The sequence below is a fragment of the Nycticebus coucang genome, chromosome 2 (genome assembly GCF_027406575.1).
Source record: "Nycticebus coucang isolate mNycCou1 chromosome 2, mNycCou1.pri, whole genome shotgun sequence".
NCBI classification, from domain to species: Eukaryota; Metazoa; Chordata; class Mammalia; order Primates; family Lorisidae; genus Nycticebus; species Nycticebus coucang.
In genome coordinates, this window is record NC_069781.1 from 173,354,451 (window position 1) to 173,426,539 (window position 72,089).

A 72,089-nucleotide genomic window follows, 5' to 3' on the forward strand; every position below is an offset into this window, starting at 1 on the left:
CTTTCAGAGGGATATCAGACCCTAGGTTGCCTCCAATCTAACTGAGCTTCTCCAAGACACATTGTGATGAACCTGTCCAAAGTCAAGACAAAAGAAAAGATTCTGCAAGCTGCCAGGAGTAAGCGCCAGTTGACCTACAGGGGCAAATCCATCAGTGTGACTGAAGACTTCTCTAATGAAACTTTCCAAGCAAGAAGACAATGGTCATCTACCTTTAATCTACTTAAACAGAACAATTTCCAGCCCAGAATTCTATACCCTGCTAAGCTAAGCTTTAAAATTGATGGAGAAATAAAATCATTTACGGATATACAAACATTGAGGAAACAATGTTTCCTACTATGAAACTAATTAATGGCTTTCACATGAAAGCTATAACCCAGTTATAACCTAAGAATAGGGGGAAGGAGGTAAGGGAGGGGAAGGAGGGGGGAGGTGGGTGGAGGGAGTGTGATTGGTGGGATTACACCTGTGGTGCATGTTACAAGGGTATATGTGAAACTTAGTAAATGTAGAATGTAAATGTCTTAACACAATAACTAAGAAAATGCCAGGAAGGCTGTGTTAACTAGTGTGATGAAAATGTGTCAAACTGTTTATAAAACCAGTGTATGGTGCCCCATGATCGCATTAATGTACACAGCTATGATTAAAAAAAAAATGGAGACTTTACATCCTTTGTATTAACCTGGATGGAAGTGGAAGACATTATTCTTAGTAAAGCATCACAAGTATGGAGAAGCATGAATCCTATGTACTCAATTTTGATATGAGGACAATTAATGACAATTAAGGTCATGGTGGGGGTGGGGGAAAGGGAGAGCAGAGAGAGAAAGAAGGAGGGAGGGGTGGGGAAAAGAAGAGCAGAGAGAGGGAAGGGGGAGGGGGGTGGGGCCTTGGTGTGTGCCACACCTTTTGGGGGCAAGACACGATTGCAAGAGGGACTTTACCTAACAAATACAATCAGAGTAACATGGCTTATTATACCCTCAAGGAATCCCCAACAATAAAAAATTTCTATATAGGGCGGCGCCTGTGGCTCAGTCGGTAAGGCGCCAGCCCCATATACCGAGGGTGGTGGGTTCAAACCCGGCCCCGGCCAAACTGCAACCAAAAAATAGCCGGGCGTTGTGGCAGGCGCCTATGGTCCCAGCTACTCGGGAGGCTGAGGCAAGAGAATCGCTTAAGCCCAGGAGTTGGAGGTTGCTGTGAGCTGTGTGAGGCCACAGCACTCTACGCAGGGCCATAAAGTGAGACTCTGTCTCTACAAAAAAAAAAAAAAAAAAAATTTCTATATATATATATATATATATATATATAGAAAGTCAATGTTACCTCTAGCTCTACCATCCAGGCCTTACAGACAAACTTATCCATTTGTACATTATACAACATTGTCATGACTCATAACCACAGAATTTGCTCTTCAAACCATGTGCTCCCACCCCTAGAGGTAGCTTGTCTGAAGGGATGCTTTGGCAGATATGAACTAATGCTATAAAAGGTATGTCCTTCCAAGAAGAAAAGAAGGTAACTAGAAGATAACTTCAGGTGACAAATTGATCCAAGAAAGCACCAAAGATGGCAGAAAGTTAACAGAAACTAAATAGAAGATTCTTGAGTTGCGATTTTGCATTATGTCATAGTGAAACTTTATAGTAAAAGAGGCCTGGACCAAAGTTTCATCATCTTCAATACATCTTTTAAAACTTTTTCCATCATAGATGCTTTTTCTCTCTTCCTTGGTTCTTGATAGCCCCTCGTAGCTCCCTGGTTCTTAGCCCTAGCCTTTGAATTTAGTAGGACACAACTGTAGGAATATAATATTTTATTTTAAATTTATGCTATATTTTTAGCTTGCCCTAGGAACTAATAAGGTGGAAGATCATGTAAAGCTTCCACCATCAAATAACATAGAACATAAGTCAACTTATATCTAACTTGCCAATTGATAAAATAGTTCTACAGACCATGTTCTTGGACATTATTGCCTAAGGAAATATTCTAATGTGCCAGATAGGTCATTACTTGAGTATATTTTTATAAAATGGAGATTTATTGATTGCCATCAAATGGAAAGTAGAAAGAAAAAGTTACTTAAAATCATCGATTTATTTTATCTAATCTTTAAAGCACATATACACACATACATTGATCCGTTTAAATAGAAATACATATGTTTATGGATGATTTTGCTAAACCTTTTGCAACACATTTTACTAAAATTATTATAATAAATCTATAAATAGGTGATCAATTTTCTTAAAAAAATCTGCTCTGTATACACCAAGTATTCTAAAGGTAGTGTAATTATATTTATAGAAATTTAAGAGAATGTGTATTTCATTTTCTTTTACAAATAACGTGTTTTTATGACAATTGTTAGGTATCAAAAGTCAGGTGACCAAGAGGCTTGTATAGATTTGGGGCATCTCTGGTAAATACCTTACAATAAGTTCTTTATTTTTTCATATGATTTTGAGTCATTGTCTAATGCCCTTTCATTTTGGCCTGAAGGACCGATTTAGTATTTAGTACAAGGCAGATCTGCCAGCAACAAACTCACTCAGTTTTTATCAGAAAATGTCTAAGGCAAACTTTCAACACTCAGCAGGGGTTTTACAAGGCTGCCTAGCCAGCACTTGCTGCCGTGAAGAACCTCCAGCTTAATCAGAGGTGAGAATTTAGGGTATTCTCAGGTATCTCCTAGGCACGTGCAGGGCCCTATATGTGTGGTCTTTTAGATTTCTAGAAATTTGTTGGACATCTCCCCAGCTTTTCTTTTTAAGCTTTATGAGCAACCTATTATTAAATATTTGCCTCAAGTGTTATCTACTACCTCAGGCATCCAAGATGTTAAACAATTGCCTCTAATTGTTCCCCACAATTTCTACTCCCTCCCTCTTTCAGGAAAAATTCTATTTGCACTGAGCAAACTCTGAGTCAGTTAAAATAAAGACAGCTCTGCTAGCACAGTCTTCCAGGGAACTACCAAACTGGTCAAACAAAGGAAATTCTCTGAAATGGGATTTTGAAGAATCTCCAAGCTGTTCCTCCCTTGCCAGTGATTGCCAAGGTGATGATTTTCTCGTGATGGGAACCTGATGTCTTCAAGGATATCACTGAGCTGGCAGGGGAAAATGGGAATAGGGCAAGTTAAAAGAATGCCACAAAGTTCTCTGTTTTTCCTGAGATTTAGCAGTTGTTCTTGAACATACACTCTCTGGATTGTTGTAAGCCTTTGGGTAATGCCAGAGTTTTGGGTGTGTTAATTCTGACACTTTCTAACCAATTTTTAAATCTCTTCTATGGAGAAGAGGTTTTTTTTGAGGTTTTTACTTCATTTTCACAGACATAACCTATACAGTCCCTTTTTGATTCTTATTTTGGTTAAAGTGAGAAGATAGATATATTAATATATATAATAATATATAATTATATATTGTTCTTAATATATTTATATATAAATATATAGACTAATATATAAAAGATGGATGAAACCCTTTAACCACATGGGTTTCATCCTTTCTGATTCTCCTGTGCAAGTTTTAACTTGCTTGACTTATTGCTGTTGCTGGGAGGGCTTCATTTGTTTCCATCTGCGGATTTTATGTACCTTGATTTTTGTGTATCTCAAAACTTTTATAATGACACATGTATACAACAACAAAAATCAGAGGGATGGTTAAAATCAAGTGTAGCTAGTCTGACTTTTCCAGACAAGATTACTTATTTGATAGTGTAGTATCAACAGAGGGCATCCCTGACTGGGAAATAACCTAGGGAAGGCAGTTGTTTTCATTTGTCTAATTCTGTGTTTCCTGATGTGTAAAATGATACAATAGACTTCCCAGGATTGCTTTTAGGATTAGTCACAGCATAAATCTGTATGTATACCATGACAGGACAGCTGTCTATCATCAGTAGAAAGGATATAATGGTTATGATGGTTATGATGTAATTTAACTGCTATGCATCTCCGGGATATACTGAACGTATTTTCCAAACAAGCTTCAAAACTTGGAGAGGGTTATAAGTTTTGTTCTTCAACCTATGTGAAGACTGTGTAGATGTCTAGGAGCTCACGCTGAGGGGTGGGAATCATGTGGAAAACAACCTATTTCATGAATGTATCATTCTTGAATTTAAACATGTGAGTGTGGGGTTGTAACAGTGGAAGGGAAGCGTAGTGTGACTAACTCCATTTTACTTCTGAACCCCTGCAGTGTCATCTTATAAGTTAAAATCTTCTGCTTGGCCCGTGCATCAGCCAGCTAATTCCTGAAGTTCATGCTAAATTAAGATGGTTCTTTAGGACATCAGTCTGCCATCTTCTCAGTTTGATGGCTCTTCCAATAAAAGTCGTTTACTGTGCCCCAGCCTCTTGTTTCTCCACATATTGGCCATCCTGCGATAAGTGGTGTGAGCTTGGACTCGGTTACGGGATGGGTGAGGAGGGTAGGTGTGATTGGATTGCAAATGAACCCATGCTTCCTACCATAAGGGAGATCGTTGTTGGGCTCCAAGGATTTCAACTGGTTAAGATAAACCACAGAGAAGAAAATTCAGGTATTGAATAGGTACCTGGAGGGCAAGGAAGAGAGAAAACTGACAGAGGTGAGAGGAGGAGGGCAGAGAGAGGAGCAGATAAACTACAGAAGTGAAGGGAATTTGATGGCTCATTAAGACAATCACAAGCAAAATAGGGAGATTAGTGGTGGAAAGGAAATGGTAGAATTGCTTTTATTTCTGGCTTCAGCTTTGAATGTACTCTTATTTCTCCTCCGAATTTATATTGAACTTTTCCTCTCCCTTTAGAGATGGCAGAGTAACCATAGTAGAATGATTGTAAGCATATGGTGTGTGTTAATGCGATTGTCTACTCATTATGGATTTAGTATGACCATTAACATCTAACCGCCTAATTTCCCAATAACCACTGAAAAATTAGAGCTGTGTCATTGCCATCCAAGTACTCACCATAATAATTTTGTCATTTCTAAAAGCATCTAATCTTTGCAAAATGATGCAAATCATTTACTTTTATATTATTTTGACTTTGGTCCTATATTAATATGATTTATTTGGAGATTATGTTTCTGTATAAAACAAAAATCATTAGTTACCAATATTATACAGAAAAAATAGATTGCAGTCATACTTTTTTAATTTGTAGGGTACTTTTCCTTTATAAGATTAATATCTATTTACTCTTTTTATATCTTAGACCATACCAAAGTTAAAAAAAATACCATTTACGTGTACATGGTAAAATACACAAATGTTTCCATGTTTTTTAAAAATTGTTTCCACTGGGCTGGGTGTGGTGGCTCACACCTGTAATCCTAGTACTCTGGGAGGCCAAAGCAGGTGGATTGCTTGAGCTCAGGAGTTCAAGACCAGGCTGAGCAAGAGTGAGACTGTCTCTAAAAAATAGCTGGGTGTTGTGACGAGTGCCTGTAGTCTCAACTGCTGGAGAGGCTGAGGCAAGAGGATCACTTAAGCCCAAGAGTTTGAGGTTGCTGTGAGCTATGACCCTACGACACTCTATTGAGGCAACATAGTGAGACCCTGTCTCAAAAAAAAAAAAAATTATTTCCACTAATCACCAAGAATCAATTCTTTTTTTTTTTTTTTTTTATTGTTGGGGATTCATTGAGGGTACAATAAGCCAGGTTACACTGATTACAATTGTTAGGTAAAGTCCCTCTTGCAATCATGTCTTGCCCCCATAAAGTGTGACACACACCAAGGCCCCACCCCCCTCCCTCCGTCCCTCTTTCTGTTTCCCCACCATAACCTTAATTGTCATTAATTGTCCTCATATCAAAATTGAGTACATAGGATTCATGCTTCTCCATTCTTGTGATGCTTTACTAAGAATAATGTCTTCTACTTCCATCCAGGTTAATACGAAGGATGTAAAGTCTCCATATTTTTTAGTGGCTGAATAGTATTCCATGGTATACATATACCACAGCTTGTTAATCCATTCCTGGGTTGGTGGGCATTTAGGCTGTTTCCACATTTTGGTGATTGTAAATTGAGCTGCAAGAATCAATTTTTACTCTGTGCAAAGGTATAATTTATTATTTTGTGAGAAACAATTTTTCTGAAGCTAAAGAAATTTCTTTCTGGTTATAGAAGGATGTGTTATCTTTTAGTAATTTTCACATTGTATAAAAATACATTAGGAATTGCACATATGCATACACATTCATACCCACATGCCCACATGCTGATTAATTATATACCACATGTATGTATGAGATTTATTACTTTATGTATCTAAAGTATTCAAAGTCTATGTATTTAAGGTCTACATATCACTTTATTAAGTTGCATTACGGTAGCAACATGTAACATGACATTCACTCAAAAGATGGCATTAATCAAATGAATGGCAGCGTCACCATAAGACTGGCATGAATAGGATAGCTTTTTTGCTTAAAACATGTATAACTTTTTTGGCACCATTTGCATACTACATGTAAACTCTTTCTCTCTCATACAGATATAAATATTCACCAGTCCACAAATTCACACCTAACATTCAGTCACACATATTCACATGCACATACATACAACATTTGCAACTCACTCTCACTTACCCATGTAAATATAGTTATTTAAAACATATTGTGAGCATTTCTATTTGATTTGGAATTAGGACAAATCTTTTCTTTTTTTTTACACTGTATTATTATTATTTTTTTTACCCTAGTATTGAGGGAGGAAACCTGAGATTTGTCTGCCTTTCAAGTTGGATGAGAATAAACAGAAGTATTTATGCATTTCATTTTGAAACATACTGAATGCTTCTATTAGATTTCAACCCTTAATCTTCTCTTTAGATATTCAATTAATTTTATAAGCATCTGGGTCAGAAATGCACATACACAGTTATAACTTTAATTTTTCCCTTAAAAATATGGTCAAATCATAAATTTCCAAAAAAAGAAAGTAAACAGTCGTTAGTTAGATATATGTTCCATTAGGATTATAGGTAAATTATTCTACCTGTTCTAAACTTCATGCCTTTATTTCTACTGGTTCCTCTGACATAGAAGGTTTTTGTTTAGTGCACATTCACTTCCCACATTCAGTCTAGACAAGTACACTGCAAGTTCCAGGCCCACCCAGCCCAGAACATTAGGACCTCAATGCAATATCTGACCTCAAGCAATCCTCTGCCTTAGCCTCCCATAGTCCCATCGTGCTAGGATTACAGGTGTGAGCCACTGAACCCAGCCTCTTTTCCCTTTTAGAGTTAAGAAAATCAAAGCCCAAAGAAGGGAAATGTCTTGCCTAAGATCACACAGTTTGTGCCAAAGTCAAGACTATAATAATAATAATAATGATAATCTGATTTATAATACAGAGTGTCTTCTATCACCTGTTAAGAACTTCTGATCACCTACTACCTAAGTGATGACCTGCTATTGCTTCTTTTCTACTGTCTAACTCAGGAATGCCTGGAAAGAATGAATTCCTTCATACATTTTCTGTAGAATCTGCAGTTTCCTTCTTTCTAAGCCCTGTGTCACGTTTAGTAGCTTGTGTCTGATGGTGAAAAACAGCTTGAAAAAGTACGTAGCAGATTCCTCTTATGTTTAATTATTGGTGACTTAACCTCCATTAGAAATAGCCTTTAAGATCTTACCCAGAAGTTCTCCTGTTATTCTGTTTTTAAACTGTAAAAGTGACATCTTCCAGGCTCAAGAGTATGCAAATGATAATATTGACCCAAAATAAATGTGAGCTAAGAACTTGCTTGACACAGTTTATGTAACTTACTCCAGAATTTTTAGAAGGGAATATGTGCTCAGTATTTTTGTAATTGAAATGAGTTTTATAATAAGTAACTTTATTGATTTATGTTGTTTTGTAACTTTCAAGCAAAGGGGATATTTGAGCAGGTGATGATATTGAAAATGAGAATGTTGTCAACCCCTTATTTGATTGGAATTCCACCAATTTAGTGGTAGAGAGATTAATAGCCTTGATTTGATCTGTTACACTTGCCGATTCTTTTCTAATAGGCACAGAAGATTTCTTGCATCTTAGATGTGAAAATGTGTATAATGTGAAATAGATAAAATAATTATACTCATTATTCAGAGGAGGAGTTTTGTTTCTAACTTAATTTGTACAGATAGCTTTTTTGCACTTGTTTTATTGTTCCTTCTATTTTTGCCTGGCAGGTTGTAGGATATGGCAGGGAAGTAGAAAAATGTCTGAGATCAAACACTATTTCTAGGTAGCTGTTTCCTTTGCTACAAATTTACTGTTAATCCTCTTAGTCATAACCTCTACAATGGAATATATAGTCCCATTCTCCAAGTTGAGAATGCCAAATATCATTTCAAAGTGATTAAAAACCTGGTGATAAAAAATTTCCAGTAACAGTCTCATTTTATGACTACTTCTTTGGATGATTTCCTAAAGATGAAGAAGCAATACGACTGGGCAGGCTTTTAATATTAAGTAGAGACTTTAATAATTTGAAATTAATATTTATAAAACCCTTATGGGCAAGATAGCTAGCATTTAATGAAAATGTCTCCAATTACATTAGTATTATTAGATTGACCCACATAATAGTAAGATATAAATTATGCATTTTCTCATTGATCCTTGACAAGTTTGTATATAGAAATATGACTGATGGGATGAATGTTTGTGGACTTTGGAATCATTCAGACTTATTAGCAGCGGGAGCTTCAGAAAGTTAATTGTCCTCTGAAACTCAGTAAATGACAATGGTAATTCCTGGCTAGCCTGATTTTGTAAAGCATCAGTGATTTATGGGTAAAGGCATAGCATAATGGTCTGAATATAATGATGCTAATAGTAATGAGGATAGTAACAGTAAGATAATCACTTAAAAATAAACTAAATATGATATGAAATAGCTAACATTGACCTTGTTTTTTTTATGTGTATTCCATTTCCAAAATATCCAAGTAGTTTATTTGTTGCCTCTCAGTGGAAACTGAGATATTCAAATGAGAGTTGCCTTATATTCCAGAAATTAAGATGGGGCAGGAGATGAAATTCAGTTCAAACAAAAGGCCAAATGAGTATTTCTTGAAACCTTGGTAAAAACTGCACAGTTTAATAAGGTGACTTAATTTCATTGCTAGCAGCAGCAATGCATATTTCATTCATTTTAAGTGTTTCCTTTTTCAGAGCCAGAATGAAAATATAATAATTGCATAGCCCATGATTAGCCAGCTGCTTAGTAATTCTCTATCTTATTGAGTATTTCTGCCGTATCTTTTTGCCAGCAAAGGACAGCCAGCAGACAATATTAGTTGAGGATAGACAATGCATTTTCATTTTGAAATAATCACTCTCCCTTCAATGGAGTATTAGAACTATTGATGGTGTTTGCTACCTGCATATTTTAAAAAATTAAAGATGACAAAAAGTCCTACCCGCTATAGAGATAGCCCTTTTCCTGGAGATGCAGCTAATTTCCTCAAATTGATTTTGTAACTACATCTCTCAGACTTTAAGTCTGAAGTCTTTTTTTTTTTCAATTTTTGGTCTGGGCTGGGTTTGAACTGGCCACCTCTGGTATATGGGACCGGTGCATGCCCTACTCCTTTGAGCCACAGGCACCGCCCCAAGTCTGAAGTCTTTGTTGAAGGAGGATCAATGGACATTTGTTAGAAATCTCTGTCTGCCTTCCCCACCCCTTCCCCTCACAGAGAGAAAGTGCTGGTACTGAGGATCACGTCCACCCTCCCCCCACCCACCCTAATACAGGCCGGCAGCCATCAGGAAGGGGAATATTTTGAAGAGACGGATTTAAAAGAACGGTAAAGCTCAGGGCTGGCAAATCTCACAGATTTCTGTAAAGAAACATCTCTGGCATTCAGGGTACATAGTCCTTCTTTCTCGTGGCCAGCTGGCTAGAAAATTGCTCTGGACGTCATGCATGTGACTGAGAGCAAGGTGAACTTTTAAACGAGATGATTGAGGAAAGAGGGATTGTGTTAGTTTGATTTCATACTTTTTAGTTTCCTCAGATTGGTCTTTCCTGATGAATCCTAATCAATTATCCAGTGGCCTCCTAATCAAGAACGGTGAGCCCAGCCAAAAGAATGTTAAAGATTGCTTTCCCGCACCAGAGGACCGTATAGCCCAGACTGTCACCTTGTAGGTAGCAGAATTCTAAATGCTCAGAGCTGTATCATCTGGCTGCAGCTCCCAGTGCTCACCCCGCTGCCCCCATGCCCTCCTCTCACTTTGTCTCTCTTTCTTCTACACACACACACTTTGCATATCAAAAAGGCATTTGCCCACAAAATGACCATCTAATTCCATGGTGCCTGAGGGTCTAGCCATGTCTCTGACATAGGGGTTGATGCTTTTTGCATTTTATAGAGCAGAATCTCCCCTTCTCAGCCCCCTTTGTCCCCTTCTCAGCCCCCTTTGTCCTGAGCCACTCTTCTGGTTAGTGATCAAGTTTGCTTTTGATGCTTTACAACATCTTTGCTCCTTACTCTTGAGAAATAACCATTGACTGCCTCACTCTGAACAAACCGTCTCTGGTGTTTATGCTTCTGGGTTGTATTTGTGTTTTGTTGCAAACCCCAGATTTAGCGGGACCATGAAAAAAAATTCTTGTCTTGTGGGTATTTTTCTCTCTCATATTTATAAACTGGGGGTACAAGGGAAGCTTCTAAACTCTGCCTATAAGGTAGAATGGATGAGACTATGGCAAAACATTCCTCTTGGATATTCCCCTAAATCACTCATCATGTACAACATGTGGACATGAGTAACCTCAGTGAGACCAGCAAAGCCAAGAAGATATTTTTAAGGAATTGATCCATAGCTGGGCGTTGTGGCAGGCGCCTATTGTCCCAGCTACTTGGGAGGCTGAGGCAAGAGAATTGCTTAAGCCCAAGAGTTTGAGATTGCTGTGAGCTATGATGCTACAGCCCTCTACCAGGGTGATACAGTGAGACTCTGTCTCAAAAAAAAAAAAAAAAAAAAAGAAAAGAAAAAGAAAAAAATCGATCCAATCATTGTTCCTTGACTCGAGTTTCACATGAAATTTTGCCTTGTGTTTTGGCTTTCTGCTATAAGAAAAATATGTAGCTTTAACCCCAGAGTCATACCTAGTAAGCTGAGACATTCAGAATATTGGCGACAGACGGGTTGATTGAAGTACCTGGCCAGGATCACACTTGCACTGGGCATGCTCATTGGGAGGAATGGAGAGCAGATTGTCAACTTTTGCTTTTGTTCTTTGTTTTTCCTCAAGCGCCTGCACTTGAATTAGCATAAGCCAAATGTGCAAATCACGAAATTCCACTGTTGTTTAGCACAACTCAAGCCCTACCCTCAGCATTTCATGTGGCTGACTATGGCTTTAGAATTCACTGGTGATGATTAACAATGACTACCATTTTCAATTCACTAAGTGTACAAGTGTTTTAGGTTATAATCTCATTCAATCTGTATAACAACTCTATGAGCGCTGCATTATTAGCGCCATTTCACAGACGTACATATGTGGATGGATTTTTAAAGCACCTTATAATCTTCAGAAAGAAAAGTAAGCAACAGACATTGTTGACCTACTTCCATCCCACCTCGTAGGTTCATGTTTGTGTGTATTTGTGTGTGCACATCTCATATGCACACTGGCGTTCAGGTTGTAATGTTTTAAAGGGCTGGAAATCAAGGGAATAATAATTGTTTTGATTACATTGGCAATGAAATGACGAGATTGGAAGGTTGACAAGTTTTCCCCAGTCACACGCTAGTTCAGCTGAGAATTTTAAGGCATTTTGCTACTTACTCGTTATTAGAGTACTCTTTGTTTTTAACTTGTTTTTATTATCTGTTTTCTAGTTTGCCAGCTTTCTCATGAGCTAGGGTTTTGGTAATGTCATTGCAAATAGCAATAAAGGCTGTATATGACAAAGTCACAGCCATTATCATCCTTAATGGGAAGAAGTTGAAAGCACTCCTATCTGAGAACTGGAACAAGACAAGGATGCTCACTATCACTAGTCTTATTCAGCATAGTACTGGAAATCCTCACAAGAGCACTCAGGCAAAGAGACAAAAAAAAAAAAAAGCCATCCAAATTGGAAAAGAGAACATCAATTATCCCTGTTTGCTATTGATATGATCTTGCATATAGATACCCTAAAATGCCATCAAAAAACTCTTAGTTCTACGCTTTGTATGGAACCAGAAAAGACCCAGATAGCCAAGGCAACCTTACATAACAAGATCAGAGCCGAAGGCCTCACTTTACCCGACTTCAAGCTATACTACAAGGTTATAGAGACTAAAACAGCATGGTACTGGCACAAAATCAGAGACAGAGATGACATCATCCTCATATTCTCATCGGATTTTTGACAAAACAGATGAAAACATACACTGGGGAAAAGAATCCCTGTTCAAAAAATGGTACTGGAGAAACTGGATACCCACATGTAACAGACAGAAACAGTATCCCTATCTCTCATCACTCACAAAAATTAACTAACAATGGATAAAAGACTTAAACGTAAGGCAGGCAATTGTAAGAATCCTACAGGAAAATGTTGGAAAAACTCTTATAGATATTGGTCTAGGCAAAGAATTCATGAAAAAGACCCCAAAAGCAATCATAGCAACTACAAAAATAAATAAATGGGACCTGATCCAAGGTTGTAAAAAGCTTCTGTATAGCCAAGGACACAATCAAAAGAGCAAATAGGCAGCCCAAAGAATGGGAGAAAATATTTGCATGCTGTACATCTGATAAGGACCGATAACCAGAGTATACAAAGGACTCAGGCAAATCAAAATCATTTAATAACAGTAAAGACCATCCTATTGTTTACGGTAAAAGAAGTTCTACTGAGGCAGGCATGACTGGGTAGGTTTTCCTAAGTTGACCAAGAAGCAAAACTGTAGTTGGAACTCAAATAAAAATAAATGAAGAGAAACTGAAGTGAAAGAGACATATTTTCTCTTTGAATAAAAAGTGTAAATTGTTATTAAGGATCTGCTGTTGAAGATCTTGCCAGAAATGTTACTCATTCTCCAATATATAGGTTTTAGGTGAGCATTCACATTAAAATTTAGTTCCAAGATAAAAATCTTACTAAGGAGTTTCTGTGGCTTTTCAGTTTTAAAATTGAGACATTATGACTTCAGAGTAGGTCAGGAACAATGTTGATAGTAAAGCATCATTAGTTTTACTTGTTTCCTTGAATTAGCTGTCCTTATTTTCTTCTGTCTGGTTGATCATATTGTATCCATGCCCCATTCTGTTTGCAACTTCAGATAGCTGAGTTATCAAATATGGTATCCATTAGCCAACTGTATTTGGTTCTTTTTCAGATTTCCTGATCTTTTCTCTTAGACTTACCTTCTGATTTAGGAGGATTGTCTTATATCTCTCTTGTCCATAAACTATACTCTCTGCCTCATCTGTCTGCCTGTCTATCATCTGGTCCCATACCTTCTGTTAAAGAAAATGTATGTGTTTTTAGAATCACTCACTTTGTCCTTATACAAATGTAAAATTATCCTTTTACCAACTTAGGATTAGATTGGTAACAGCAATGACCTTAATTCTATCTTAATTCTCCAGAACCATCATAGAACAAATCTAATCTTTCTTCTGCCCAATACTTCTTTAAATATTTATTGCAAATATAATAAAACTAAGTAAAACATGTTACAAGATGCTGCTACTATATATGACCTGTAACTGACTTAATAGTAATTACAGTAATGACCATGTATTGAATACTCAACCATCACAAGATGGTGGACTAGGGGATTTTACTTGCATTATATATATATATATATATATATATATATATATATATATATATTTTTTTTTTTTTTTTTTTTTTTTTTTTGAGACAAGGTCTTACTCTGTTGCCCTCGGTAAAGTGCCATGGCTTCATAGTTCACAGCAACCTCAAACTCTTGGGCTCAAGAGAGCCTCTTGCCTCAGTTTTTCACTTTTAGTAGAGACAGGTCTCACTCTTGCTTAGGCTGTTCTTGAACTGAGCTGAAGCAATCCACCCACCTCAACCCCACAGAGTGCTAGGATTACAGGCATGAACAACTGCACCTGGCCTACTTAACATTATTATTATTTCTTTTGCAGTTTTTGGCCGGGGCTGGGTTTGAACCCACCACCTCCGGTATACGGGGCCAGCGCCCTACTCCTTGAGCCACAGGCGCTGCCCTTTAACATTATTTTTAATGCATACACATAGCTATCAAGGTTAATACGTATGTGTAATCAACAAAGGAAATACTGTTATTTTCTAAGTTTAGTAGGTGACAGAGGAGCTTTCACCAGGGTTAAGGGGCCAGGCCTTATCCTGATTCAGGTCTGATTGTGAAGCTTGTCTTCTTTCAACATTCTGTACTCCTTCATCACAAACACATGCCTTATCATCAACTATATTATTCTCGCCAAATTGCACTATTCTTTAATCTCTGTTCTCTTAAAGTGGTTGATCTTTGGGCTGTGAAAATAACCAACATAATCCCTTTAAAAAGTCTAATTTTGGGGAAATTGTTTTAAATCAAGATTAAGAGGCAGGCTCCTCTTTAAGCCTCATCTAGCATGGGACAGAGTGGGAAGCCACCTGGTTGGCACCATATAAACCTAGGCAAGGCATCTTCACACTCTCCAAATTTTCAGTTGAGTCTGAGAATCACTTAATTCTAAAGTTTCTTATGGCAATATATTTCTCTGATTCAAAGACCATAAGTTAACGAATGAATAATAGATATTAGTAGATATCACATTTATATATGCATATATGGTATACAGCGTTTCCCAAAAGTTGCCCCTAAAATCACTATATATAGGGAAAATTGTAGCTATAGGTATCTATATTTACAAAATATTCATTACAAAATTTTACAAAGAGGTGGCCAACACATAGAGAATATTTTGTAAATAAAGGCACATTTAGTTACAATTTCCCATTTTCCCTATGTGTGCTGACAGGGGCAACTTTTGGGACATCCTGTATATATTATACATATGTATAATCTACATGGTATACCCCCAAAATACATATATAGTATCTTTACCACAAAGAAAGTAGCACACATTTTAGAAATTTAAAAATATGGGAATGCCTGAAATAAATTGAATATTACCTTCTCAACAGAGCCTCCTTCCATTGTCTTTTAACAATTTGAGACATATTCATCTCTAAACCTTTCTGTGCTCGCCACACACATTTTTTTCTTTTCTGCCTTTCAATCTGTTATTTTTCAGCAAAAACATTTACAGTCTGAAATTTCTAGAATTGATTCCAAAGTGTGTGACAGCTCATTCAAATAATAGGCGTGTTTTAGATTTATGGATATTGCTCAATTGTTTTGCAAAAAATAGTTGCAATTTACACTTTCAGAACAATGGTGGTCATGTCCTTTCTTCTGAAATTCTCTCCATCTCAGGATGCCATGTATTTTTTAAACTTTGGGTAATCCGAAGAGTGAAAAAATATATTTCATTCACGACACATAATCTGGATACCTTGAAAATCCTTTTTTTTGAAGAGCAGAATTCACTTTAGATGAGGCTACAATGTAAAGGAGGGCACAACGTAAATGTACATAATAGGGAATCACACCATTTCCCAGCAAATCATAGGTTAGCAAATTAAAAAAAAAAAAATTTTCCCAGCTGCTCGGGAGGCTGAGGCAAGAGAATCACGTAAGCCCAAGAGTTAGAGGTTGCTGTGAGCTATGTGACGCCACGGCACTCTACCGAGGGCGGTACAGTGAGACTCTGTCTCTACAAAAAAAAAAAAAAAAAATTTTTCCAGTGACTTCTTTATGGTACAGGATGCCAATACTAGACCTGATTCTTACACATATTCCAAAGAAAGCTAGAAAATACATTAAGAATATTGACTTCAAGAAGTTTCTGTTCAGAGAGCAATTGAAATATATAGTAAGGTGCATGTTTTTTAGATACAAGATAAATTTCTTTTCCTTTAAAAAGTTTTTTCTTTCATGCTTTATAATGTTCATGTGAAAAAGACACTTATTTACTTTTTGCATCACTAACCCTGAGGAAGAAAGAACAAAAGTGGAGTAAGCTACATAACTCAGTAGGGACCAATCTCCACATTTTTCACAACGATGATGCAAAGTGATGGGAGAACTCCAGGACACTATGCTTATTTAGGCTTCCACATGTATCAGCTTAAACCATTTAAGGCAGATATGTCATTGGATAACTGGCATAGTAGCATTTCCCTGCCTCAACTGAGAACCTTTAAACAGTATCACGTTTGGTCTCTAGGTTGGTTTAAACAAGGTAAATGAAGTAAAATTTGACATTCACTATGTAGGAAATTTTCAGATCAACATATAGCAGTTATGTAAGGGACAAGACAGCTTCATTTGCTCAAGAACCTGCATTCAGCAGAATAAAAATGTGCCTAAGTTCTGTGAACTCTTTCGTGAGAAAGATCCTGGCAGTTACAAGGGAACGTAGAGGAAAATGCAATTCCATCCAAATGGAGTATGGGAGGAGCAGGCAAGGCTGCTTTGCCACTGTAATTATCATTCTTAGGATGAAAGTTGGAACTATGAATTTAGCTGGACTCACCAGTATTAACCTGTGGAAATGAAATAAAAATTTATTGCCTGGGCCGAAAACCCCAAGCAGCTGTTGGGAGCAAGAGGGCAATAAGGATAGAAGAAAACAGATTCACTGAGTTGTTGTCGAGAATGGGTTTCCCTGCTGTGTGCTTTGCCTGGTGCATTAGGCTGTTGACCACCATGCCAGTGCTTTCATCCCAGCCAGTAAACTGCACTGTAGCCCTGAAATAGGAGTCCACCTATAATCCATAATAGGATTATCCGAGTAATCCAGCTAGACCCCCAAATGCATAATTGGCCACTGGGGAGCAGAAATGTCCAAATCATTCACAAAAACCAACTGTGTGAGGAAGTATGCGATGCCCACGAAGGTACCACTAAGGAGACTGGAGACATGGCCCACCACTGTAACCCCTCCGTTTGTTATCAGCCTTGATGGGCTTTTACTCAGAACTGTGCCAACCTCTGAAGCCCACGAGTCTCCAGCAGAGCAGGCCACTGCAGCCAGGAGAGACAGACACATCCAGGAAGCAGTGTACTGCTTGGAAAAATCTATCAGGATCTCCCCAGGGCCATTTTCTATCATGTACAGCAGGGACATCTCCGTAGGCACAGCTCCATTACAGAACACCTGGACCCAGTTCCTTTGGCCTTCTTCCTTATATTCTGAATCTAGACCCTTCTTTGCTTCTCCCTTCCATTTAGTGAGTTTTGAAGAAGAAAGGAAAAACATCAGCAAAGAGGTAAAAAAGCTGAAGTTTGCAATGGTTAGGATAAATCCAGCCCTCCTAAAGCTCTACTATGATCTAGACTTTTCTTTTTAAAGCCGAGACGGTCAAAACAGGAACAACAGAAAACAGCCAATGCCAAGGAGAAATGGGCCTTAAGTTACCATAATAGGTGCTTGCAGTTATCGACATAATCCAGAGGCTTAAGAAATGCAAATGATCAGGCTCAGTATATCTATGTTAGTTATCATCTTTACATATCTTTTGCATATATTGTCATCAAGATTTGTCGTGGATATAAGGATACGAACACTCAAACTTGTTAGAAACTGCAGCTGGTGGAGAGCTCCAATTCGTATGGACGAGGTCGACACCTCCTTGGGAAAACACAGAGCGTCTCCTGAGCACCGGGGCGGCTCCTGTGCGGGCCTTCTCCCACCTCCAAAATCCTTTTTTGTTTAATGGCTATTTGTGAGTGTTTCTTTGCGGTTTGCCTGCTAATATCCTTTGCTAACTTTTCTATTGGTTTGTTTAATTTACTTTTTTTTTTTTTTTTTTGAGACAGAGCCTCAAGCTGTCGCCCTGGGTAGAGTACCATGGCATCACAGCTCACAGCAACCTTGAACTCTTGGGCTTAAGCTATTCTCCTGCCTCCGCCTCCCAAGTAGCTGGGACTACAGGCTCCGGCCACAACACCTGGCTGTTTTTTGGTTGCAGCTGTCCTTGTTGTTTGGTGGGCCTGAGCTGGATTCGAACCCACCAGCTCAGGTGTACATGGCTGGCACCTTAGCCACTTGAGCCACAGTCGCCAAGCCTGTTTAATTTACTTTTATAGTTAGAAGAACTCGGTGCATATTAGCATTATTAACTTTTTGTTTGTCAGGCTCATTGTAAATGCTCTGTTACTCTGTTTCTCAGTCTATTATTTTCCCTTCACTTTTGTTTATGAAGGTTTTGGCAAACCTACTATTTTATGTCATAAAATAGGGTTATCTTGAGAAGATACCCTTAGTATGTTATAAAATTTTTCTTCAGAAATATTTTCATAATTTTCATCATGAAATTTGTTTGTATAGTTTCTGTAAATTAGGGGTCAAATTTTCTTTAACATTATTAGCAAGAAATAAAACCTTTAGCTTTATATGTTTTATTGGCATGAGGTCATTTTAAAGGTAGAAGTTTCATTACGACTCTGTTCTGTGATTGTTTGAGGTTATTTGTCTCTTGGATCAAATTTCACAGTGTTCTGCAAGATTTCAATTGGCATCTCACAGTTGCTCGGAAATCCTTCTGAGATATTATGTTTTTTTCATGAACCTAACTTTGTATATCTTCAATTTCTTACTTTTTTTCCAAAGTCATATGTCAAAAGATTATGTGTGCCTTTCTTAAACTGACTCATGGTTGTATATCCCTCTGGGCTATACCTTGACATGCCACAGTCCCTCCTGCAGAGACAAATTAGTAGGTGATAGAACGCATGGCAGTTCTCCTGTGGCTATAGAGTGACTCCAGCCCTTCTGCTATGGTTTTGGGGAGGAATGCTCTCTGTTCTCTTTTTCTTTGATCTGTTTCCTTGCCCTAATTTTCCTTTCACTTCCTCTTACTCTTTAAGTTCTCGTGCCTGTGGACTAAGGGTTCAATGAGTCCTTTTGGTACAGGACCAGAAGGGTGAGAAGGTTGAAGAGCAAGAAAGGGATGAAAGAAAGGAGGACCGAGTGAAAAGAAAAAAAAAAAATAGAGAAAGGAGAGGGGATGGGTAAAAGGAATATTGACAAAAAGAAGAGAGGCACAGAAAGAGGGAGACAGAGCAATATCGGTGTACAGTAGGGTACTTTGACACAACCTTAAAAAAAAAAACACCTTCTGGGGCGGCGCCTGTGGCTCAAGGAGTAGGGCGCCGGTCCCATATGCTGGAGGTGGCGGGTTCAAACCTAGCCCCGGCCAAAAACAAAACAAACAAACAAACAAAAAAAAACACCTTCTGGGGGTGCCCTGTTGGGTGGTTCCCTTGAGGTCAGCAGCTCTTTGCTAATCTGATCAGACACAGTACCCCATCTCCACCAAGTAGAGAGGAAAGACAAAAATGCTATAAATCAAACCAAAACAAGCAAACAGAAAACTTTACGGGATCTGTTCTCTTTTTCCAGGGGGCAGACTGCCATGTCCCAGATGCAGGCCCTGGCCATGTGTGCCACTTCCTTCCAGTAAGAGCCTTTAGGGTTTACACAAGTGAGTAGCTGCTCTAAAAATTACATGAAGCAGACAGACATGTGCTATCCATCCTCCAGAGACCCCAAAGCTTCAGTCACTTCAGAATTTTCATAAACACATCAAACTGTGTCTTTTACTCCAAGGCCATTGGAAGACTTTAGGCCTGTGATGCGCTCTTAATGGCCCACCAGTGGCATGCTTGTCTGGGTCAATTGCCAACTCCAGAATGTTGGGAATGAGAGGATGGCAGTGACAATATGATCAATGTGCCATTATCCCAGAATCCCACAGAAATAACTTCAATATTTAGCCATAGCTTGGAAAGATTAAAAAAAAGTATTTTGTGGTAGTCTTTTAAAAAATTAGCTTCCTTTAACACACTTTGGAATCAAACGCAATCAAATTTTGGGTGTCTCTTACATGGGTGGTTATAGTATGAATTTGGGGAATTCTAGAATCGAAAGGCTGGCGCACTTTGATTTCAATTTCTTTTTTTTTTTTTTCTTTTGTAGATACAGAGTCTCACTGTACCACCCTCAGGTAGAGTGCCATGGCATCACGGCTCACAGCAACCTCTAACTCTTGGGCTTACGCGATTCTCTTGCCTCAGCCTCCAGAGCAGCTGGGACTACAGGCACCCGCCACAACGCCAGGCTATTTTTTTGTTGCAGTTTGGCCGGGGCTGGGTCTGAACCCGCCACCCTTGGCATATGGGGCCGGCGCCCTACTCACTGAGCCACAGGCGCCGCCCTGATTTCAATTTCTTAATAAGCTAAATCATGTTTTGTTCACTGCTATGTGTCTAGTCATAATCATTTGGTTGCCTCTCTGCTTTCCTGGATGCCCTGTGTGTAACATCTCTCCATCTGAAGCCATGGCAGGAGCTCTGGGCTCCCCACATCCTCATCACCCTGTTCCATAAATGCTTCCCACTTTTCCTGCTCATTGCTGCTGTGGTCTCGACTATCATTTCCTTAGCACCATCTGTGGACTGATATTTTGTGAGGGTTTGTACCAATTCCAAGTAAGAATCTGGCTCAACAGGCCACCATATTTAGTTTTTAAGAGAAAAGAAAGTAATTGATCAATTCCTATTCTAGTCTACTCCCCTTTTCCCCTCCTCTTCTCCCCCATTCAACCCTCATGTGAAGATTTTCTTACAGCTTTGAAATGGAGTCAAATTTCTAGGCTGCCCAATTGAATTTCAGTCAAAAATTTCACTTACCAGAATGCTCACAATACTAATAGTGTTGTTAGAAATAAGACACTTGATTAAAAGGCGGCACACTTGTCTATATCTTTAATGTGCATTCCTAATGAGTCTTAGCAGGAGGCTGATTCACATGAAAATGTACAATTAGCTCATCCAGTTTAATACACCATTATCTGCACCCAGGCCCTCTCTTCATTACCATTTGAATGCACTGTTTTCTTTGGAGTTTTGTGCGGGAAGCAAATCCCTATATATGGCACAGAGCTTTAGACTCTGATTTGTCTGCATTTGCCCTTTAGACAAAAGGCCAAAACAACGTGCTCTTTGGTGCATTAATTTTCAATCTCTGGCTATTTTTGAATTTGTAATGCAGCACATTTCCTTTTCCAAGAGACTTTAGTCAGCATACAATGTGGAAGTAGATATAGCCAAGGGATTTGTTTGTTATGGGCCTGCTTTAAAAGGCTGTTGAAATCCAGTGAAAAACAATATTACTTGAATCTAATGTCACTACTATATCGAGTCCCTTAGTACCTGGACTTTGGAATCTGAGACAACTATTTCATGAAATAAAAACTGAGAAATGGGAGTTTTATTTAATTCCTGTCAATGTTGTCATTTGGCCTTTCATTAATTTTCAGTATTTCTGGCATGACACACTCCCACAGTTCTATAAGCTGCTCTGGTACACAGAATTCCATTTCATCTAGAGAAAATGGAATTGGCAACAGATTAAAATAATTCCTCCCCTCTTTTTCCCTCATTTTCAAGCATCATTTGTATTTAACTCTTCACAGAGACTTAAATAAGTCTACACAGCAAAAATGCCTTTCTGTGACATATGCAATTTTCTATTCTTGAATAATGAGTCATATAGGATGTTTTACTATGTATGAAGTCATTTTAGAATAATCTAATTGGCTATACTTTTGCATATTTATATAGCAAACAAAGTGATGTGACTTGAGGAGCACACATTGTTTAAAGCTCATATTTGCTCATAAGATAATATTAAGCAAATTATAATATTAAGCAAACAATGATTTGCTAAGTGGAAAGAGAAGAAGGTTTATAGAAGGGCAAATGACGTATCAGAAACTGTATTTTTTTAATACCCGCTACAACTTCCTACCTTTGTTTGTCAAGCAATTTTTCTTAATTTCTCTGAGTTTCAGAATTTCTCTTTCCTTTTTCTGGCAGCATCTGGAAAAATGGCATAATAACACCTGCTGAGCACTATGTTGTGAGAATTAGAGGCAAAAATACCTGTATAGAGTAATGCAGAATACAAGATCAATAAAGAAAATCAACTATTTCTATATGTTAGCAATGAATAATCTGAACTGGAAATTAAGAAAACAATTTCATTTATAGTAGTATCAAAAAGAATAAATACTTAATAAATTAAAAAAAGAAACCCAAGATGCGTACACTAAAAACTACAAAGCAGAGGTAAAATAAATTTAAACATTTTTTATTTTTAATTATTATGGGTACATAATACTTGTATATATTTGTAGGGTAACTGTGATGTTTTGATACAGGCATACAATGTGATTTGAACAAATCAGGGTAATTGAGAAATCTATCATCTTGGGCATTTATCATTTCTGTGTGTTAGGAACATCCCAATGCCACTCTAATTTTAGTTATTTTAAAGCATCCCCTAACTTATTGTTGATTGTAGTTCACTTTATGTGCTATCAAATATTGTTCATTGTATCTAACTATATTTTTGCACCCATTATCCATCTTCCTTTTATCCTCCCCTTCCCTCTACCTTTCCATTAACCATCATTCTACTCTCTATCTCCATGAGATCAGTTATTTTAATATACAGCTCCCCATATGAGCAAGGTTTGTCTTTCTGTGTTTGGCTTATCCCACTTAGCATAATGTTCTCCAGTTCCATCCATGTTCCAAACGGCAACTAATATTCTGTTGTGTATATATCATGATTTCTTTATCCGTTCATCTGTTGGTGGACTCCTAGGCTGATCTTGCCTATTGTGAATAGTGTGACAGTAAACGTGGGAGTGCAGATATCATCTCAATATACTGATTTCCCTTCTTTCCCATCTAGACATAGCAGTGGGATTTCAGGGTCATGTGGTAGTTCTATTTTTAGTTTTCTGAGGCACCTCCATATTATTCTCCATAATGGTTGCACTAATTTACATTCTCACATGTTCTAATTTACAAGGATTTCCCTTTTCCCACATCCTCACCAGCTTTTGTTATTTTGTGGTCTTTTTGATAAAAAGCCATTTTAACTGGTGTGAGATGTTATCTCATTGCCGTTTTGATTTGCATTTCTCTGATGACTAATGATGTTGAGCATTTTTTCATACACTTATTAGCCCCAAATAAATGGAAATTTATTCCATGTTTATGGTTCAGAAGACTATGTATCGGGCGGTGCCTGTGGCTCAAGGAGTAGGGCGCCGGTCCCATAAGCTGGAGGTGGCGGGTTCAAACTCAGCCCCGGCCAAAAAAAAAAAAAAAAAAAAACCACACACACACACAAAAAAAGAAGACTACGTATCATTAAGATGGTAATACTCTCTTAGGCGGTGCCTGTGTGTGGCTCAAAAGAGTAGGGCACCGGCCCCATATGCTGGAGGTGGCAGGTTCAAACCCAGCCCCGGCCAAAAACTGCAAAAAAAAAAGATGGTAATACTCTCCAAATTGCTCTACAAAATGCCTATCAAAATGCCAGCTAATGATTTTTTGTGTGTAAACTAATGCTCGTACTAAAATTCGTATGGAAATGCAAGGGACCCCAGATAACCACAGCAATTTTGAAAAGAAGAAAGAAAGTTGGAGGACTCATACCTCCCTAAAACATAATTTACTAAAATGCTATAGAAATCAAGTCACTGTGGTACTGGCATAAGGATAGACATATATAGAACAAAGTAACAGAATAGAGCCCAGAAATAAATACATACATCTATGGTCAATTGATTTTTGACAAAAATGCCAAGAAAAATTCAATGGGGGGAAGAATAGTCTTTTTGACAAATGGTGCTGGGACAACTGTATATCCATATGCAAAAGAATAAATTTGAATTCCTACTTCGTGCTACACACAAAAATTAAATCAAAGTGAGCCCTCGCCCTAAGTGGAAGAGTGAAAACTATAAAACTCTTAAAACAGGCAGAAATCTTTGTGATCTTTGGTTAGGGAATAATTTCTTAACTATGACATCAAAAATCAAGCAATAAAAGAGAAAATTAATAAGTTGAACTCCAACAAAATTTGATACAATACCTTAGTACTTCAAAGGACAAAATCAAGAAAGATGACTTAAAGAATAAGAAAATATTTGCAAGTCATATATTTAGTAAGAGAATCATATACAGAATATATATATAATAAAAGATAAAAGACAACCCAATTAAAAAATGAACAATGGATTTAAATAGATAATTCTGCAAGAAGATATATACAAAGGGGTGAAAGAGCTTTACAATGAGAGAAATCATAGATGACACAAACAAATGGAAAATAATTAGTATAATCTAGGGAAAACAATATAGAGATTCCTGAAAGAAATAAGTATAGACCTACCCTTCAATCCAGTAGTCCCACTACGATACCTACTCAAAGGAAAAGAAGTAATTTTATCAAAAAGACACTCATACTTGAATATTTGTTGCATTATGATTCATAATTGCAAAGATGTGGAATCAAACTAAGTGTCTATCAACTCAGCAGTACATTAACAAAGTATGGTATGTACATACTATGGAATATAGGAAATCAAAAGTAGGGAGGAGGGTGGAAAGGAGTAGTAAAAACCTACCTTTGAGGCCTCTGTGGTGGTTCACACTCGTAATCCTAGCACTCTGGGAGGATCAAATCAATTTTATGAGGCAGATGGATTGCCTGAGTTCAGGAGTTCAAGACCAGCCACAGCAAGTGTGAGATCTCTGTCTCTAAAAATAGCCAGGCATACTGGCAGACACCTGTAGTAGAAGGGAGGCTAAGGCAAGAGAATTGCTTAAGCCCAAGAGTTTGAGGTTGCTGTGAGCTATGACTCCAAGGCACTCTACCAAGGGTGACAAAGTGAGAGTCCGTCTCAAAACAATCAAATGAAAAACCTATTTGGTGAGAGACACACTGAAAGTCCTGAAAAAACTATTTGGGTGAGAGACACACTAAAAGCCCTGACTTGAGCATTATAAAGATATCCATGTAACAAAAACATTTGTACCTTTTTATTATTTTGAAATTTAAAAAGTGGATGAAAGAGCTCCTTTTTATGTCTCAGAATTTTCATAAGTGAGACTTCCTAGTATATTATAATATGATGATCATAATGCAAAAAGAACAGAAGATTGGTGAATTGAATGTACTTCTAGAAAGGTACCTTAATAAATTACTCTCAATTATAGCATGTCGTGCCCTCTTGCTTGGAAAGATATGGTTCGGAGCAGGTAGCATTTAGGGTAGTGGTTCACTTCACTCGTTTAGCGATATAGAAAGATTTAGACAACCTCATAGACTTGTTGATGGTTCCTTTAACAAAACAGATTTCAATAGAACAGAAACACATTTAGATAGACCTGAACTACTAAACACAGAGTGTGATGGGTTTGCTTATACCCTCGAGAACATATAATTTAGGATAGGCAACTGAAATTGTCTGAATAAAGTATACGCTTATAAGTAAAAATCACATTTTAAGATGTGAAATGAGAGATTTTTAAGAACATGTAATTAAGAAAAAATTTTCCACTAGGTTAAGAAAGTAGAGTAAATTTCTTAGGGACAGTGAAAAAATTCTATTCCTAGAGACAGGAGGAGAAGGAGCAGAATTTCAGAAGTTTTAGAAGGTAAAAGTGTGAGAAGATGATCTCTTAAAGTGTATCCAAGCCCAGTGATTTTATGAAGTGTGGTTGAAAAAGAGCACAAGGTTCTTTGTCAAGGTTGTGTTGCTGAAGCCCTTAGAATTGACGGAGTGCACAGCAATGTGTCATTTATTGCAAAAATATTATCAATCGCTGAAGGTAATTACTCATTTTTATATAATGTGAGAAGCAGTTCCACAGTGTCCTGAGACACATTTATCTTCAGTAAATCACAGAGAATGAGACTAATTATTCTCATTTTTCTAAACAAATGAAAGAACAGAATTGCAGACTTATCAGAATGTCATGATCAAGGTTGCATCTTCAGCAAACATGACACAGTGGAAGTTTACTATTGGTTAGGATATAGAATAATGGGAACTATTTCTCTCTTCTATGAGTGCCTAGAAAACACCAGATAAACTAAAAATCAGCTCCCTCATCCCTAAAAAATGTATACAGTATTAAAAAATATACAAATAAATTATCTTTCAGGAAAAGGTAACTGCTTCATAGTCAAGAAAAAATAAAAGGTTGCTTTTATGTCCTAGACCAATTATCTACTCTATATGAGCGAGCAGAGAAGAAAGGTTGCCGTAAGAGGAGAGATTTTCTGGGTAAAAGATTTTAGTATATCTCACACCAAGTTAAACATATAGCATTAGGTCAGGCATGGTGGCTCATGTCTATAATCCTCCTTTGGGAGGTCAAGGTGGAGGGATTGCTTGAGCTCAAGAGTTCAAGATCAGGCTGGGCAGCAGCAAAACCCCATCTCCATTAAATAAAAAAAAGTAAAATAATGAGTCAGGCATGTTGGCATGCACCTGTTTGGTAAGCTGAGCCAGGAATATCACTTGAGTCCAGGATACCCTGGGCAACAGAGTGAGATCCTAATTCAAAACAAAATTAAGCAAAACAAAACTAAACATAGAGCATCAAATCAATCCCATCAAAAAAAAAAATCAAGGGGAAAAATTAATGAGCAGAAATTAATAAAAACCAAGTCAAATAGAGAGAATGAACAATACCAATAGTTGATTCTTTGACAAGAATAATAAAATAGATAAATCTTTGGTACTATAGTTCAAGAGAAGATGAGATAAAATGAATTGCTAAATATCAACAAACTAATAATGATTATAACAATCTATACCAGTCATTTTAAAAAGTAGCTAAGAATGCATTATTATTGGAACAATTAGGCGTAATGGACACTTTCCCATACAAACACAACTTACCAAATTTACACAGGAAAAATAGAATATATGAATACTAACTTATCCAATAAGGCCTTCATGCAAAATGAAAAAACAAAACAAAACAAAACCAGAAACATAGGTTTTTAACATTTGAAAATCAGTCAGTTTAATTATTTGCATTGCCAGATTATGAGTAGAAAAAAAAGTACGATTTTCTGAGCACATGAATAACACATGCTTGATAAAATGTGATTACAAAACCTAGGAACATTTTTGAAATGAAATACATTTTCTTTTTTTTTAAACAATATTTATTTATTTAGACAGAGTCTCATGCTGTTGCCCTGGGTAGAATGCCATGGCATCATGGCTCACAGCAACCTCAAATTCTTGGGCTTAAGCAATTCTCTTGCCTCGACCTCCCAAGTAGCTGGGACTACAGGCGCCTACCACAACACCCAGCTATTGTTTTTTTTTTTTTGGTTGCATTTGTCATTGTTGCTTATCAGGCCTGGGCTGGATTCAAACCCATCACCCTAGGTGTATGTGGCTGGCACCCTGTTCACTGAGTTATGGGCACTGCCGAAATATATTTTCTTTTTAAAAATTTTTTTATTTTTACATATACATGTATTTATTAGGTTTCCATTTTTTGCCTTCACAAAAATTAAAAAGGCTTAAAATTTAATAACAAAACAATGTTTAAGATAAGCACTAGAAACAAAAACCTCATAAAGAATGAACATAAATACAGTCAGAAAAGAAAATACATATATTTTCTTAATTTGATAAAATGTATATATAAAAAGTTTGCAGCAAACAATTTATGGGGCTATGTTAAAAACTGCCTTCTAAGATTGGAAGTAGCACAAAAAGATTCTTGTGTTATCATTTGTATTCAATATTGTACTGGATGGGCTTAGCTAGTGCAATAATTCAAGAGAAAGAAATAAAAGGCATAAAACTGAAAAGAAGCAAAATTGTCCTTATTCACAGATGATGTGAAAATTCAAACTAATCTATGGATAGACTATTAGAATTTTTAAGTGAATTTGTTCCTGGAGAAAATATCAATCAATTTTGAAAAACTGTATTTATATATCAACAACCATCAGTTAGTAAATGAAAATTTATAATATCATTGATAATAAAATTAAAGTACAGCAAGTACTAGAATAAATTTACTATAGCATACATAGGACATCAAAAAATATTATACAATATTTATAAAGGTCCTTACAGAATACCAAATAAATGATGGGATATGCCATGGCAAGAGATTGGAAGACTCAATATTGTAAAATGGTATTTTCCAAAATTTCGTAAAAGATTTACAGATTTAATCAACTCAACCTCAAAATTATTGGTAAAATTTGACATGTTTTTAAATTTAGCCATAATTACAAGACAATTAATACTCAAACACACACACACACACTCATACACTCATTTAAGGGACATTACCTGAATAGCCCAATCTAGAAACAACCCAAATGTTCAACTGTAAAATGAATAAAAATATGCACTGTTGTATATTCATACTTCCCAATACTCAATGCATAGAGATGAACTACAGTTGTATGCAACAAGATGTATAAATATCACAAACAAATTCTGAAGAAGTTTATCTTGTTATTACCTTATTTAGTTGCCTTATTCTTATTCCTCTTGGCAGTTAGTTTAGAAAGTCTTTGTTCCCAATACCTTTATCATGACTTTCCCAGAGGGGACTGTGTTCTCTTTGCTGTTTCTATATCAACATGCAATTTGAGAAATTTGTATTTTGCTTTGAAAATGTATTTACTATTTGCTAACTTGAAGAACATGATATTCGTACTTCTTCCCCTATGACTTATGCAAATAATTAAAGAAGTGACATCAAGATATATTTGTAGGGGAGGTATTAGTACTTTTGAGGAAAATGTTTGTTTTATAATCTAGCATTTGCACTTCCCTTTCTGAGTTGCTTTGTTGTAAGAGTAAGGATGAGAAGAAGCCCAAGATTCAGGAAACAATTGTTTTCAAAATTATGTTTCATGGAATAAGGAGAAAGATTTCTTTGGCTTATCAGATTGTCTTTGGTGACTAAACCAAGATATTGTCTGAACGGATAGTCTATCAATAGGCTTTGGAAGGAAATATGTTTGTCCCCCAGAAAACCCACATGATATTAGTTATATATATCCTTCTGGTAGTTTCCTTAGCCCTGATATGATCCAGTGGTAAACTCTTCAATTTATTTTGAGAGAAGTTTCTCCCGTGAAAGTATTTCTGTACTGAGGGAAAAAACATCCTGATCTTTGCTTGAGGATAGCTTGCCCCGAAGAGGGACATTATGACATCTTTTCAGTGAACTTTGAACGTAACTTGCTAAATATTTTTAACAATTGCTAAGAGGTCTTAAAACCACGTTCTCTGCTCCTGTGGAAAAAGAAACTATTTTTGGTCTGTTAGAAAAATAACAGGCAGCTTAGTTGCTTTTATGCTATAGTCTAAAGAATGTTACTCGGCTTAAAGAACACATAAAACACATTCTCACCTTGCTGTACCTCCATCAGTGCATAGGCCAGTACTTACAAATGTCACACCTGCCGTGAATGTGTTGTACCTTGATTCAAGATCTTATAGCATATGATAAAACTATATAATATTTTATAGTTGAGTACAACCCTCACATTTTACTCAGATGAGGACAATGGAGACCAGGAAAGCCTAGGATCCTGCCTGAAGCATAATCAGATGGTAGATGGTCCGTAAACACATTTTCAATGAGGAGAAGTCAAATCTCTTCCTTGAGTGGAAAGCCACTAGTTAGTGTCTGACTTGAGGTAGAGGCCGAATCTAGTTTTCTGTAACATTACACTGTTGCATGTAAACTTTTTGACTTTAGAACTAAGTTAAACATTTAAGGACAAAGAAATGCAAATTCTTGTTCTATTTGTTTTCGGGAATGTTTATGTTTTTCTTTATCTTATTATTTATTTATTTATTTAGACAGAGTCTCACTATCTCATCCTTGGTAGAGTGCTGTGGTGTCACAGCTCACAGCAACCTTAAATTCCTGGACTGAAGCGATTCTCTTGCCTCAGCCTCCCAAGTAGCTGGGACTACAGGTGCCTGCCACAATGCCCGGCTAAATCTTATTTTTTAAACTGACAGATAAAATTGTATGTATTATGTACAATATGATGACGTGTTTAAGTATATATACATGTTATGGAATGATTAAATCTAGCTAATGAACTCTATATTACCTTACATAGTAACCATTTTCATACTCTCTGAGCATTTTTTAAGAATACTATGTTGTTAACTATAGTCACATTATATGCTGATATTTTGATGTAAGTGAAATTTTGTATCCTTTGACCAACATCTCCCTAATCCTTCCTCCCACCCACCTCCCTGGTGCCTGGTAACTACCCTTCTACTCTCTACTTCTATAAGATCAACTCTTTTAGATTCCACATGTGATAATAATCTTTCTGCGCCTAGTTTATTTCACTTAACATAATGTCATCCAGGTTTATCCATGTTGTCAAAACAGACAAGATTCCCTTCTCTTCTATGGCTGAATAGTATTCCATCATGAATTCTATACAATATAGAAAATTCTATACAATATATAAAATATTTATTTATTCATTCATCTGTTATTGGACACTTAGGTGGGCTCTGTATTTTGGTCATTGTGAATAATACTGTGAATAATGCTGCAATAAACACGAGAGACATACTGATTTCGTTTCCTTTGTATATATACTCAGGAGTGAGAGGAACAGTTCTTTACTGGAATTATTTAAAAGTGGTCATTAGATTCTTAGTTTTTTCTGACACATCTTATAGGGAAGATCAAGGAGAATGCTCTGAGTTTAGAGCCCAATAGAAAAAACCTGCAGTACTAGATTAGAAATTAGTTTTGACTTAGAGTTAGTTCCAGTTATAAAATATCTCAGCATCATATTCTAAAACCAATAATGAGCCTGAGATCATTAGGTGGGCAGAGTGGCTGATGGTGAATATGACGAGTTTGTTTCATACTCTGAAAATAAGACAGACCCTGGGTTAGCCTGCATGTGGCTTGTCCATCTGTAGTGAGAATTCTATTCCATGCTCCAAGAAGGAGGAAGAAGCATGAACTCTATCTAGACAAGAAATTGGTGACAGCTGCCAACAGTCTTCCTTTTAGACTTTCTACTTGAGTTTTAATTTTCAGACGTTATATTGTACAATATAATTTAACCAAATTAGATGCATTGGTAAATACAATTACTTTCGATATTCCTATTACTCCTACTACAACATACAAATTTAGGAAAAAAGGATTCTGCCTGGGTAAATTTTATTTGAAGGGGTGAATAGTAGTTGTGTATCCAGCCCCATAACAATCACAAGTATATCATATTGCCCTTTATCCATCCACACTTTCCTTTCCTAAAATATTGTTTAGCAGTGGAAAATAGTGAATAGAGCTGATTGTTCTATAGGAAGCGCATAAAAGAATGGAGCGTTAATGGGACTAGGAAGGCAGACACATGTTATTGGGAAATTGAATAATAAAAATAGACATTTGGATAATTGCAACAGATGGGCTTGACATGAAACAGAACAGCGCCAATATCCAGAATGCCGCATTTTTGAAAACAGTAGATAGAACAGTATTTATTTATCTAAAATATCTCATTTACATCTAGACAGATGCAGGTGTACCAAGGTTCATTTTTCAATACTGTATTTACAACAACCTAATTTGTGTGTAAGTATTTGAAAATAAACTCTGGTATAAAACCAGGTCAGGGGAACACCATGTGTTGAGTGGTTGGGGTGGCTCAGCAGCCGCCAGACGTGACAGACGCCTCGCGGGATCCGGGTTTCCCCAGCCACCTCCAGACAAGGGCTGACGCCAGCTCTCGCGGGATCCGGGGTTACCCAGCCACCGCCAGACGTGGGCCAACGCCAGCTCTCGCGGGATCTGGGCCTAGCTTAATTCCCGCTCTCTTCTTCACGCCCTGCCGGCTCGCTGCCGTTCACTTCTTGCACGCGCTGCTCTCTTGCCTGGCCGTAGTCCCTCCAGACGCTCGGAAGATTGCCCTGAGCTGCCGTTGGGCGCAGGTGAGCCCCGCGCGGAGGCAGGAGTGGGAACCTCATGGCTAGCGCGGTGGCAGTGCCTGGGATGCTGCCGAGGGTCTTGTTGCGGAGTTTGGCTGACGCAAGGGTGATGTCTATAGAGGCTGAGGCGCTGCTAGGCCCCCAGCATCCTGGGGAACGTGGACAGGACGCTGGAGGGGAGTTTTCTGTCCCGGGTGCCTCACCCTCCCCAGCCAAGAGTATGGACCTTGCGCAGCTGTGACTCGCAGGGGGAACAGAGACCCGCGGGTCCCTGAGAGCCCCTCCTCAGGCCTCTATCAGTGGTCATGTATGATTGGACGCAGGTGCGAGGCAGGTCGCTCGGCTTGTCCCCTGGTAGACAATGTTGATGATTATTGGCATAATGAACCCACATGTCCAACCCTTGACAGCACGTGCGTTGTGGAGGTGGCCCTTCTTGTGACCTTTGGTCTCCTGCACCAAGGCCTTGGGTCCTCTGGAGCCTGAGATGCCTTCTCTCCCGAATGCCTGTTAAACTAGTCTCTGAGCAAACAAACCAAAAGAATATGTATTTAGCGCCCGCTGCGTGTTAAGTATCTTTTCCCCAAAGTAATCCTGTGATCTCTATTTGTTTTGCGGACATTGCTCTGTCTCCATTTTACTGATAGGGTTGTTGGGAACCTTGACACTTTGTTGATTTGCTGAACTTAAATTTGCCTTCAGGCATTCTGACACCAGACTCCACATTTAAGGACGCCCCCAGGGCCACCTTCTGAAAAGTCTTTAGGGTAGAGTGGTGAAGGGTCAACCCCAAATTAATACCTAAGAAAGGAACTATTCTGATTAAATTCTGATTAAGGTTATGCATAACATATCTTACAGCGTTTTGGTCCGTCTTGTAAAAGTTATTATGTAATTTGTAAATTAATTTGTAGCTAATGGACAATCCGGGTTGTTGAAGTGTGTACTAGGACAGCATCACAGGTGGCGGCGTGGCTCAGTGAGTAGGGCTCCCACCGCATATACGAGGGTGGCGGGTTCGAACCTGGCCCCGGCCAAACTGCAACACAAAAATAGCCCGGCGTTGTGGCAGGCGCCTTAGTCCCAGCTACTCGGGAGGCTGAGGCAGGAGAATGGTGGAAGCCCAAGAGCTGGAGGTTGCTGTGAGTCCTGTGACATCATGGCACTCTACTGAGAGCAACAAAGTGCGACTGTCTCTAAAAACAAACAAAAAAACAGCGTCTCGGCACTTTTTTTTTTGCTGGCACTGATGATTGAAACTCTAGATTTCTTTATAAAAGTAACCATATCTCTCTGGTTCCCCAGTGCCCTTGTTGTTTTTTGGGGGGGCAGTATTTTATTTATTTTTAACTAGTTATTTTAATTACACAAATAATACATTGATGTATCTTCTAGTGTGATATACAGGGTGGCCATAAAAGTTCTTGTACAATTTAAAATAGTGTGCATTGCACACGAACTTTATAGATGTCCTGTATATACACACTTATTTATGTTTATATCACCTTTAACTGATTTTTTTTTCTTTTAAAGACAGATTCTCACTCTGACTCCCAGGCTGGAGTGCAGTGATCATAGCTCACAGCAGCCTCAAACTCCTGGGCTCAAGCAATCTTTCTGCCTTAGCCTCCTGAGTAGATGGGACTACAGGCCACTCCTAGCCCATTTTTCTATTTTTTGTAGACTGGGTCTCACTTTGTTGCCCAGGCTGGTGTCAAAGTCCTGGTCTCAAGCAGTCCTCATGCCTCTGCCTTCCAAAGTGCTAGGATTATAGGAGGGTTATAGGCTGTCAGAAATGGCCTCTTTTTTTTTAACTGTATTTTCTAGTACCTCTGTTACTGGACAAAGAGGGTCTGGCCGCCTACCACTGTCAGCCACTATGCAGAAACTAAGATAGATCCACCAAACTTTGTCAGAATGCCAGCGAGTCTGAGAACAGTGCAAGTAGCCTCTCCAAGACTGTTCTGTTCTTCCATTTCCAAAATCATAGTTTCATACATAAAGGTTCAAAGCAAAGACCAGATTCACTTTTATTTTAAATAATAGGACAACTCAGTGACTATGTATTACACTTCCAATTCAGAAGTTAATTTCCTAAATCACTCCTCCTAAAGCAAAATCCACCTTAACTCTTATTTTAAATAACAATCAGCAGTGCCCTAGTACAACATTTTCCAATTCAAAAGTCAGTTTCCTAAATCAGTCTTCCTAAACTATTCAAAGTGGGCATCTTTATGTTGGGAGTTAAATTTACAAAATAATAAGAATGAGAGACAGGAGGTGAAAGTCGGGTTGAACCTAAAATGACCAGGCCAGCTGTGTCATGTCTGCCTTAGCCTGACAGACTCCGTCTTGTTCTCACTACATGTGCTTTCATCTCCTCTACAGTGTTGAGGAAAAGTGGTGAGTGTGCATTTTTGCGATGTTCTAGATCTTTCATTTAAGTGTGATGCTGACTGAAGGTGTTTTGGTAGCTGCCCTTTGTCAAATTAAGGACATTTCCTTCTTTTTCTAATTTGCTGACTTTAGGATCATGAATGTGCGTTTTGTTAAAATTCTTTTTTGGCATTTATCTCAAAGATCATATGAGTGTTCTGTTTTCTGTTAATGCTAATTTTTAAATTAATGTTAGTTTTTTCTTTGGAATTTCATTGATTGAGAATTTATATTCTATGAATAAACCCCACCTGGCCATGATGTATCATTAGTGATGTAGCATTATATTTGCTCATGTTTTCTAAATATTTTTATACACATGTTTATGAGGGATTGTGCTCTCTAGAAATATGTTTTCTGGTTTTGGTATCAGAATAATGTTTGCCTCAGAATTTCAATTGGGAAATGTTTCCTCATCTATTTTTTGAGTTTGTGTGGGCTTGGTATTATTTCTTATCCAGATGTTTAATAGAACTTAGCAGTGTAGCCATCCAAGGCCAATTTCTTTGGGCGAATGTTTTAAATTATTTCTGTTATTATATCTCTTTCTCAGGGGAAAATTATATAGGGCAGTCATATAGTTTATTTCATATTTATAAAAGGGTCGAGAAGACATAGCATTTCTAAATATGTATGTACTTACTAAACAGTTTGTTGCTTTTGGTATTAATGTCTTTCAAGGAATTTGTACATTTTATCTGTGTTAAAAGATTTATTGACATAATGTTATTCATAGGAAAAATGTAAAAATAGGATATGGCATATATATGCTAGGTAATCATTACTAAAGAGTTGATAAATTTATGGAAGATTGTATCCTTTGAAAATGTCACAAATATATAAAAATGTTTATTATATGTATTATGCATACATATATACATGTACGTGTGTGTAATTCCAGTGTTAAATAATTTTGATGTCCATGTGTTAAGGTGCCCATGGATTCTGGAGAAACAGTAGATTTACTTTGTTACTGCAAAGCCTGCTTGTCTCTGGCCCACTCTTTATGTGTTGCTGACCATGTCCCAGCTTTGATTTTGGCCGTGTATTGGCCTCGTTTTCTGTTTACTCTCTCTTAACTCCTTGTCTGCCTCTGAGCTGCTTCTGTCTCATCTCTGCTGCAGGATAACTTGTAGATCTGTTCCCTTGTTCAGTCCTTATTCTTTGGAATATAACTGTGGATGGTCAACTTGGCAAATAAGGCATGAAGTTTCAAATAATATTTGTTGTTTGTCAGGCTGAAGCTAGAACTTGACTTTCTTAAGACGCTTGCTTTTGGTTTTTCTCAACCCTATGGGGTCATGTGATTCATGAACAGACAAATTGCAGGGAGTGGTGAGTAACATGGATAGCTGTGAAGAGCCTGGTGGTCAAGATCCTCTTTCACATACAGTGTGGTAGCTGTGATGGTTAATTTGATACGTCATTACATGGACTAAGGGATGCTCAGATAACTGATAAAATATAATTTCTGAGTGTACCCATCAGAGTATTTTAAGAAAAGATTAACATTTGAATAGTGAAACAGAGCAAAGAGCACCTTCATCAGTGCAGGTGGGCATCATCTAATCCATTAAGGGCCAAAGGCAGAGGAAGAGTAAAGTTGTTTTTTACTTGAGTTGAGACATCCATCTGCTCTTAGCCTTGGCCATTGGTGCTCCTGGTTTTAGGCCCTCAGACTCAATGTGAAACTTGCGTCATTGTCTTCTCTGGTTTTCAGGCCTTCAGGTTTGGACTGGAGCTAGACCACTAGCTTTCCTGGGTCTCTAGCTTGCAGATAGTAGATCATGGAATTCATTGGCCTCCATATTTGCTTGAGTCAATGCCTCATAATAAATTTCTATGTATTTCTATATATTCTACTGGTTCTTGGAAGCCTCTGTCAATTACAGCAGGCTATATATTTCTTTTTTCAAAAAAAAGTGGATCACTGGGGAGGTTCCTGTGGCTCAAGGAGTAGGGCACCAGCCCCATATACTGGGGGTGGTGGGTTCAAGCCTGGCCTCTGCCAAAACTGCAAAAAAAAAAAAAAAAAAAAGTGGATCATTGGCAAGAAAGGTGATTCAGTGAGTATGAAAACATTATTCCTATACCTATTTCACTTCTAATGTGCTTTGGTTGCACATTATTATTAAAGGTGAATACAAAAGAATACACTGATACACTGATGATTCCTCACTTGCTAAGCTTCAGGGATACTTAATACATTAATTGATGTTTACTCTGCTTTTCTTTTCATGCCAGAGAAACCTGGTAATGTTGGACTATCAGTAACAGTCTGATGGTGAAGGTGCCAAACTCTGGCATCAATGTCAGGCTTAACTGAGTTGTTTCCTGATTTGTATAACCCTCTTTCTTATCATCCCAGTTTGTCAGCATGGGGGGAATTTGCTTACATATACTCGGGTCTTTCATTCACTAATCTGTGCAGTGAAATAGCTTGAGCATCTGTTATGTGTCATGCACCATGCTACCCCCAACTTCATAGAGCTTATGTTCCAGTTGGGGAGACAGACAAATACATAAAATAATTCCAGTACCTTCTAAGGGCTATAAAGAAAACAAATTGTTTAATTGGAGAAAAGATTTGAAAAATAAGAGTATGTTAAGTGATATGATCAGGAAAGAGTTTGTATAAGAGATCTGGATATAAAAAGTAATTGGCGGCGCCTGTGGCTCAAGGAGTAGGGTGCTGGCCTGTATACTGGGGGTGGAGGGTTCAAGCCTGGCCTGGCCAAAACTGCAAAAAAAAAAAAAAAATAAAAAATAAAAAAGTAAGGAATGGAAAGTAATCTGTCTATGAATCAATGTCATAATATTCCTGGTAGAGAAAAGTTAGTCTGTGTGCAGGGCCTGCTGTCAAATTGGGCAGGTGTGTCAAGATGTTGAAGAAGAGCAGTATGTTAGCGCACATGTGGTCATGAGGAAGAGTAAAACGAGGTGATGTTAGAGGACCGTCAGGGGCTGGGTCACTGGGTCATACAGGGCCTGGTGCCAAGGGAAGGCACAATGGGAATGTCTTAAAGAGGAAAGGTCAATTTTCAGATTATTTTTGCTGAGGTGTGTAGATATTAGAAGGGTAAAAAATAGAAGCAGAAAGGCCATGTAGGAGGATATTACAGTTTTCATTCAGACATGCTAGGATTCAGACCAGAAATTAAGGTGGTGGCCGTAAAATGGAGATCCAAGTATGGGGATTCACAATATATTTTGATAATAGAATTCTTACAAGGGTACATGTGAGACTTAGTAAATGTGGAATGTAAATGTCTTAGCACAATAACTAAGAAAATGCCAGGAAGGCTATGTTAACCAGTGTGATGAAAATGTGTCAAACCGTCTATGAAACTAGTGTATGGTGCCCCATGATCACATTAATGTACACAGCTATGATTTAATAAAATAAAAAAAATAGAATTAGCTTTGCTTGTAGAAAAGCTGGACATACTGTGGAGGTCCTGGTTTGAGGAAATGGGTGCAGATGGTTATGGTAGTTACTCTTTTGGGGAATATTAGAAGGGAAACATTTGGAAGTGTAGTATAACTGCTAACAGTTTCCCAAATGCTGTTATTTCCCGCCAAACAGTAACCTCAGCAATAGAAGGCTCTAATCTTACCTTTGTCCATCCAAATAGAGATTAGATTTTTCATTTTTTTTTTTTTTCTCTTAGTTAGGGCTGACCGGGTTACTATGTTTTAGACGATGATATGTGGAGGTGATCCATGAAACTTTCTTTTACGTGTTCTTAAGGGGAAAAGATTTATCTTTCTTTTATTACTTTCTATTTGCTGCAATATGAGTAGAGTGGTTGCAGCTGGAGCAGCCATCTTGCACTATGAGATGGAAGTTATCTGTTAAGTGTGCTTGAGCATCAGCTTAAAGGGTATTAAGACACCAGCTGTGAACTTCTTGTCTCCACACTTCACTAATGTGAGAAAGAAGTAGGTTTCTGTTTTTAATGGAACTACTATTTGGCATATATGACCTTAAAATTGCTGATGAGAGAGGTCACATCATACTAGGTTTGTGAGGGCTGTGAATGAGAGTTCCATGTGGAGATGTCAGGTGTGCTCTTGGGATTGCAAATTTGTGCCTCAGAGGAAACAAATACATGGTGTGAGGACATGGCTGTGAGACCCATTACACAGCGATGGCATTAAATTCATGGATGCTAATGAGTTAAACTAGGAAGAGGAGGGAAGGGGATTCAGCAGTGATCCCTGAGTAATTCCCAACAATTCAAAGTGGGTTAGATCTATGAAGTGTTCTTAAGGTGAAAAGGTTTATCTCTCCAGGAAGGAATGGGGATATTAAAAAGAGACCGCTTAAGATGCAGGAGAAAAAAAAAAGGGAAGAGTGGCATCATAAAAATACAAAGCAGAGCTTAAAAAATAACCCTAAGTCTTGGGTGGCACCTGTGGCTCAGTGGGTAGGACACTGGCCCCATATACCAAGGGTGGTGGATTCAAACCTGGCCCTGGCCAAACTGCAACAAAAAGCTGGATGTGGTGGTGGGCACCTATAGTCTCAACTACTCAGGAGGCTGAGGCAAGAGAATTGCCTAAGCCAAGAGCTGGAGGTTGCTGTGAGCTTGATGCCGCAGCACTCTACCCAGGGTGACAAAATGAGACTCTGTCTCTTAAAACAAAACAAAATAAAAAACCCTAACTCTGAAAGAGCTAAAAGTAGACCTCTCATTTGATCCTGTAATCCCATTATTAGGTATCTACGTAGAAGGAAAAAAAAATCATTTTATCATAAGACTATTTGCACTTCAATGTTTATAGTAGCCCAATTCACAATTGCAGAGATGTGGAAACCACCCAAGTGCCCATCAAACCATGAATAGATTAATAAACTGTGGTATATGTGTGCCATGGAATACTATTCATAAAAAAGATAAGACTTTATATTGTTTGTATTTACCTGGATAGAATTAAAGAACATTCTTTTTTTTTTTTTTTGTAGAGACAGAGTTTCACTTTATTGCCCTCGGTAGAGTGCCGTGGGGTCACACAGCTCACAGCAACCTCCAACTCCTGGGCTTAGGCAATTCTTCTGCCTCAGCCTCCTGAGTAGCTGGGACTACAGGCGCCTGCCACAACACCCGGCTATTTTTTTTTGTTGTTGCAGTTTGGCCGGGGCCGGGCTTGAACCCGCCACCCTTGGTATATGGGGCCGGCGCCCTGCTCACTGAGCCACAGGCACCGCCCAAGAACATTCTTCTTAGTAAAGTATCTCAAGAATGGAAAAACAAGCATCCCATGTACCCAATACTAATTTGAAATTAGTAGATGAACAACTACACCCCGCATGAGAGAAAAACACAATTAAATTTAAGAAAGGGTAATGACATAAGCTCCCACCTATCAGGTATAATGTAGGGGTGTAGGGTACCCCTCCTGGGTGAAAGGCTCAACTACAACTTGGACTTTACATTGTGAATGCAAACAATGTAGCCTAATTGTATGTACCCTTATGATAATCCAAAATAAAAAAATAAAGGATTCATAAGCTCTGTTGAATTCTGCTGAGATAAAACTGAGGAGCAAGAAATGACCACTGGGTTTGGTGTTATATAGTGAGAATGGCATCTGTTGAGAAGTGGGGACACTAGGTTCACCAGGATGGGCTGGAGGTTAGAAATTAGGGAAATTTATAGAGGTAACTCTACTGAGATGTCTTGTTGTAAAGGGAAACAAAGAAATGAGGCATAAGCTCAAAGAGTCTGTGGGTAAATATTTAATTTATATATTGAAACCTTAACCTCCAAAGTGATGTTAGGAGGTGGTGCCTTTGAAAGATAAAATTAAGTCAGGAGGCTGGAACCCTCAGGAATGGGATTAGTGCCCTTATAAGAGAATCCAGAGAGGTAGCTACGTTTTTTTTCCTACTGTATGAGGAAACAAGATGGTAGTCTGTAATACCCAGAGTCAGTATCTCACAGCCCCTACTGGCCCCCAAACCTTACACTTAGCCACCAGAACTGTGAGAAATAAATTTATATTGTTTATAAGCCACCAGTCTATGGGATTTGTTATGGCAGCCCAAACTAAGACGGTAACTAAAGATGGTTTATATGCTGTACTTGCCAAAAAGTGCATTATTTTTAAATGGTTGAATCACATTCATGTTTAAAACAACACTTTGTGGTAATTTTTCAGATAAAGTAACAAACTTCTAATCATTTCAAATGATACCTTTTGAGTCCAGTGACAGATGACTAATTTCTTCATATTCAAACAACTCAACAAAATTACAAATTACTTCCTACCATGGTTCTGCGGCTCACCCTTAAGTAATGGTTATCATGATTAGTACACTTGCAAATGTCAAGGTTCTACTGTTTGCTCTTTACATAAATCTTGACAGGGTAAATAGAGCAAATTTTTGTGACTATACAGCCAAAGAGTCTAGCAAAAGCCTGATACTTCTTTTCTGAGAGAGAATTGAAAACCAATTAAATTGTGTTTTTTTGAGACAGTCTCACTCTGACACCCTTGGTAGAGTGGTGTGCTGTCACATCTCACAGCAACCCTCATACTCTTGTGCTTGAGCTATTCTTTTGCCTTAGCCTTTCCAGTAGCTGGGACTACAGTTGTATGCCACCTTGCCTTTCTACTTTTTCTATTATTATTATTATTATTATTATTATTATTTATTTTGAGACAGAGTCTCACTATGTCACCCTGGGTAGAGTGCTGTGGCATCACAGCTCATAGCAATCTCAAACTCTTGGGCTTAAGCAATTCTGTTGCCTCATCCTCCCAAGTGGCTGGGACTACAGGCACCCAGCACCCTGCTATTTTTTGGTTGTAGTTGTCATTGTTGTTTGGCAGGCCTGGGCTGGATTCGAACCCTCCAGCTCCTGTGTATGTGGCTGGCACCCTAGATGCTGAGCTACCTGGAGCCAGTTGTTCTATTTTTAGTAGAGACGGGATCTTGCTCTTGCTCAGGCTGGTCTTGAACTTGTGAGCTCAAGGAATCTACCTGCCTCAGCCTCCCAGAGTTCTGGGATTATAGGTGTGAGCCACCACGCCCACTCTAAATTGAAGTTTTTTAATGAAAAGAATTTATAGTTATAAGACCGTCCTGTTTTGATGAGGACTTGGAATTAATGCTACTGAAAATGTGGGAAGAAAGAGAGGTTGATTTTTGCCTAAAGTTTCAGAAATAAATTTAGAACAATCTCAAAGGAAGACTCCTTCATGAATGACCTGCTCTATTTTGTACTCTTTTCTGTTGCTATTTTAAGACACTGTTTTGTTACTGCTAAGAACCAGTCCAGATCTGATCAACAGAGATTTCTCAAGAGAAGGTGGGTGTACTTGTATCTTTGGAATTGTTCAGTTTTATCTTTAACTTTAAACTGTCTCAGAGTAATTAGCTTGATTTGATGCTTTAACAGAAAGTAATCCTCAAAACTCTTAGTAGAGTAAGAAACTGATAAAGGGGGAAAAAAGAAAGACAATGAAAAATTGCTACTAATTTTCTCTTAAGGAGTACAAAATGATAAGTTTTACTTATTCTTAAAGTTGCTATCTGTAGAATACACATAGGAATATGGAAATAAACAAAAGAGAAAAATACTCGTAACAATAAGCCCCAAGTTTATTATCGTTTTATATGCCCTCAAAAAATGTAATCTTACAGCTTATAAACTTTTAGAAGCAATTTTATTCATGGTTATTTTTGCCATGTCATCAATTGTGCCAACTGCACCTTGTGTGTATGTCTGATAAGAGGTAGAAATATTAGTTTATGAATTACTGTAATGAAACTGATGGTTTTTATATTAATAGTTATTTTTCAAGTCACATGAAACAAAATTAGTTGTACTTTTAAATAATTTATTATTCAAATAAGGATATATGGCCTTGGTCTTAGAGAAGTCAACAGTTTACAGGAGAGGAATCGCTCTCCTCCATGTCTGAGGTCTGTCAATCTACAGATGGAAAGCATCTTGCTCAGTGCTTTTCTGATGCTCTTGTTTGAGTTGTTGGAGATATTTGGTTCTTCCAAGTCCCTCTGGTGAGCTGAGAGCATAGGGACATGACTAGCTTTTCCTTACACACAACAACCACAATAGCATTTAAATAACTTATTTGTTTATAGTCTGGGTAAGGTATTTTTTTTTTTTAGGGGGATAAGGTATTTTTTTTTTTTTTTTGTAGAGACAGAGTCTCACCCCATGGCCCCTGGTAGAGTGCCGTGGCCCCACACAGCTCACAGCAACCTCCAACTCCTGGGCTTAAGCGATTCTCCTGCCTCAGCCTCCCGAGCAGCTGGGACCACAGGCGCCCGCCACAGCACCCAGCTATTCCTTGGTTGCAGTTCAGCCGAGGCCGGGTTTGAACCCGCCACCCTCGGTACATGGGGCCGGCGCCCCACCGACTGAGCCACAGGCGCCGCCCGGGGATAAGGTATTTTTAAAAGGTTTCCATGGAAAAATAAAGTTTGAAAAATGTTGATCTATTTCAAAACGTTCTTCAAGTTATACAACATATCTCCAGTTATAAGCTAGTTTATGGCAGAATTAGGATTCTCCCTCCCACCCTTCCTGTTTCTCTCTGTTCCTGTTATTTGGTACATTGCTTGACACAGAGAGCAAGGGATCTAATGGGAAAAAACACACAATAAACAAATAAATGACGAAACAAAATGCAAGTACTATAACAAAATATGAAAAAGAGACCTTGAGCAGACAGATGACTACATGACTGTAAGATAAGCAATAACCTTTTCTCATAGTACAGTGGTTAAGTATTTGAACTCTACAATCAGATTGGCTTTCACATCTCTTCACTGCTGATTAGCTGTGTGACTTTTGATAACTTCCTGAATGTGAATTGGTTCATGTTTCTTACAGAATGGAGATGCAGTCAGGTAAGCACTACCTCTTGTCCCTACTTATAAATCCATAGGGATGTGTATTTACCTCCCTGCTTCTCCATTTTTGTGAGTTAAGAGTATAGCGTTCTCCTCTAAAGCTATTGCCGTACTAAGAGCTCTGGATTTCATCCTCCCTCACACCTAAAAAACGGGGCCACTTCATTCATTCTTTTTCTCTTCTCCGTCATTTGCTTCTCCTTTTATACCTGTATGCTCCTGTTTGCAAAAATGGCTTAATAGCATACATTATAAAATCCTTTAAACACCTCCCTCTACTGCCCATTTCTCTGTTCCTCCTCACAGAAGTGTTTCTCAAAGTAGTGCTTTAGATACATACTTATGGTTTTCATTTCCTCATCTCGCATTTTTTCTTAGCTCTTAGTATATCAAGAAAAATAATCACTATTTATCATGGTGATCTGATAGACTGTCCTTTATTTAAAATATTTTTTATTTTTGCGTCTAAAGAAAGAAGAAAAAGTGATAGTGAAAAATTTGCAAAAATTACAAGAAAAACTTCTCTGCACCAAATAATTTTTAATACAAATACTTCATTAAAGATAATAGAATATTGTCACATGCTCTTTTAGCAAAATGGGATGATTCACGTTTTGGTCTTTCATATTAAATGACTAACTGAATGATAACACAGTTTCCTCTTTTGTGCCTTGAAGTATATTGTTTACAGATTTATTCTTGAGTTTGAGAAAATACATCTGTAAGTTATCACCTGAGGGCTCATAATCTGAAGTTTCACTTATATGATCACTTTCTCCGTCGTCATTATCTAGAGGGCTGCTGTCCACCTCTTTGTATCATCATCTCATTTTTCTAACAACTGTGAAATGCCTTTTGTATTTTCTTAACCAATGTAGAAAGGAAAAAAATCCAAATGTTCCGTTGTGTTCAGTGAAAAGTAAGAATGGGCTACAAAGGTAGTTTTTCCAATCTTTTAAAAATATCTTTTTGAAAGAGGATATAATACTTAGGCTAAGAGAATAAGAAAATAGAGGAATGATGATGTATTTCACTATTGCCTTATCCTTTTAGGTGAGTTTAATATTCTTTCATCTTGTCTTAGTTTACCTGGGCTACTGTAACAAACTGTTTTTGCCTGGGTAACTTATAAACAGCAGAATTTGTTGCTCTCCCGTTCAGGTTGCCATTATCCATTATTTTCTGTATCTGGTGAGGACTCATCTCTGCTTCACCGCAGCGCCTTCGTGCTGCATCTCCACGGGGTGGGAGGGATGGACTTGATCGCTTGGGCCTCTTTTATAAGGGCACTAATCTCATTCGTGACCTAATGGCCTCACTTCTTAATATTGTTTCACTGGGGATTAGGTTTTCACATAGGAATTTTGAGGGGACACAGGTATTTGGACCATAGCACATATTTTTTATTTTATTTTTAGTGTACCTGGAAATAATTGATAGTGATGAAATAAATTCTACTGTTGTAAAATAGTAAAATGTTTCAAGGTATAGGAAACTTATGATCCCTAACATCCTATCGTGTATTTTAGATTTATAAAATGTTCCAGTGGATTCATATGGTAATTAAAGTTGACTTAGTTTTAGTCTATTAAAAAATAGAATATTTTTTGGTTTCTTTTGGAAGACTCCTGAGAAAGAATAAAAGTGCTATCATTTCTCACAAACAGAACTGTTTAAAAATGAAACTAAAACTAAAAGTTAGATTCAATGAACTCTTATTGAATACTCACTCTCCTTTTTAAAATTTTTTTAGACAAATGCTCTGTTGCCCCATGTTTAGAGTGCCGTGCCTCCTTCTGGCTTACAGCAATCTCAAACTCCTGGATTCAAGTAATTCTCCTACCTCAGGCTTCATATATTTGGAACCTCTGATACTAAGTGAATATATGCTTATAATATTTATATCTTCCTGGTGAATTTACTATTTCCTCATTATTTAATGTCCACCCACCTCATCCTCCCAAGTGCTGGGATTATAGGTATGAGCCACTGTGCCTGGCCTTTTAGTACTTTTGTTATTGTTTTTATGGAGAATAAAATGCCTTAAATTTTAAAGAGTTTTCTGAACTTAGAAAGTAATAGCTCTATATACCTTTCCTATATTTCCTTTTTATGTTTTTAATTAAATATCTGCAATTTATTGCAAAAGTGCATTTTTACTGTACAGATTTACGTATTTATAATTATGTTTCAGTGATTTACTTATTTATATAATATTCCCAAACAAGAGTACCTGTAATATTTCAGTTCAGGATACATTTCTCTACTTTTACACAATCTGACATTTTACAGAAAAATAATAATTTAAATATTCCATTCAATGCAGTAGTCTGAAGCAATTGCCTCTATTTTTTGAGACTTTTATTGATTATAACTCACATTAACTAGAAGGGAAAGTTATATGCATAAAATGCCCCTTGAGGTTTTTCAGGGCAATATTTTTATCATTTTGAATTTCTAAGAAAATATATTATTCTTATGTAATAATCTCTTTAGCTAGAAAATTCTCATTACTGCTTCATTTTTGAAATAATGTTTAATATAAGCATCTTTCTATATATTGGCCCTGCTACAATAGACTATAAAATTGTTGAAATGGTAGGAACCACAGATTAAAGCTTTCTTTTAGCTGCATGTTTAGATTTTATAAAAGATCAGAGAAAAATGCGAGTATCAGTCATTTCTGGGAAACATTTTGTTTTTCTGTATGTGAATTTCATGTCTATTTTACTAGAATTGAGAACTTTAACTTCTTAAGAATAAATTGTAACCATTCTTCACTCAGTTATATTTATATATTGCGTTTCTGAAATTTTCTGTATTGTACAAAGTCACAGATATTTTTGTGATTAAAAAATTTTTTTTTGATGGCATAAAAACATACCAATCAAACCAAACTATGCCATTTTGTCTGGATGGAAGTTTCAGTATTTTAAAACTATATTATGACTCTCTAAGTTAACGTATAAATTTAATGTGATCTCAATAAAATATCTAATAGATTTCAAATAGAATTTGACATGCTGTTTTTTTATGAGAAGAGTCATTGGTAAATTCAATTCCATTAAGACAAGCCCTATACAAAAAAGCAGTCCAGCAGAGTTAAATATAAATGATAGTACAGAAGAAAATGTTTTTACTCTGTGTAAAGATGAAGAAGTAATACCTAGAATTTCTAAGGCAAAACATTTGAAATATTTTAATAGAATATTAATAATCTAATAAAACGGAGCACATACAGGAAAAGATAATTCACAAAAGATGAAACACCAAAGTTGAATGAACACATATACAAATTTCAGTTGTATGGGTAGCGCCTGTGGCTCAACAGAGTAGGGTGCCGGCCCCATATGCCGGAGATGGCAGGTTCAAGCCCAGCCTTGGCCAAAAAAAAAAAAAAAAAAAAAAACTGCAAAAATAAATAAATAAAATAAAATAAAAAAATAATACCCCCCCCCAAAAAAAATAAAAAACAAATTTCAGTTATACATTGTATGAGGCAGGGATCTGCAGAGAAACAGAATCAATAGAATAATATGTGTATATGTGTATATATGTGTATATATACATATATGTATGTGTATATGTATATATATACACACACACATGTTTTCTTTATATACATGTATGTGTATGTAAATTGGGATTTACTATAAGGAATTGGCTTACATAATTGTGGAGGCTAAGAAGTCCCACAATCTGCCATCTGCAAACTGGAGATCCCAAAAAGCCCATGATGTAAATTCTCGTCTAAATTTGAAGGCCTAAAAACCAGAAGCACTGATAATGTAAATCCCAGTCCAACGGCAGGAGAAGTCTTAGTTCATGTCATGAGTGAGTAAAAGAGAGAGAATTTAGCCTTCCTAATTTTATTATCTGTTTGGATTTTTTGATGGGTTAGTCCAACAGAATAATTATTAAGCAAAACAGAAGTAAATAAAACATACTTTATTAATTTTATGGATTTTCAGGCAGCTGAGCCCTCAGGATAGAGATAAAGTTTTCCAATAATGTTTTTGTCTCTATCTGACTATTGAGATTAAAATTTTTTCAGTTTGTAACATGTGTCTTTAACTGGATTATCAAATGAATCTTCCCCTCAGTATTAATTTCCACATTGGTGATTTCAATATTCAATAAATGCATGACAGGACTTCCCATTAGAGAAAACAATTCTATTCTCTATTGACAGATAAACAGTTTAGCATAAGATCATTTGATAGCTTCTGTCTTAAACGATTTGGTCTCCCAAGGCAGAAGTATTTTTCAGAGCTAGCCCTTGCACCGTGTCATTGTAATGACATCGTAAAACAGTTCTTTTTATACTTTCCAATAAAACAGTGTGACATCTTAAATCTGAGTTGCTTTACTTTTTAAAGGGTGAAGAATGCGTGATTCCTTTCCATCTTCCCCCTCCAGCAAAGCAATCATGAGGTATAAAGAAAAAAGCTCAGGGGAGACATAGTCTCACTCTATAAATATATTCAAGGTAGCATATAGATGGAAGGGGAATCGTTCACATTTTGAGAAAATAAGACAGGGTGACAATAACCTAGAATTAGTCTGAGATAGAAGTTCAGGTTTTTAAATGGTTATAGATAACATATTCCTACACAAATATTCACTCTGTAGGGTCTGAGGTGGTTATCAGAATCATCACAGAATAGAAATTGGGGATTGGCCATTGCAAGCATGGTGAGACTCCTTTTTGGAAAGTTGGGGCCAGGTTCTGTTACTTGGTTCAAGTTGAATGAGTGAGGGTGAGGGAAGACTGTAAAAGGAACTATGCAAGGGATGGTTTCTAAAAGTTGTCTTTGTCGAACAGACCAGGTCTCTAAAACAATAGTAACCCATTTTTCTTTAAAACTTCAATATCAAAAACAAACACATGTAAACATGAAAGAGGTAAAGTCTCCATCTTTCTTTAAGGCTGCATAATATTCCATGGTGTACATATACCACAATTTATTAATCCATTCGTGGATTGATGGGCACTTGGGGCTTTTTCCATGAATTAGCAATTATGAATTGGGCTGCAATAAACATTTTGGTACGAATATCTTTGTTATAATGTGATTTTTGGTCTTATAGGTATATACCTAGTAGAGGAATTATAGGATTGAATGGCAGATCTATTTTTAGATCTCTAAGTGTTCTCCAAACATCTTTCCAAAAGTATTAACTTGCACCACCAGCAGTGTAGAAGTGTTCCCTTTTCTCCACATCCACGCCAACATCTCTGGTCTTGGGATTTTGTGATATGGGCTAATCTTACTGGAGTTAGATGATATCTCAAAGTAGTTTTGATTTGGATTTCTCTGATGATTAAAGCTGATGAGCATTTCTTCATATGTCTGTAGGCCGTGCGCCTGTCTTCTTCAGAGAAGTTTCTCTTCAAGTCCCTTGCCCACCCTGCGATGGGATCACTTGTTCTTTTCTTGCTTATACGTTTGAGTTCTCTGTGGATTCTGGTTATTAAAGCTTTGTCGGAGACATAACCTGCAAATATCTTCTCCCATTCTGATGGCTGTTTGCTTGCTTTACTTACTGTGTTCTTGGCTGTGCAGAAGCTTTATAGTTTGATCAGGTCCCAGTAGTGTATTTTTTTTTTTTTTTTTTTTTTTGTAGAGACAGAGTCTCACTTTACTGCCCTTGGTAGAATGCTGTGGCGTCACACGGCTCACAGCAACTTCTAAGGGCTTACGCAGTTCTCTTGCCTCAGCCTCCCCAGCAGCTGGGACTACAGGCGCGCGCCACAACGCCCAGCTATTTTTCTGTTGCAGTTTGGCCGGGGCTGGGTCCGAACCCATCCCCCTTGGCATATGGGGCCGGCGCCCTACTCACTGAGCCACAGGCGCTGCCCCAGTAGTGTATTTTTGAAGCTGCTTCAATTGCCCCGGGGGGTCCTCCTCATAAACATATTCTTCTTAGTAAAGTATCTCAAGAATGGAAGAAAAAGTATCCAATATACTCAGCCCTACTATGAAACTAATTTATGGCTTTCACATGAAAGCTATAACCCAGTTATAACCTAAGAATAGGGGAAGGGGGAGAGGGACGGAAGGAAGGGGGGATAGGCAGACGGAGGGTGATTGATGGGATTACACCTGTGGTGCATCTTACAAGGGCATATGTGAAACTTAGTAAATGTAGAATGTAAATGTCTTAACACAATAACTAAGAAAATGCCAGGAAGGCTATGTTAACCAGTGTGATGAAAATGTGTCAAACAGTCTATAAAACCAGTGTATCGTGCCCCATAATCGCATTAATGTACACAGCTATGATTTAATAATAAAAAAAGATAAATAAAATAAAATTTAAAAATTAAAAAAACAAGAAAGAAACAAATGCTGAGAAACAAGTTTCCCGCGAACTCGCTCCTTCCTTAAAAGAAAGCACAGCCAAATAAATACAAACAAAACATCTCATAGTGGAGGAGAAGCTGCATGTAAGATCGCATGGTCTGGTAATAATTATTATTTTAAATAACGATATTGTATTGCATGGTGTCAAACCCATCTCGGCTATGGGTCAGAATAACCAAAATGTAACTCATTGTAAGGATTTAAGTCAGTGGGAGCATTTTAAGATATTAGTTTGCCATACAAAATTTATTATTAATAATACATGATTTGGATTGTGGGTAGGATGGTAGTGCTAAGGTTTATAATGGCTGTATCTTGATACCATACCAAATGTTACCGGTGACTTGTTCAAGTTCATAATAAAAACCAGTTGATCTTAGCAGATAATCCACTGGCTAGTACCTTCTCTGAATTCATATTTGACTTGGAATTCCCAGGATTTTCTACTAATAATGACATTTTGCAAATGTTGGCTTAATAGCTTGATTTGCCTTTTTATTCAGAGTCTTATATACCTCTGTAGAACTTGTTCTCACTCCCTTTAACATATGTTTGCATGAAGCAAACTGAAGGTAGATTTTCTACATACATGCTAATGAGAAAACATTTGGTGACTGTGATTCCTGAAACGTAAATTTGATAAAAGGATAGATCAACCCTGCCTTTCTGGGTGCCCCCTTTGAAATTCCTAGTGATTAGGCTAAAGAACATTGTAGTAGAAACCTAGACACATGGATCATTGTTTAATAATAAATATATTTTATGACTATGCAGATTTTATAATTTATTTTTGTTTGTATCACACAAGACAGTACTGAAAAGCTTTAAGCCACACTGGTAAAGAAAAGCTTTCCTTTAATAAAAGGACCAAAGGGGTAATAGGAACAATAAGGTATATTAATGCAAGAGAATGAAGTTTTAAGATTATTTTGTAATCTAAAAATAGTGTTATATGTGGAAAGAGTTCAGAGCTTTACTTCCAAAACACTGAAACAAATTAAATCCTAGAAGACTATGGAGGTACTAACTAGTCAAGTGATCATTAAAAAGGTATAATATGGGCTCTGACAGTTAAGTTCACGAACTCATCCTAGAAAAAGTGCTGCATACCTCATTGCTGAGTTTCGCTACAGTCACCTTCAGAGTACTCTCCTTGGGAAGCTAGGCATTGATGCCAGCCAGTGCCCAGTCCCCCCTCAAACCCATTTTGGAACCCTTTTTCTGGAATGCTGGATGGTCATCAGAGCTGTTGTCATAGGAGGACTGATAATTTCGTGAACTTGCCACCTCATGCTAATGTTGGCAGCAGTTGGACAAACAGCTTGGTGAGGTTTCATAACCTTGGTCTGTCTGTCTCACAGCTGTGTTTGTGTTGCTATGTGGTGGTGTCTTGCTGAGTGGCATTCATTATTGTGGTTGGATTTTTTTTTGTGCTGTATAATAGCTCTATTGTTGATTTTGATAGTTTTAATATTTCCAAAAAAATGCCAAAATGCCAAATTCTCTAATTTATTTTCTTTGCAATTTTTGAGGGGAAAAAAGTAATTATCTTTCATTCCATTGCAAGTTATTTGTATAACTTCTTTATGTAAATACATTGTAATGACAAGTTAGATGATCATAACATTTGTTATACTTATTTTGAAAATGTTTTCTCATTCATCCAGATGTTGTAGACATACATACAAACCGTACAAGACAAACTGTACAAAGTCTGTTTCAAACAATCATAGGCGATATAGTTGTATCTGGCCAGTTCCTGATAAAAACACCACAACAAAATGGGGAGACGGAGGTAATCAATAGTATTTAAAGATCTGCATCATTAAAAGGTGCTGAACAGCAAGACAATCCGGATATACTACTGTAGCGACAGGTGCATGCATGGGTAGAGAAGGTCCACGTTAGAATACAAACATTTAGCCGTTCAGACCTTCCTCTAAGATTCTCCCCAAAGCAATCTAATTCACATGGTTCCTTAAAGTTCTTACTCACTACAATTTCCCCACCCTCTCAGACTGACTGTTTGCAAACCTTCTATGAATGAATTACACTTGACCTGCCAAGACCCCACCTACAAAACAGAGTTTGTGTCATTTCATTCTGATGTCTCTTCTTTTTCTAAACATATATATGCATTTTAAATTACCTTTTATATCGGCAAGTACAATTAACACGAAATATAAAGAGTACAATACAGTATTGTTAACTAGAGGTACAGTGTTGTACAGCAGATCTCTAGAACTTATTTAATTTGTCCTGGTCCTGTTAAAATGGAAACCCTCTTTTGATCTGGGAACAGTCTTGTTGATTGTTGTCTTTGATTCCTGATGTGGTCCTGTACATCTTCTTGCGTAGTACTTGTCTTTTAGATAGATCTCTAGAGGGACCCATCTTTTTCTGTTCAGCTGCACAGATTGTCAACCTAACTCAAGATTCTGTGTCTTCTGTTCCACTGGATTTTCTTCCCGGAGCATTGTTGCTCTTAATAAGACTTTTATTTGCATCCATTCCCTGCTGTAAGTTAGAGACACTAAAAATCGGGGGTGGGGGGGTGGGAAAAGGGAGAAGACAAGTATTAGTGTCTTATGGATACCCTTGGCTTCTTTGGGTACTTTCAATTGCAGTGTTTTCCTGGTTTAATGTGACTTCTTGTGACTTCTTGTTCTCGGGAATAGGGAGCAACATAAAATGCAATGATGCAAACAGATTTGAAAGGCCAAACACCAGGATAAAATTCACCTTCTGGGAATTTTGAAGGAGGATTGTGGACCACTGTTGTGTTTAAGCATGGCTGGTCCCTGAGCAGTCATGAGAGAGACACACATGAGAATTTTGGGATACTGGATGATTACCAACAAACATTTTATTATCAGAAATGCCCATTTAAGTGTTTGTAAGCTTTTCATGCGGAAGAAATCTCACTTATGTTAAACTAATTTGGTGTTTCAGAGTAAAGAAAAAGAGTTACCCAGATACTGGAGATGAGCAAAATCCCAAGTGGATGTTTTCCTTTGTTTAATGCAGTGGCTTTCAAGGTTTGATCCTGAGGCCAGCAGCTTCACCTGGGAACTTGTTAGAAGTGAAAGTAACTGAGCCTCACCCCAGATCTTCTGATTCAAGATTTCCAGGATGGGGCCCAGCAATCTGCATTTTCACAAGCATACCAGGAGATTCTGATGAATGCACAAATTTAAGAACTACTAGTTTAATGTATATTTTTTAAAAGAAAGATTTTGATTTTTCAATTTCTTTTGCATTTTTCTTTACATACCAACATATTTGGAAATAGTCCCCCTTTTCTTTCAAGATTATTAATGAGAGTAGCTTGATAATTCTGCTTATTGATTGTAACTCAGAAAATTTACTCATGTTTATTGTTGCTATATCATCACATTTTATTGTTTTATTGACATTCAGCACTGTTAAATGGCCTGATGTAGAACTTTAACGCCAGTATATTTCTAAGGAAAACAATAGAGCTATGCCTATTACTCCTTTAGGATCCATGGATCAGTGGTGAAGCAATCATTAGTCAGTAATAGAGTGTGAAGTTCAACTTAGTTTCAGATTCCAGATCTGAGAAGCAGTACTTTTCCCTAGTAGGTAAGATAGTGCATACAATAGTCAGTGTCATGCCAAGCACACCAAAGGAGCTTAAAGTTAGCTTTTGTTATCCTGGTACTCTTTAATACTATTCCAGATAAGCCTTCTGCAAGCTTCCCTATTTACGTTGTGAAGCTTGACTAATTGTACATATATATGTATGTGTGTGTGTGTGTGTCCTGCTTTTCAGGCCAGTTTTCCTTATGGTTATATGTATGTTCTAAAGAAAATATTAGAAATTAGCAGTGTCAGACTGGGTGCGGTAGCTCACGTCTGTAATTCTAGCACTCTGGGAGGCCAAGGTGGGTGAATTGCTTGAGCTCAGGAGTTTGAGACCAGCCTGAGAAGAGCAAGACCCTGTCTCTACTAAAAATAGAAAAACTGAGGCAAGCTGATCTCTTAAGCACAACAGCTTGAGATTTCTGTAGGCTATGATGCCACAGCACTCTGCTCAGGGTGCCAGAGGGAGACTCTGTCACAAGAAAAAGAAGGAAAGAAGGTAGTGTCTCAAAAATAAGTTTGCCATGGCTAAGTTCAGTTAAACTGTCAAGTAAAGGAAACATTGAAATGAGCAAATACATTAACAAATTCTTTTTTTTTTTTTTTTTTTTTTGTAGAGACAGAGTCTCACTGTACCGCCCTCGGGTAGAATGCCGTGGTGTCTCACGGCTCACAGCAACCTCCAACTCTTGGGCTTATGCGATTCTCTTGCCTCAGCCTCCCGAGCAGCTGGGACTACAGGTGCCCGCCACAACGCCCGGCTATTTTTTTGTTGCAGTTTGGCAGGGGCTGGGTTTGAACCCACCACCCTTGGCATATGGGGCCGGCGCCCTACTCACTGAGCCACAGGCGCTGCCCAACAAATTCTTGTATTAGTATAAAAAATGAGGAAAACATGTCAAAATAAATTAATTCAAATTCATTCTCTGTTATTAACGATTCCTTGTAAACCTAGAAGAACCTGTACCTTTCTTTTTTTTTTTTTATTCAATCATAACTGTGTACATTGATGCATTTATGGGGTTCAGTGTACTGACTCGATACACAATGTGAAATGCTTACATTGACCTGATTAGCACATCCATCACCTATACCTTTCTTGTTGTATCCTATTCTGATGGCATCACTGTCAACCCTAGAGCAGAGTAGAGGTGGCAGTCCATTGTCCTGCAAGTTACATCCATATGCCTGGTTTAATTTGTACCAAGATTTATTTGCTTTATTTTGTTGTTGCTTTTTGTTTATAATTTTTTACCCATGGCAATAATAACAATTCAAATATTTTCACATAAAAATCCGTATTTTAAGATCTCCTTGAAAAATCATTAGCTGTGGCACTGTTGGGATGACATTTCCAAAACATTAGGCCGGACCCTAATGACAGCTGGAGAGTTTATTTAGAGAGGTGTATGCTCCAGTCGGCCCTGCTCAGCCATACTAAAGACCAACCCTTTCAGGTCATTTGTAATTGTTCTTTATGTATAATAGAAACTTATTTCCCATTTTTTTTTCATATTTGTAAGTTGGAAAGATAGAAAGTAATGGCCATATGTTTGAATAAAAGGCCTTCATATGAAACTTTTTGCCAATAATAGCCCTTATTTTATAATACATATGTATAATAACAGTCCTCACATAGACATCAACTTTTTTTATTTGTAATTATTATGAGTACATAATAGTTGTACATATTTATAGGGTACATGTGATGTTTTGATAAAGGCACACAATGTGATTTAATAAAATAATGGTACTTGGGGTATACATCACCTTAGGCATTTATCATTTCTTTGTGTTAGGAACATTCCAGTTCCACTCTTTTAGTTATTTTAAAATATACCCTAACTTATTGATTATAGTCACTTTGTTCTATCAAATATGTTTATTCTATCTAACTATATTTTTGCACCCCTTAACCATCCTCACTTTATCCTCCCATCTGTTACCCTTCCAGTCTCTGCTATCATTTTGCTGTGTCTCCATAAAATCAATTATTTTAATATTTAGCTCCCACATATGAGTGAGAACATGTGATATTTGCCTTTGTGTGCTTGGTTTATTTTATGTAACACAATGTTCTTCAGTTTCATCCATATTGTTGTAAGTGACAAGATTTCATTCTTTTTTTTTATGACTGAATGATACTCTGTTGTGTTTTCTTTATTCAGTCATCTGTTGATGGACATTTAGGTTGATTCCACATTTTGGCTGTAATGAAGAGTGCTGCAGTAAACATGGAAGTGCAGACGTCTTTTCAGTATACTGAATTGCCCTCCTTTGTATATTTACCCAGCAGTGGGATTGCTGTTATATAGTAGTTCTATTTTTAGTTTTTAGTGATACCTCCATACTGTTCTCCATAGTAGTTGCACTAATTTACATTTCCACAAACAGCCAACGAATGTTCCCATTTCTCCATGGCCGTGCCAGTATTTGTATTGCCTTTTTTTTTCTTTTTTTTTGTAGAGACAGAGTTTCACTTTATGGCCCTCGGTAGAGTGCCGTGGCCTCACACAGCTCACAGCAACCTGTAGCTCTTGGGCTTACGCGATTCTCTTGCCTCAGCCTCATGAGCAGCTGGGACTATAGGCGCCCGCCACAAAGCCCGGCTATGTATTGCCTTTTTGATAAAAGTCATTGTAACTGGGGTGAGATATTTCATCATAGTTTAGATTTTTATTTCTCCGAAGACTAATGATGCTAAGCATTTTTCATATACCTGTTAGCCATTTGTATGTCATCTTTAAGAAAGATGTCCATAGTACCATGGACATCTTTAGCCCATTTCTAACATTGGATTAATGAATTTTTTTTTTTTTTTTGAGTTGCTGGAGCTCCCTATACATTCCGGTTGTTAATTCTTTGTCAGATAGGTAGTTTGCAAATATTTTCTTCTGTTCTATAGGTTGTCTCTTCCCTTTGTTGGTTGTTTCCTTTGATATGCAGAAGCCTTTTTATTTGATGTAATTTCATTTATCCCATTTTGTTTGGGTTGCCTGTGGTTTGGGGGTATTACTGAAGAAGTCCTTGCCAGACCAATGTCCTTAAGCATTTCCCCAATGGTATCTTGCAGTAGTTGATAGTTTCAGGTCTTGTATTTAAGTCTTTAATCCATTTATTTACTTATTTTTTATGTGATAAGAGATGAGGGTCTAGCTTCATTCTTCTATATATGGATATCAAATTTTCCCAGCATCATTTATTGAAGAGACTATCCTTTCCCCACTGTATGCTCTTGGTGACTTTGTCAAAGATAATGTCACTAGGGATGTGTGGATTTATTTCTGGGTTCTCTATTCTGTTCCATTGGTCTGTATGTCTGTTGTTTTTTTTTTTTTTTACCTTTTTTTTTATTGTTGGGGATTCATTGAGGGTACAATAAGCCAGGTTACACTGATTGCATTTGTTAGGTAAAGTCCCTCTTGCAATCATGTCTTGCCAGTACCATGCTGGTTTTGTTACTACAACTCTGTGGTATAATTTGAAGTCAGGTAATGTGATTTTTTCAGTTTTGTTCTTTTTGCTCTGGATTGCTTTGGCTATTCTGGGTCTTTTAATTTTAGGATTATTTTTTTCTAATTCTGGAATAATGTCATTGGTATTTTGATGGGGATTGCATTGAATATGTAGATTGGTTTGGGTACTATGCACATTTTAACAATATTGATTCTTCCATTCCATGAAGATGATATACCTCTCCATTTTTTTGTGTCTTCTTCAGTTTCCTCTATCAATATTTTCTAGTTTTCATTATAAAGGTCTTTCATTTCTTTTCTTATGACTGTTCTTAGGTATTTTGTTTTATTTATAGTTATTGTGAATGAGATTACTTTCTTAGTTTCCTGTTCATATCATTTACTGTTGGCATATAGAAATGCTGCTATGGAGTTGAAACACATTTTTATTAAAGTATCACAAGAATGGCAAAACAGGTATCCAATGTACTGAATACTAATATGAAGTCAATATATAAACAATCTATATGCCTACACAAAAGAAAAGCACAAGTATATTCTAGTGAGGGGGTGGGAGAGGAGGAAAAGGGGAAAGGAAAAGAAGGAGGGTGATTGGCAGATTCTTACCTAATGTACACAATGTGAGGGTATTCAGTATGCCCCTTGAGTGAAGGGCTTAACTAAAACTTGAAGTTTACCCTAGAAACAAAAGCAATGTAACCTAAACATTTGTACCCTCATATTAATATGAAGTTTAAAAGGAAAAGGAGATGCTACTAATTTTTGTATGTTGATTTTTTTTTATCCTGCAACTTTATTGAATGTGTTTATCATTTTTTTGTGTGGAGTCTTTAGGTAAGTTATGAGTTACAATATCATGTCATATGCATACAAGGATAATTTTACTCCTTCCCTTTTCAATTTGGTTACTCTTTAGTTTATTCTATTGTCTGATTGCTCAAGCTAGAACTTCTAGTACTATGTTGAATAATAGTCATGAAAGTAGGCATCCTTGCCCTTGTTCCAGATCTTACAGAAAAGATTTTCAGGTTTTCCCTGTTCATTATGATACTCACTATGGGTAGTTCATATATGGCTTTTATCACGTTGAGGGAAGTTCTTTTTATACCAGTTTTGAGAGTTTTTATCATGAAGGAATATCGAATTTTATCAAAAGCTTTACCAGCATCAATTGAAATCATATGGTTTTTGTCCTTGATTCTGTTGATGCAGTGTATCTCATTGATTCACATATGTTGAGCCATCCTTGAATTCCTGGAATGAATCCCACTTGATCATGATATATTGATCCCAGTGTATCAATAATATTTTTGATACGTTGTTGAATTTGGCTTGCCAGTATTGTGTTGAGTATTTGTTGCATCTGTGTTCATCAGAGATGTTGGCCTGTAGTTTTCTTTTTTGTTGTGAATTTGTCTGTTTTTGGTATCAGGGTGACACAAGTATCATAGAATGAGTTTGGAAATATTCCCTTCTCAGTTTTTAAGAATAGTTTAGGTAGTATTAATATTAGTTAGTTCTTTGAATTCTTGGTAGAATTCAGCAGTGTAACTCTTGGGTCCTGGGATTTTCTCTGATGGGAGACTTTTTTTATTACTGTTTCTATATCATTACTTTTTTTTTTTTTTTTTTTTTTGCAGTTTTTGGCCAGGGCTGGGTTTGAACCCACCACCTCTGGCATATGGGGCCGGTGCCCTACTCCTTTGAGCCACAGGTGCTGCCCTATATCATTACTTCTTACTGATTTATTCAGGTTTTGGATTTCTTTCTGGTTCAATCTTGATAGATTTGTGTCTGGGATTTTATTCATTTCTTCTAGGTATTCTAATTTATTGACATATATTGCTCATAGTTGTCTCTAATGATCCTTTCAATTTCTGCAGTATCTGTAATGCTTTTTATTCATCTCTGATTTTATTTATTTGGGTCTTCTTTTTCTTAGTCTGGCTAAAGATGTGTCAATTTTGTTTTAACTTTTCATAAAACCAATTTTTATTTCTTTGATTTTTTTGTATTGGTATTTTGGGCTTCAACTTTATTTCTGCTCTGATCTTTATTATTTATTTTTTAGTAATTTTGGGTTTGGTTTTTCTAGTTTTTTGAGAAGCATCATTATGTTGTTTATTTTATGCTTTTCTCCTTTTTTGATGTAGGCACTTATTACTATAAACATTCCTTTAATTACTAGTTTTGCTGTATCCCAGGTTTTGATGCTGTCCTTTCCATTTTCACTTGTTTTGAGAAATTTTTTAATTTCCTTCTTAATCTCGTCATTTACCCAGTTCATTCAGGGGCATATTGTTAGATTTCCACGTTTGTATATTTTCCAATGTTATTCTTATTGATTTCTAGATTTATTCCATTGTGTTCTGAGAAAATACTTAGTATGATTTCAATATAGACTTCCTTTGTGGCCTGACATATTTTTTATCCTTTAGAATGATCCAGGAGCTGAGGAGAAGAACATGTACTCTGCAGCTGTTCAGTGAAACATTCTGGAAGTATCTACTAGGCCCTTTTGGTTGATAGTGTACATTGTGTCCAGTGTCTTTATGATCTGTCCAATGCTGAAAGTGGAATGTTGACATCTCCAGTGATTATTGTATTGGGTCTATCTCTGTCTTTAGCTGTGATAATATTTGCTTTATTTATCTGGGTGTTTCAGTGTTGGGTTCATATATATTTAGAATAGTTACAGCCTATTACTGAATTGATCCCTTTATCATTATATAATGACCTTTGTCTCTCTGTATAGTTTTTGTCTTTAAATCTATTTATTGGCATAAGTGTGGGTACTCATGCTCTTTTTGGTTTCTATTTATTTATCTTAAAATATCTTTTTCCATCCCTTTATTTTCAGTCTGTGTGTGTCTTTATAGGTGAGGTGGATTTCCTGCAGACAACAGGTTGTTGGCTCTTTTTTTTTTATCCATTCAACCATTATTGTGTCTTTTGTTTGGAAAGTTTAATCTATTTACATTCAATGTTATCATTGATAGGTAAGGACATAGTACTGCCTCGTTATTTGATTTCTGTTTTTTTTTTCTTTTTTTTTTTTGTGGTCCTCTCTTTTGCTACCTGTCTTTGTTCCTACTTTCTCGCTTTTTATTTTTTATGTATCTTTTGTAGGTTTTTTGATTTGAGGTTACTATGAAGCTTATAAAAAATTTTTTATAATCAATTGTTTTATACATAATGACAAGTCTGCTTATAAACAAACAATAAGCAAAGATAAATCTAACAGAAATTCTGCCCTTTATCTTCACCTGCTTTTTAACTTTGTTGTATCTAAAGTCCTCTGAATGTTTCCTTTTCCTTTTCCCAAGTGGAAGAAGACCCTGAGCTGTTCTGCCTGTAGTTGGGGGATATGTGACACAGGCAGTGGCTTGACCACCAACAGCTGATATCTCAGTAGGTCACACGCACCCCAAGTCCACTGGCTGTAAGGCAGCACAGTCATAGGAATTGTCCAAGGACTGTTGCCTTTGTGGCCCAACTGTCTTAGGGATTTAATCAAGGTCCCATGCTGCTTTGTGTCAGCTGGTAGTGGGAATAGTTAGAACCTGGGTTTGGGGGCAGAGGATTACCCTTTGGCTTGGCTGGTCTAAATGTGTCCTCTGGCTGAATTCTGCCCTGTGCTGTGTTCCCTTGTGCCAGAGTGGCCTAGAGTTTCAATGCAGAGTCTCAAAATCACTTAATTCTACCCAATTATCTCTCCGCTGTGCATGCTTGGCAATTTCTCTACCCTCTGCCTGTGGGGTGGCACTGCCTGAGGATGACGAAAGGGTGGTGTAGGCAATCTAAGATTGTCTTTTCTGCCCTATTCAATGTCTCTTTTCTTGATATAATGTTAATACTAGGTGGTGTGATAGCTTATCTGATTTCTGGTTCTTCTGAAGGTGTTTATTCCTTGCTGGGATAGTTGTTGAATTTGGTGTTCGTGTGGAAGGATGATCACTGGAGGTTTCTCTTTGGCCATCTAGCTCAAATGTTTGACCCCTAAACTAAAATGCATTCCATTATTGTCAAGAAAATATAGAATATTTCATAAGTATTATGTAACTTTTTGACAAATTCAATACACAAAAGAAAATAGAAATGAGAATTACAGCTAATTAAAAAGGTAAACTGGCTGGCTCTGGTTTGTAGTTGATTTTGTTTTATATACAGAAACCTCTTAAAAATCTATGCATTAGAGCGGCGCCTGTGGCTCAGTGAGTAGGGCGCCGGCCCTGTATACCGAGGGTGGCGGGTTCAAACGCAGCCCCGGCCAAGCTGCAACAACAACAACAACAAAAAAAAATAGCCGGGCGTTGTGGCAGGCGCCTGTAGTCCCAGCTGCTCAGGAGACTGAGGCAAGAGAATCGTGTAAGCCCAAGAGCTGGAGATTGCTGTGAGTCCTGTGTACATCATGGCACTCTACCGAGGGCAGTAAAGTGAGACTCTGTCTCTACAAAAAAAAAAAAAAAATCTACGCATTAAACTGTAAGAACTAATGACACAGTTGAATAAGATAGTCATGAATCACAAAAGGAGGATGTGAAGAAAATAAACCACTGTTATGTTTCTAGAGGGAAATGGTCAAAATTACCATGAATTGCACTTCTGAAATTTATTTATATTTTTAATGGAATTACAATTAAAAAACAGATAATATGTTTTTCTAAAATATGTGTTTACATATTACTTTTGTGCATATCTCTTTGTGTCCATATGTTGAGGGTAGAGTGAGAGCTTCCAAATATTTTTAACCAAGGTTTTTCAAGAATAGAATAATATGTAACGGATACCAGCAATTTAAAAACATTCTTTGAACACCAAATTATTAAAACAAGTAGCATGAGTTTAGTAAGGGACTGACAGCTCAATGCACAAGAATATATGGAATCAGACACTAGCAGATAGAAGCAATTTGCTAATAACACAAGTGGAATGTCTTAGCGTGGTGGGGGTCATTGATTAATTTTCTGAAAATAAACTGTTACACATTGCATCTAATTTACCAAAATACATTCCATAACAATTATACGTGTAATTATCATAAATAAAATTATATACTAGCTGAAAATATGTATAGGGAAATTTTGAGGTAGAGTGTACTTTTCATTATATCAGATCAAGAGACCAAAAAAGTATCATAAAAGCTGAGGGCTTTGTCCTCATAAATAGATTATTCCATTTTAAAGGGGCTTGACAGAAGGAGTTTGGTCCCTTTTTCGCCCTTCTACCCCTTTTGCCCTGTGAGGGTACTGTGTTCTCTGTGAAGGATGCAGCATCAAGGTACCATCTTGGAAGAAGGGACCAGCCCTTTCCAGACAGCTTAACTTCCCAGCACCTTGATCTTAGACTTTCTAGCCTCTAGAACTATGAAAAATTAAATTTCTGTTATTTCTAAATTATCCAGTCTTAGGCATTTTGTTATATCAGCACAAAAACTTTCAGAACCATAAGTTAATACATTTGTGTTGTTTCAAGCCACTAAGTTTGTGGTATTTCACTGTGGCAGAATAAGAAACCAAGACATTGTTGAAAGAAATTAATTAATAATGATAAAAACTAACATGCAGATTACTTGAAGATCCTCAGAAGTGACTATAAATTTGTCTTTTTTTTTTTTTTTTTTTTACAAAATATCTTTTATAAAGTTTAAATATGTTAAATTGAAACATCCTTGAGAGAGAGAGACTTAAGTGAAGAACTAATTTCATGTTTTTACAAGTCTTTTCTTTGCTGATTATCTACTGGGAAATCAATTTAAATCCAATATTTTTGAAAGAAAGTATATGGGATTTGAGGTGGAGCTATTTTCATTTTTCAACATAATTCACTCAGATTCATTTTATTCCACAAAGGCAAGAATGTTTCTTTTTAAAGAACATTTATTAATCTAAATAAAAGATAAGAAAGTAAGAGTAATGTTAATAAAGATATATATGGTTTTGATTCATTTTCATGAATCATGGAAATTTTTATTTTTCTAAAAATAAAAAGGAAGAGCAATTTTCTTCAATAATATAATAGTAACAAATGAAGTAACAAGAAGATAATGCTAATAATTAAAAAAAATGCTGCCAATTGTCCAAGCTTATTTGGCAAAATGGAAATTTCATGGCTGAAATTATTTGCAAGACTCTAAAAAAAATTCCTTAAGACAGGGTATATGTGAAAGAAACTTAGTAAATGTGGAATGTAAATGTCTTAGCACAATAACTAAGAAAATGCCAGGAAGGCTATTTTAACCAGTGTGATGAAAATGTGTCAGTCTATGAAACCAGGGTATGGTGCCCCATGATCACATTAATGTACACAGCTATGATTTAATTAAAAAAAAAAAAAGACATTTTCGAGATAATAAAGAAGAGGGATGGAAAGACCATGTAAGAGATGGTTTGTCTTTGATGTCTCTTATAGTTACTTTTGCAGCCTCAGCCTAAAGCCCATCTTGTTTTAGATGTATTTGAAGAAAAAGAAGTTTCATTTTTTTGAAGAGCTGTCAGACACAGAAAAACTTCATCTTCAATGAGGTTGTTCCTGGGCACAAGAACAATTGAGGCATTATTTCTTCAAAATTGTTAGAATACACTTCAGAAGGCCTCCTTGTACAATCTGCCTTAATTTATTTCCTATCACTGCTAGTCAAAGCTTTTGTGTCTACCTGTCCTTTGCCTCTGGATGATGAGTTGAGTTGGCACTACATACACAGTTCAGAGAGGTATTTTGAACTATCCTTGTTTCGGAAGTTTTCATTTCTTCTCAAGACTGTGGGAAAAAGGTGCAGTAAAAGATGTTAGGTTAGACACTTAAAGGTTTTTTTCTATACTTCATTCTATTGTATATTTTCTCTACCTGATGGTAGTATGTATTAATGATTTTATGTGGAGGCATTATGAGGTTCACAGATGGAGTTCAGGATGTTTTATTATGATAAATTTGGAAGTGCCTGGATGATGGCTTTATAGAGCTTTTGTGGCTATATGCATTTTATATATTCTTTACATTTTATCCCCAGTTTTACCCAGATACAAGTTTTTAAAAATTTTAAGAAAAATTATTTATTAATGTTTTCTTAGTTTCAGTTCTTTCAGAAAGAAGCCCTGTGGGCTCATGAGACTTCCAGCAGGAGCAAGGAAATTGATAGCAAACATTTACTATCAACATTTCACAAGATCTTGTTGGATCTTTTCATTTTATATAAAGTGATTTTTAATTATAGAATATTATTGCATAGTTATGGTTTTAATTTCCTTTATTCACCAAATAAAGCAAAGGTATGTATTCACACAAGGTAAATAAATTTTCCATGAGTTCTTTGCTTTGAAATTTTTATTTTTCCTCTTTCAGTTGATTTATTTCCCTCTTATAACATGGTTTATTCCCTTGGAGAGCACGTCTCATTTACATGTTCATAAGCATTCTCACTTTGGCTACCCTTCACACTCTTTATTCTCAACAGTGAGATTATTTTGCTCTTCACCTTTTCTGTTTTATAAAATTCAAGAATTACTATATGATCCAGCAATCACACTTATATGTAAAAGAACTGAAATCAAGTGGAATCAGGATCTTGAAGAGAACCTCCGTGTTCTCTGAAGCATTATTCATAACAGCCAAGATAGAGAAACAACCCAGATGTTCATTGACAAGTGAATAAATAAAGTGTGAAATATGTATATAATGGAATATTATTTAGCTTTTAGAAAAAGGAAATTCTACTGTTTGTGACAATATGGATGAACTCGAGGGCATTCTACTAAGGGAAATAACCTAGAAGGAAAAACACTACGTGATTCTTTTCATATGTGGGATCTAAAATAGCCAGACTCTAGAAGCAAAGAATAGAGTGGTGGTTGTCACAGGCTGGGGGGCAAGGTGAAAAAGGCAGTTGTTGTTCAAGGGGTATTAAGGATGTTATGCAAGATGAGTAAGATCTAAAGACCTGCTGTACAATATAGGGCCTATAGTTAACATACAGAGGGTGCCAAAAGAATGTAGACACATTTTAAGAAAGGCAAAAAAATGTATTAAAATTGTACTCAATATAGGCTGATAAGAAAAGATGAATACAATTTGTATTTGAGCACCTCTTGTAATTGCAAAAGTCAAATGTGACTTGAATATTATAATTTTAATAGTTTTTTCCTTAAAATTTTCTTAAAAATACATTTTCCTAAAAATGTATTTAAAATACATTTTTTGGCACTCTCTGTAGTATTGTGTAGTTTAAAATGTTAAGAGGATAGATTTCATGTGAGTTGTTCTTACCACAAAATTGAAACAGATGCAAACAACCCACAAAGAATAGAATTTTTATGAGGTGATAGATACGTTTAGTACTTAATTGTGGTGATGCAATCATGGATGTATATTTATGTTCAACTTCGTCAAAATGTACACATTAAATATGTGCATTTTCATATATCTCAAAAATCTTTAAAAATAAAATTAATCATTTTTTCCTATATAGAAACTTACTATCTTTTCTGCTGTCTTTTTGAAATCCTTAATACATCCTCGAGAACTGTGTAGATTAGTTGATAGCAAGAGTGGGTTACATGAACCTGTGCATGCTTCTTTTCCCACGATCTTCTGGAAGAACACACCATCCCTCTGGAATGTCTGAATGGAAAAATCTATGAAACTTCCCTGCTTTTCTGTTTGTATTTCCTGTAGGAAATTACAGTAATCTCATTTTGGTGTAATTACTGTCTAATTTTTTAGAATCTTAACTGGAAATTTTCAACAATTATGAAAGCAGGTATTTTCTAGATATTTCATTGTAACATTTTTCAGTCATAATAATTTACCCATAGAAGAAAATTGAATATAACAGATTATATTTTCATATAGCTATAATTTGCTGTGAAAGATTATAAAATATTACATTCAGTCATGTAAAGCATATATGTGTACTTTGGGGAAAAATGATTAGAAGGATATAGAATAAAATATTAGCACTAGTTGAGTAATGATGTCTTAGTCTGTTGGAGCTGCTATGACAAAATCCCATAAGCTGGGTGGTTTATAAACAGTGGAAGTTACACTTAGAACTGACATCAGACAAGGAAGTCCACTGTTGCCACTACTATTTAACGTGGTGCTGGAAGTTCTAGCCAGTAGAATCAGGCAAGAGAAGGATATCAAGGATATCCAATGGGGACACAGGAGGTCAAACTCTCGCTCTTTGCTAATAATATGATTTTATACTTAGAAAACCCCAGAGACTAAACCACAAGACTCTTGGAAGTGATCAGGAAATACAGTAACATCTCAGGATATAAAATCAGTGTCTACAAATCAGTAGCCTTTGTATACATCAATAACAATTAAGCTTAGAATCAAATCAAGGACATAATACTTTTCCCAGTAGATTCAAAGAAAATAAAATACCTGGGAATATAACAAAGGAGGTGAAGGATCTGTACAGAGAGAATTATGAAACCCTAAGAAAAGAAATAGCAGAAGACATTTAAAAATGGAAGAACATAACATGTCTTGGCTGGTAAGAACATCTATATCAACAATTAAAATGTCTGTACTATCCAAAGCGATCTACAGATTTAATGCAATCCCCATTAAAAATATCAACACCATACTTTGAAGAACTCAAGCAAATAGTTCTTTGTTTTGTATGGAACCAGAAATAAGTACTGTATGGCCAACACAATTCTTAGAAATAAAAGCGAATTTGGAGGCATCACTTTACCAGACTTCAGCTTATACTAAAAATCTATAGTGAACAAAGCAGCATGATATAAGCACAAAAATAGTGACATAGATCTGTGGAACATAATAGAAAGCCTAGAGATGAAACTAGCCATCTGATCTTTGAGAAACCAAACAAAAGCTTACACTGGGGAAAAGAATCCCTATTCGATAAATGGTGGTGGAAGAACTGGATCACCCCATGTAAAAGGCTGAAACGGTACCTACACCTCTCACTATTTACAAAAACTGACTCATGATGGATAAAAGATTTAAATGTAAGACATGAAAGGATAAAAACTATAGAAGAAAGCATGGGGAAAAACTCTTGATAATGTCAGCCTGGGGAAATATTTCATGAAGGAGACCTCACTGACAATCATAGTAACAACAAAAATTAATAAATGGCACTTAAGCTAAAAAGCTGCACAGCTAAGGTCACAGCAGTTAAAACTAGCAGACAACCTTCAGAATGGAACGAGTCTGACAAAGGGCTGGTAATCAGAATCTATGGAGAATTCAAATTAATCAAGAACAAAACAGCAAACAATCCCATTCATCGTGGACAAGAGACATGAACAGAACTTTCTTCGAAGAAGACAGATGAACGGCCAACTAACCCAAGAATAAATGCTCATTATCCGCAGTCATCAGAGAAATGCAGTCAAAACCACCTGAGCTATCTAGTAAGTATAGCCCACATCAATGTGGAGAGAAGGGAACATTTTTACACTGTTCGTGGTACTAATACAATCTCTTGGAAGGAAGCATGGAGAATCCTTAGACTTCCCATTTGACCCCACAATCCCATTGTATCTACTCAGAAAAAAAAGAAAGCATTTTACCATGAGGACATTTATGCTAGGATGTTTATGACAGCTCAGTTCACAGTTGCCAAGATGTAGAATCAACCATGTGCCCATCACCCCATGAATGGATTAATGAACTGTGGTATATGTATACCATGGAATATTAGTGAGCCATAAAAAGATGGAGACTTTTTGTCTTTTGTATTAACTTGGATGGAGTAGTAAAGTATCACAAGAATGGAAAAGCAAGTATCCAAAGTACTTAATACTAATACAAATCCAATAGATGAACAAGTGCACACCCACAGTAGAGAAGAACATAATTTAATTCAAGAGGTGGGAGGCAGGAGGAGGGAGAGAGGAGGGGGAATCCAGGACGGGGAATCAGGAAGGGGGATCGCAAGCTCTCAACCTGTGGACACAATGTAGGTGTATATGGCACAGTCCTGGGTAAAGGGCTCAACTACAATGTGCACTTTACCTATCAAATACAAACAATGTAACCTAATCATCTCTCTGTATATAGTAGTGTGAAATAAAAAATAAAAAAAACACAGTGGAAATTTAATTCTCACAGTTCTGGATGTTATGATGTCCAAGATGAATACTGGCAGATTCTGTGTTTGATGAAGGCTTGCCTCATCATAAACAGCATTTTCTTGCTATCTCCTTACATGGTGGAAGGGGCGGGGTGAGCAGGCTTCCAAAGGCCCCACCTTCTAATACAGTCACTTTGGTGATTAGGACTTAGCATATAAATTTTGTGGGGACGCAAATGCATTTTATGTGTAATTTTTACTTTCATTTGTATACTGTTCTCTGATGTTACTTTTTAAAAAAGCAATATTACTTTCTTGCAGTTACAACACTTATTTCTATTTTTGCAAAAAATCAGCTACAATGCACAAATTTGGCAATTACCTTGTATAGTATCTTGCTTTCCTTTTATAGGTGCTCATTTATAATTCTAAATGTGATATTTATTGCCACAGTCTTCTATAAACCTAATCCTGTTTTTGAAGAAATACTTTCCTTTGGGGAAACATTCCTTCCTCTTAACATTTTAATATAGACCAGTGGGTCTCAACCTTCCTAATGCTCTGACCCTTTAAATACAGTGCCTCATGTTGTGATGACCCCCCCAACCATAAAATTATTTTCATTACTACTTAATAACTGTAATTTTGCTATTGTTATGAATCATGAGGCCAATATCTGATATACAGGATGTATTTGGGCGACCCCTTGAAAGAGTCGTTTGACCCCCAAAGGGGTTGCAACCCATAGGTTGAGATCTGCTGATATAGAACAATAGATTTTCAGGTTTTCTGGTCACTTTATGTTATCGTTTGCTTTATTAAAACTAAAATCATGGGCGGCGCCTGTGGCTCAAAGGAGTAGGGCGCCGGCCCCATATACGGGAGGTGGTGGGTTCAAACCTGGCCCTGGCCAAAAACTGCAAAAAAAAAACCCAAAACAAACAAACAAAAAAACTAAAATGAATTCTAGAATGGTAATTCCTAGGCCTGCTTCTGGTGGCAGCTGTCAGAATTGTTTTCTCAGTTATTGGGCCTGAAGTGAATGCCTTGTGGGAAAATTATTAGTATACACCTTGCCAGTAGGAAGGCATCCATAGGAGGGTCATATTTTCTAAATTAGATATTACGAGAAATCAAGCAATTTTATATTTACTTCGGTATATCTTGAGACATTTTTGAAAACTGAAAATTCCAGAAAACCTCTTACAAATTAAAATTAATATATTGGCATAAGAAATTATATGGTCCGTTAAGTGAAGATTTTTATATCTTAATGGAATTTTAAAAATAATCTATAAAAACGAGTTGATTTGAGAACTCAGCTTCAGATGTGTAACTTATCCAGAGTCTCATGACAATTACTGCCATTCAACAAGTGGTTATTGAATAGATGCTGTGTGTTGAGTATTATGGGAGACATCCAAAGTTTTCATTGTTTCTACTTAATTTTAAATTGTTCCCAATTTCTTCAGAGTTTTGAACTTAGAAGTTTTACATTACAATTTAATTATCTGAAACCTTTTACTGAATGTTAAAACTGATTGTTTGCATTCTGTTTGTGTACTGCTCTTTAGTTTCTTGTATTCATTAATGCTCTCACTGGAAATTATAACAGTTTTTTTTTTTCTTTTCTTCCTTTATAACAATTTATTTTCAGTAACACAAAGATTAAAGAAACAATACAGAAAAATATAGAGTAAAGAATTCTGACACACGCACAGATGCACACAGCTTGTTTCTTGTGCGTAACCTCTACCGCCGTCAACCTTGGTGTACATGCTTACTGACAATTTTTCATGCATTTAAACTTGCACAAAAATAAATACACAACAATATAGTTATTTTACATAATTTTTTTAATGTACACCACACAATTTGCTTTTCTTAAATCTCATAGGCACATGAGCCTGTTTTACCTAGTGAATGTAGAGCATTTCACGAAATGATTGAAGAAAAACATACTGACCTGCTGCCTAATTAATGGCTATTTGGAATGCCTCTGAGGGTTCACTATATTGAACATATCTACTATTCTCCCATATACCTATCTTTGTACAATAGGTGAATTTTTGTGTAAATAAATAGAAGTAGGCTAACAAGGGCAAATAGGCCAAACTTTCAATTTTGGGTTTTAATTTTCTGCTAATTTGCTCTTACAATGGTGCAACACTTTTGCCTACTGCAAGCTATCAACTTGATTGACCTATGACTTCTGGAAGCAGTTTACAGGACAAAATATTCCTCTATAATTTAGCTTTGCTGGTTGGAATGTGTATGTAGAAAGATTAGAGCAAGTTCTTGCTGCAAAATGAAACCACAACTGCAAACATTCAGTTTTAAGAAGTGCTATAGTGCCATTAAATATAAAAAAAAAATATCTATATCTATATCTATATATATATATATATATCACATCTGTAGAACTTTTTTTTTTTATTTCAAATTAATATGAGGGTACACATTTTGGGGTTATATTTTTTTCACTTCCATGGTAAAGTTCCAGTTGTAACAGAGCCCCTCACTGGGGGCGTGTTATATATGTTCACTATGTGCACGTTAGGTGAAATCTACCTCATGCCCTCCCTTCTTCTGCCAATTGTCCTCCCCACACCTTCCTCCTCCTTCCACCCCCACACTAGACTATATTTGTGTTTTATTATGCATGGGAGCATGTAATTGTTTATAGAGTGGTTTCATATTAGTATAGAGTACATTGGATATTTATTTTTCCATTCTTGTGATACTTTACTAAGAAGGATGTATTTCAACTCCATGCAGGTACGTGTAAAAGCTATAAAGTCTCCATCTTTTTTAATGGCTGAATAGTATTCTGTGGTATACATATACCACAGTTTGTTGATCCATTCATGTAGAATGGTTTTTAAAGGGGAGGGGATGGTAGTAGAAAAACAGCCTTGCCAGGAATGATAGATAAAAGAACTTTGCCTAGGTATGAGAAAGACCCAAAGAGACAGAGGACATACTATTAGAAGGAATCACTTTTGAAAAAACTACTAATAATTCATCTGTTTGCTGAAACTCCTTGGATATTTTAACAGTCAACATGTAAAGTTTATTTTTATCAAGTATGACTTTTGCAGGTGCTTTTTTCAATCATGCATATAGTTAACATTTTCAGTGTCAATTTGAACTCAAATAAAAACAAAGTATTTTTTTCCTTAATTTGTTTGGAGGGGGATGTGTATACACATATGTTCACATAAACACAAAAACACAAAAACACATAACCTCCCCATAGCTCTATTCCAAATTTCCAACTATTGAGAACAATGTTAGTTTTATAGGTAAGTATTGACTTTTTATTTTTCTCTCCTCATTTTGTCCTCACAGTCCCTGCTGAGTGAGAATTCACATAGCAGATATACCAAAATCATTCTACAACCTGTCATTTCACCCATATTGTTTTCATAAATTTGCTGCCTCCCTCGGTGCAAGCATGTGATTTTCTTCTTCAGTTCACTTGAAAATTGCTTCTCCAAGCCTTCATTTGGAATGGTGTAGATTTGGGTGTTGTCAGAAGTCCGGGGATATATTTGAATAAAGTCACACTCCCCAGATCTAGTGTAATGTCATCCATCACAGGTGTGGCAGGGATTTGTCTGCTGGCCCTACAAATCTTTGGCTCCAAAATAAGCTGAAGTTCTTCACTTAGGAACGTGGTCCACTGCTGCACTTGATAGAGTCTATCAATTTTCAGATGACTGGAGCATGGTTTTTCCCAGATGACGTTTGTACGTGTGGATACGTTCATGGAATGTAAAAATTTTTCTCCAAAAGCTTTAAGTATTTCAGTAAAAAGGAATTTTATTAACAGACAAATTTATAGGCAACTAATGCTTGAGTGTAACTAGAATATAGAAATAATTTTTATTTCATATGATATTAGGCATTTGAAAGGACACTGAAGGAAAATTCCAAGTGTGGATAATAGTTCCATGTTGAGTAAATTTGTCCTGAATAGAAATATTTCAAATATTAAGAAAGCATATTTTTGAGTATAGCCTCTTTTAAAGTATGAAGTACAATATAATCTACACTATGAAAAAATTGGAAGATATATGAAAAGAAAAAAACTTCAATAACCTACATGCATCCATTTTTATTAGTTTGACTCCTTTCAGTGTCATTTATATCTACATAAACTTTCATTTGCATATTATGTAATAATAATACTGAACACTCAGCTAAAGTATGCATTGCAGTTATTTTTTCATTCAGTTCTAGTGAAAAATTCATAATGTATGTACTATGACATTCATTTTATAGGCATAAAAATTGAAGCTGAGAGATAAATTTTCTAGGGCA

General features: G+C 36.7%; 1 pseudogene; it reads right to left on the reverse strand.

The window, feature by feature from the left end:
* Window positions 1–16,655: 16,655 nt before the first annotated feature.
* Window positions 16,656–18,747, reverse strand: LOC128560793 (transmembrane protein 19-like; annotated as a pseudogene).
* Window positions 18,748–72,089: the final 53,342 nt, after the last annotated feature.